Below are 60,948 nucleotides of genomic sequence, written 5' to 3' on the forward strand. Positions count from 1 at the left end.
ATGCAAAATGCATTCAAATGAGTACGAACAAGCCTAGTATTGGTTCAGCGGATTTAAGAGAGCTCTTGGAAAATATCTGAAAAGATTTTTTATCCCAGGGGGGTCACTCCCATTGTGGCTTGTACACCATCCGCGATAATGAAAACGCGTACAAAGGGTAGATTTTCGTGGGTAGGCACGATACGCGCGTATCGTGTTTAGGGTGTCAAAAACATGAAAAATTGGAAAAAAGGGTAGCAAAATTGCAATTGCTAATACGCGGAAATGAAATTTAGGGTATGAAATTTGATGCAAGGAATAAAATCCCTGTTTAGGGTTAGCCAAGGGGTAAATCCTTGTTTAGGGTGCTTTTCAAAAGTTGATTATCGCGGATGGTGTACAGGCCACAATGGGAGTGACCCCCCGGGATTTTTATGTTGAACATTCAAAGCAATAAAGTGTTGTGTGTCGCTTTTTAGAAATGGACGAAAAGCATGAAAAGGAAGCGAGTATGTCTTGATGGGTTTTAATTATAAGGAAAGTTATTTTAAGAACCACTGGACCAATACTAGGCGTGTTTGTACTCAGTTGAATGCACTTTTCATATAGATACCAATTTTGACAATCAAAATATGAAAATCTAAAGAAAAGGTATCCTTCTTATAAAAAAAAATATGAAAATGTTACCCTGAGAAAGGGTTAAGCGTATTGAAATGTAAGCTTGAAATAAGTCATTAGTAGTGTCCATCTCTGGGCTCGGATAGTCTAAGTGTAGACATATTACCGTATGGACGATACAACAAAAATGGATGTCCCTAAAAGATGAATGGACGGGATTGAGTGATGAGTTAGCTATGGGAACGGACAGTATTTGTCATGAATGAAGTGGACTTTATTTACTATACTCATCTTTTGTTAGTGTCACGGGAAGGTTTGGTATTGTAAAATTTCTGACATAAATTTCTTTTTGCGAAGTTTATCAGATTTGGCAGTAACTTTGTAAAAGAATAGATAGTGAAATTTGTTGTCAAAATGTGATTTGAAATTTAGCGGTTAATGTTTTTGAAATTTGGTTTATACAAAGTTGATATTAGAATGAATCAAGAATATGTGTTGAAATTATTGTAGGCTTGGATGATCCAACAACAAATATCTACACCAAGACCAATAAGCCAAATCGGCATTGGAAGTTTGCAATGCATTGTGGGACAGTTTTTGCAGTTTTGGGACACTTTGCCCTTTTGGGAAAATTCAGTAAAATTGTTTTTTGTGCGTACAAAATATAATCTAAAATACAAGAATGAAAACAAACCCAAAAAACATTATTGAATAAATTAATTATTTACATATATTTAATGATAACATTATGACAATAATAAATTAATTAATAATTACAGCAATTTCCCCGATATGTCAGAGGTCACACCCACTTGTCCACAGGGCCGCATTTACCACAGGGCACAGGAAGATCTAGAGGATTTTGAGAGAGAAAAAAATAATAATTATAACATAAAAATGTAGAGGAAGTTGCAATAAGTTGTAATGATCGTATTCCTTTTGCCCGATTTTATTCCACACTTGTTTCAATTTTGTCCCAAATGAGTACAAATTTAGGCATTTGTACTCATTTGAATGCATTTTTCATTTATATTCTATTTATGGCAACCACACCCACGAATACACCCCACGCCCCCACCCCCAACACAACACAAGAAGTATGAAAAACTCACCAAACACCACTAAGTAGGAAAAAAGCGACAGGAATATAAATTTCAATTATACAGTCATTTTTCATCTGCTGAAATTTGATAGCAATGATTGCTACGTAAAGTAGACTTCTCTTGCTCCGGTGTCCTCCCGATATCATCACCAAGAATAATTATAGCTTTTGTATAACTTGATTTTGATTAATCTTATGGTCCTGCGTTGGATTATAATTAGTGTGCGTGTTAAAATGGTAATGCTGCTAGTTCCATCTACAAAACAAAATTATCATCCTTAAGGGGGTACTACACCCCTGGCCAATTTTGTGCCTATATTTGTATTTTTCTCAAAATTTATAGCGCATTGGTGACAAGTGAGATACGTTTATTATAGGGGCAAGTACTTCATCTACTGCACTGAAAATTCAGCAACTCAAAGCAAGTAGTTATTGATTTATTGATCAATTGATATTGGTTTTCCCTCATTTTTGACTGTAACTCCACAACTGTTGTCTGTGCTGAAATAAAATTTCCAGTGGAGTAGTTGTAGTCCTTGCCTCTATAATATACCTTACTTGTCACCAATGCGTTATAATTTCTGAGAAAAATGCAAAAATAGGCACAAAAACGTTCCATTCAATACTGTCCTATTCATTATCTCAATGTGTATATTAAAATAATAAAAACAATCCCGAACCACAGACTGACCTTCCATAACTTGCATCTCATCGAATGTTTATTATTCCTTCTAACTATGCATACCATTTCCCTATGCCATACTGAATATTATACCAAGGGTATAACTTCCAATTTATCTCTACTGACCTCCCAGTCAAAGACCCTAAGTGTGCATGTATTGTGATGTGAGTGAACTACCCGGCCAGGTCGGTGTGTACGTTTAGCTTTTGAAGCTAAAGTCCTCTTCTAGCCGCCAGCTGGAGCATTAAGTAATGACAACATGCTATGGACCACAATGGCCTCATCCCAAATGGCATAGTCCAATAACCTCAATTAAACAATCATAGTGAACAATTTGACCTCAAGTTGCGGAGTATGAGTTTTTGTACCCAAATTTTCAAAGGTCATTCATTGAATGTATAAATGTATTGGGGTTAAAGAACTGTGCCCTGATAGATGAACATGTTGTGGATCCTAGTGATGTTAACACTAACGAATAATTTTTTCTTTTATTCTCCTGTTTCTTCTTGTAAGTTAAAATAGCTATGTGAGTGTTAGAGAGATAGTGTGTATACGTGATTTGAAGAAACTCCCCACCATGAATAGCTCTGCTCTACTAATGGCATTTCACTATTGTATGAAGAACAGAACGTTTCCATACTAAAAGCTATGTTGAAAGATACAGAGTGAATACGTTTAAGTTTTCCTTGATGGATTTTGATGTACTAAGGGGTACTTGGAGCATATTTTTTTAATAACAAATTTTGCAAATGCTTTCTGAATACAGCTAGGAAGAAAAACGAGAGCAAAATAAGAACATATCTTTAATAGCATCTTCTTGAGATTTTCCTTTCGCATCTAGCCGCTGAGCGGAACAGATCAGATAGATACACATTATCTATATCCAATTAAAGTCCATGAAATTTGAAGAAATCATACAACATATTTTTGCGGAAAGTGTGTAATCTTTAAATGGGATTTATAAGGTTTTGGAAAAAAATAACTGATTTGAAATCCTATAATGGACACAACTAAATCGATTTGTCGCTAAATGCTGGAACCAAAGTATTAGTGTTGCCAATATGCTAAATAACGGGTTCGTATGCTTGATGTCTGATCAAATTTAGGTAAAATAAAATGGAAACAACCAGATCCGATTTACCAATAAAGGCATAACTCGATTTTTTATATTTCCTATGGAAATGGAGAGACATTAACATGTAACTTTCACTTTGAACACATGGATAGTCTGGAATTTAGGTTCTGGTTTTTCATCTCATTTAGGGTCTGGTTTTTCACTCTCATAGCAATGCAGTCTTTCCAAGATCCGGTTTACCAATAAAGTTAAACTAACGTGAGGTTATATCTTCTACCTGTTATGGGCCACATTAACCAATCTTATAGCAATGCAGTCTTTCCTTGATCCGGGCTACTAATAAAGTTAAACTAACGTGAGGTTATATCTTCTACCTGTTATGGGCCACATTAACAAATCTCATAGCAATGCAGTCTTTCCTAGATCCGGTTTACCAATAAAGTTAAACTAACGTGTGGTTATATCTTCTACCTGTTATGGGCCACATTAACTAATCTCAAAGCAATGCAGTATTTCCTTGATCCGGTTTAACTGACATTATGTCCGGGTAATAAAAAGGCATTGACTTGGCACGCTGGTTTACGCCACTCATACCAGCTGTTCCTAGACTGAACGTAAGATGAGTGCCCAATCTCTGATGATGGTTTAATTAAATCTATCTCTGAGGGAAGCGGGACAGTTGGGGTCCCTTAAAACCGGTTTCCGAAGTCCAGATGCCTACCCAAGACAAGGAGATCAGCTTAAGAAATACTTCCCGAGACACCTTCAAAGAGGCATTATAATGGAGTGCTCATCTGTATAAGGGTGAAATAAGGCTTCGAAGATGACTGCGCCGATGCTCTACCAATAAATTACTTCTCATGTGTGACTTATGTTAAGTATACAAGCAAAAGCATATATTGCTCACTTAAAATTGAACCAATAGACTACCAATCTTTTCTTGTAGCAAAACTTTGATTAAGCTATCGGATACAAATGAACAGTATAAGCAAACGATTTTCTATTTATATGCAATGGGAATAAGACATGTGCCCGTGGCAGCATCAACTACACGTTAATATCGATATATTCGTATAAATAAATTCTTATCGGTTAATCAAATCCTTCCCTGAAGACAATGATATAGAAAACCAGACTGCTGAATTCGAGGAAATTGCCCGCATTGGTTTCTTCGATTTGTTAGGTTTCTTGGTGCTTTTTGTTTTCGCTACCCTTTAACATTTACGTTTACCAAAGGTCATGACGTGACATGTTTTAGGAAAGAAAATCTTTAAATTGATGATATGGAATTTAGAGGGAAATAATAGCAGGCCTATTCAATTTGTATGCTACAAACATCAAACATTCATATCATAGTAAAATGGAGGACTGTAATTTTCTGGATTTGGGAGTAGAATGTGTGTACTCTATTCTTGTAGATTAATGTACGCCCTAAATGCAGAAAAACAGACATGATGCAGTGATGTGGCCAGCTGGATAAACATTGTCGGACGTTAATCGTTATAGAATAGATCTGCATAGTGAAGGGTCGAACCTTATTTTCTGACTAGCGAACCTTTTATCGGACTATCGAACCTTATTTTCTGACCAGCGAACCTTTTATTGGACTAGCGAACCTTATTTTCGGACTAGCGAACCATATTACATATAAGACCGTCTCGACAACTATTCAGTGGCCCTCCCCCACCACCACTATGGCCCGCCAACTACATTCGTACATTATACAGGAATTTATATGGAAAAGGTCCTTGATTTTGATAGGCCTGCTATTATTTCCCTCTAAATTCCATATCATCAATTTAAAGATTTTCTTTTTAGCGAACCATATTACATATAAGACCGTCTCGACAACTATTCAGTGGCCCTCCCCCACCACCACTATGGCCCTCCAACTACATTCGTACATTATACAGGAATTTATATGGAAAATGTCCTTGAGTTTGGTCTCCTCGGACGCTGTACAGTGCACCCTACCCCCAGACACCACTATGCCTGTTTATTCACATCACTGTTTCCCAGGCTGTTTTATCACTTGAAAAATAAGCTATACGGATTTTAAATTTTCTGAGCAGTGTTATGTCAATGAATCTTTCCTGTCGAACAAGGTATACTCAACCCACCAACCCACCTAGACCTGTTAAACGAATACGTCTTTTGGAAAATAAACCCTCGCCAATTGGCCAAAAGCAACGTTAGGTTGGCCAAAAACGGAATAGAATCAGGCCGGTGGTTTGTTCACAATCCTCTACTCATTGGTCGCAAAAGTGGGCCAATAAAATTGTAAGGAGGATCTCCGTGGACACGACGTAAGACGTGAGAGGGCGAACTTGTCTCTGATTCATGGTACGTGTTTATCAATAAAAGGTTAGTAATTTTTTTCTGAAGGAGAAGAAAAAATTGTCACAGTTATCGATGTTGTCTTCTAGTTCTAAGTCACGATCACACGCACAATATATCACATTCCAGATGATTTTGTCACAAAGTCAAAAGAACATAATGAGACATGTTCTACAACACTGATCCAATTGTCACATAGGCATGTTTATATAGTTGTACAAATGCAAATGCTAGTTGCCACGATAACATTTGCGGGTAGCCTACTATGCGATCCAACAATTGAATGTTACACTCCTGAAAATCTGCCAGTTTGGTGTTCAAGCCATGCTTTCATCGTCCATCTCTTACATATCCTGAGCGGAGAACACCCCGCCGTAGGCTAACCCTGCCACTTGATCTATCCCAACCCCTTAATTTATACATGCATACAAACTATGAGTGTGTTACGCCCTGAAGCCCATTCACCATTACCATCATCTCGACTTCTGATTTATTTCTTCCTTAACGTATGCAAAGGAGAAAACAATTGGCATCCAGTAAAACAATCAATGCTTTCTAACAATGCATTGCGCAAAAACGGTGTTGATGAAGTAGCTATCTTACTGCTGCTGATATTGGTATTGATGAAGTAGCTATCTACTGCTGATAACGGTGTTGATGAAGTAGCTATCTACTGCTGATAACGGTATTGATTAAGTAGCTATCTACTGCTGATAACGGTATTGACGAAGTAGCTATCTACTGCTGATAACGGTATTGATGAAGTAGCTATCTACTGCTGATACGGTATTGGTATTGATGAAGTAGCTATCTACTGCTGATAACGGTGTTGACTAAGTAACTATCTACAATAATTATAGTTATTTTTTCAATAGTTTGACACCATAGGCCCAATGGTGATGGTACCGGTACCACGTTTTCTTAGTCAATCAAATGAATTTTGTTTGCAATATCTTTTTCAGATGTAGTCCTGTCCTAAATCATTACACCTATAATTGAAGACCAAATTAAAAAGACTAGTTTGCATATGACGTCCTGTCAACCAGACCAAAAATGCCGTAGGCTTCTGCGCAGGTCAGTAACCAATCACGCCGCGCCTTTATCAGATGCAAACAAGTCTTTTTAGTTCGGTCTTAATTATATGGAATTCAATTCAGAGACAAGACCTGATATGATAGAGTCCCAGTCCTCTTTAGCTCCTTGTTTGATTATTATGTCGGATGGTTTTCCCGAACCACAACATCTCTCTGTCCTTCTGCCCTGCATTGCAATTCCCAGGTCAGATGCTTCCAGTCCAGTGTCCTTCTTGGGCACATCTACATAATAAGAGGCGGTCTACCGGGGTTTCTTGCTTGGATGTCCATTTGATCTGTGCAAGCCATACATGTTCCGAGAAATTTGAAGTATTTCACTTCATTTGTGCTGATGTTAATTCTCTTCACGCGGGTTTCGACTGCAGACGACATGTTTCAAACAAAATTTTAAATTCAAAAATTTCAGAAATATAAATTTTCATGACCATATTTGGAATCAGCATGAAAAATGCATTAAAATGAGTACAAACAAGCCTAGTATTGATTCAGTAGTTCTGAAGATAGCTCTTGATATTTTGAGAAAATAATTCAAAACTTCAACTGTTTCCGTTGAAGCGCATGGCTAGCACGCAGAGTATTAACCGGCTGATATCGACTTTACATTTGCTAAATTATTAATTTTGGCAAACACAGAGTCTTCTATATACATGTACTAACATTATTACAGAAATGGGGGTATTTTAGTGACGATATTAAAACAGTTGAAATGTTAAGAAAACATTGGTGACTGAATCTGAAACTGAATCTTTTGGTGACAGCGGCTCAATATAGGGAATCGTAATTGGTACCCTTATTAAAGACAATATTTTCTAATTTTCTGAATCACCATGATCACTTATGCTAGTACCTCTGAGAACTTATTCCTATCAATTTGTTAACATACCTTTTCTACGCCAGGCATTGTGGGAAAGTAATTTTGCGCCGCCGATTGGTGCCCATGGCAAATTTTACTCCTTCCTCAGTCCTACGGCCAATAAAATACACTGGCATTTTGGATCAAATGGATGAGTTCCAGAGAAATCTAAAACGGTACAGAATTTGGCAACAAGGTCTTGGGCGATTTGTGAAGCATTTGTCAATGAATTTTCAATGGGATTTGAATGAGTAACAAAATGAGGTTTTTCTGTGTCATACAATTAGGCGATTTCATTTCAAATCTATGCACCCCCTATTGAAAACGTGATACTCCCTGTGTGTGAGATTAAAGTCATGTGTGTCACAGAGGGTGTATGGATTTCAACTGGAATAGCCCGTCTGATGACAACTGGTTAATAGGGTGCGTTTAAGTATACGGCCGTGGGAACTTTATGCATTTTTGATGACTTATAAGTCATTATTAGTCAACTAATTAAGGTAATTAGTTAATTATAATGATAACCAACGGCACAAATTACTCCATTTGAACACGTGTTACCTCATACCTATGACTATATGACGGGTTGCACATAACGGGGTTATTTATATTTTTATTCTATTAAACAAAAAATTGTTTTTTAAAAATATGCTGTATTTCAAGGCAACCAATTCTCAATTATTCTTATCCTCATTGCTAAACATTAATTGCTAATTAATTCATTTCAATTAAAATCAAATAAACATTCCACCTCTAGGCTGATTTAAATACAAGTAATATCCTGAGTGGGTTCATCATCGCTGGTTTAATTCATCACTGTCTCGTGATTATGTATTCCGATAGTCGCACCGGATTCGTTCCGGGTAGTTTACGAGACAGAGGATGATTTAAGCACTTCCCAGCAAGTCTTGCGGTTAGCACAGCTGTGTGAGTGAACATGACACCACTGCCCGCCCACTGCATACACACGTGCATGGTTAAATTTGAATTTGGACAGATATATTTACAATAAAACACCTTCCAAAAGTTGGTCGATTTCACATTTTATGTTATCTACAGAAGGTGTGAATTATCCTTCATGCATACATCACTTTAGATCTGAAATCGACCAATATAATGACGACACACGGGCAATTCTAAAACAACATCTTTTGCACAGAGTTCAATGGGATTTGAAAAGTAAAGTGGCAGTTGAAACTCTAGTGATAACACTTTTACAGTGCATGATGGGGCTTCCTTAAATCATCCTCTGTTTACGAGAGGACTGCTCTTGTCAATGAAGGAGACCTGGTTGTTCCATGCCTTCACTTTTTATTCGACGTAGAATGTTTGATGCAACATCTCTTCTTTATTTTATATTATTCTCGTACTATTTCTAGTCATGTTTAACTTTAAACGAATGTTTATGATATAAAAATCGGTAATATATTTCCACCAGACATTCGACATATTAATATAAGATTTTAAAAAACGTTGACTTGCCCTTTTGTCAGATTTTGATATTTTGGTTTAATTTGTAATTTCAAAATATTTGTTTAATTTATGCTTAACTGCGTATAAACTAATTCCAACTCGATTTCTAGTAGTACAAGTATATAGTTTGTATTTTGTTCAATTACATGAACAGCTTTAAATAAGAAATTTCGGAAACATATCAGATACACGACAAATGATGATTTTAATGAAATTTGTAGGTTTAACTACAGTGGTTCTTTACCAAGAAAGAATGCCATAAAACAACTTATTTCAGGGAAATCTGACGGCTATTAGAAAGGCGTCTTCTTAATTTGCTAAACCTTTTCAACTCAACATAAGAACTGCAAGACTGACGGGCCGAGCTAAATATTTCAAAATTGTTTATTATAAAATTGCCAACCAGTTTATTTAAAAGGCAAACATGATGAGCGGAATTTGACCCGCAGTAGCTCTACAACGATATGGGCAATGCTTGGCCAATGGTTTGCTATCTACCGTAGATAGCACATTGGTGGCGCTATAAACTGTTGACGAGCGTCAGGAAAAAGCGTCATCTTCAAGCATTCTCTGTACTATATCACACTGGCTATAAGCTCATCATTTTAAACGAATTTCAGGGATTTATCCTGAATTACTAACAAAAAACAACAACAACCAACGGAGAAATAAAGTTTAATCTATGTGGAAAATTAAATATAAGAAAGGTTTTTAACACAAGTCAACACATACAACACATTGTCAATGAACTCAAAAACAACAAACATGGGAGACAACACTTTTTGTGGTGGTCATGTTCTATACCAACCGAGAGATCATTTGGTTTATTTATAAAGAATATCCTCTATGGGATTTCTTAAGTATCTCACACCAAAGAAAAATGCCCTGACACCAGACACAACCATAATCTGCGCGTATTTAAAGGCACATTATTTCTTATGACGTTATTAGCACTATAGTAATCTAACAACTTCTAGATTCCATGGGAAAGTGACCCATGACCCGGACAAGACCATAATCCGCAGCCATTTCCGGGCACATGTTATTCCCTATGATAAATGCCCCAAAGCCAAACATGTACCATTGTTCATCATCCCCGGGGTTCATCATATTTCTAATATTCGCTAATTAGCACTATATATATCTTATACCATAGGCCTATAATTGAGCCCAAAAAGGTCCCAAAACGCAGACAAAACTATCACGCGCTAATTGAAAGGCCATCGCCATATGGAATCATTATCGTGTGTATTTTATAACACTCAATTCAATACTTTACGCAGATTTCAAATAATGACCATGTCATTTGCCATGATTTGTCATAAATGCATATAATTAATGCAGAATATCATTGAAAGCCGAAAAATAACTGCATGTATGCGTCTTCGTTTATGGACATGAAAAGTTTTGCTTCAATCATTTCATGTATTTATTTCCGATAGGTACAGTTAATTGGTATGTATTTACCACACTGCCTAGGAAACTGTTGACATACATGTACCAGGCTTATGTCTTTAACTTCAACAACCATTTTTGATTTGTTTTGTTTTTGTTTTTGATTATGCAGTAAACCTGGTAGACAGTGGTAAAGTGCTTTTTCTTTAACTTTGGCTACTTTTTGATTTCATGATAAAGTGCCTACTTGACGCCAACAGAAACATTCTTTTTTGTGGAATTATTTAGCTTACATATTTTCAGACTTTAGAATTTGCTATGAATTCAAAGTCATATCAAACTTATTTTGAACTTGTTGACTTATTACCTTATTTCTATACGTCTGGTTCTCCTTTCCATTGTGAACCATTTTTCTCCAGTGTTTTGTGCTGGGAGACATCTTTAGTTTAACACGCCCGCTCTATGCATTGTTTAAGGCTCAAGTCTATACAATTGAAAACTTTTAGACTTAAACTTGAATGCAAAATTATAATCACTTGCTGACTTGCGAGTTATCTTTAGTGTCCCCACTTGTTATGATAAACATGTTTTATTAAACATGTTAAGCCATTCCATTAATTTCAATTAAGCCTGCAAGGCTTGATAATCTTTACTTCAATTCTTATGTTATGCATGAATTCGAAGTTACCTCATTTCGTGAACATTTTGACATTTATTGTGATATTTCTGTATACACAATTGTAAGCTTTTAGACTTAAACTTGGAATTCACAATTATAATCACTTGCTGACTTGCGAGTTATTATCTTATCCATGTCCCCATTTGTTATGATAAACATGTTTTATTAAACATGTTAAGCCATTAAATTAAGTTCAATTAAGCCTGCAAGGCTTGATTATATTTACTTCAATTCTTATGTTATGCATGAATTGAAGTTACCTCATTTTGTGAACATTTGACATTTATTGTGATATTTCTGTATATACGATTGAAAGTTTTTATAGACTTAAACTTGAGTTCACATTTATAATCACTTGCTGACTTGCGAGTTATTATCTTATCCGTGTACCCACTTGTTATGATAAACATGTTTTATTAAACATGTTAAGCCATTAAATTCAATTCAATTAAGCCTGCAAGGCTTGATTATATTACTTCAATTCTTATATTGTTATGCATGAATTCGAAGTGAACATTTGACATTTATTATGATATTTCTGTTTCAAATGATTAACTTGAAAACGTTTAACGCGCTGATAAAACATTTAATGTTTGTGTTAATTTAAACCGCATAATTTAGCATTAAACATGTTTTCAAAGTTACGTAAAACTTATAACCAATTGATTATTCTTACTTTCCACTAAAACCTGTAAACTTATACATGACTCACTGTTACTTTACTTTCACTTAACATGTACATTTATTGGGCGTGGAGGGTGGGTTTTTCAATAGAAGTTGATCTCTCGATGATAAAACATGATATGAATGAGTCAAAAACCCACTTGCATTTGACCAGCTACAATTATGCCAAGTGATTGGTTGTATCATAGCAACAACAAAACCCTTTAACAAAACCATTATGATTGCATCAAAACCCTGCACCTGTTTTACATGGATGAACGCATATCTGAAATCACTGATGTGCGTAACTCCCAAGTGGATCAACGGCTTAACCCATATTATACACAAGGGATAAAAAACCCATTTATACGCCTGGCCAAAAATTTTCTCCCCATTGACAATCTGGTTTTAATTCGACTTCGCTTAATTAAACGCCATTCTTAAAGCTTCTTGGATGAGAAGATGATAGAGGGCGGGTATTGAACTGAAGGCCTATAGATAATAACATCACTGCTCTTCTCCATCTGACTTATTAGCTCAGTTGGTAGAGCATCGGTCCGGTGATCCGAAGGTCCCAGGTTCAAATCCTGGATAGTCAGTGAATTTTTTCACTGGCTGTCATTTATGTATGTGTTGACTTGTGTTAAAAACCTTTCTTATAAACAACAACCAACATAAAAAAAAACAAAAACAAAAACCAAAAAACACACCCAAAAACCAAAAAAAAAAAAACCCAAAAACAACAACAAAAACAAAAACACATAAGTCCGTTGTAACAAAGGTGCACATTCAAATCCTACATACGAGTAAACATGAAGGTAGAATGGGATAAGTTCAGCCTTTTAAGATGGTTTTTATGCTTAACCTTAATAGGCTAAAATGATCTATTCATTTTTGAATAGAAACTTGTCAAATTTGACAAGGGAAACAAATCAGATGGGGACATGACAGATTTCCCTTCAAAACGACTCGCATATTCTCATCAAAATGACAAGAAACTATTCAAATAGATATCATTTGATAAGATTTCCTTGTTGTTTAAAACGGCGATCTTGTCAATTATTATTGAATGAATAGATTCTTGTCAAAAAATGACACAATTATCAAATTTGAGTAGTTGTCTTGTCAGAGGGGACTTAACAGAATCTTGTCCAAATGAAATGGAAACTAATCATTTTGATAAGATTGTTAGATCGAAATCATGATAAACCTAATCAAACAGTATATATATTTACGGGTTCAAAAATAAATAAGTATAAGAACCTATTAAAAATGATAGTACGAATTTATGCATTTTACATGCTAACGTGATATTCCATTTGATTTTGTTATTAATTAAACATGTTTCAAGAAGTTTAGGGATGATTAGGCCTACTATTATGTCATTCGAGCTTCAAGAATCTATAACTTCCAGGTGAACTCTTTATTTGACCAAACTCGCCATCATGCAACTTTCCTAATATCCCTTCTCTATATAATTTAAAGGTCGCTTGGTACTATTTTATATGAGCAAAACTCTTTAAAATTCCACCGTCTATTGGGAATTTGACGACACAAAGCATACCGGATAAAATGCTCAAGTTAAATTGTAATACTCCAACACCAGACAAACAAACACAATAGAAAACAAAAAATGATAACATCGCGAATTGCTGTTCAAGTTACATTTTTCTTAAAGAAGATAAAACACGTAGTTAAGCTAAATTTATACTACATCGCTGAGCGACGAGCGATTGGTTATTAACCAATGAGATAGCTCGTTTTTCCAACGCAGAAAATATCTCTGTACCTCATTGGTTAAAAACTAATCGCTCGATGCTCAGCGATGGATTGTAAATTCAGCTTCAATGAGCGGAAGACATTTGACCCAGTTTCGAGAATGAATCGTGAAATGTCAAATTCATTGAGTCTTCTCCATCCTCTACAATAGAAAATGGGCTCTTACATTGAAATCCATACACCCCCTGTAGAAGACGTGGCCTTAATCTTCCACACAGGGAGTGTGAATTTCAAATGGGGCTACATGGGTGATTCCATTTGAAATCTACATCCTCTGTGTAAGATTAAGGTCATGTCTTCCGGGGGGTGTATATATTTCAACAGGAATACTACTGTGCGTCTGGCGCTCTAGTTCTTGCTATTACTAATAGGCCTATACTCACCGATTCTTTTATACCTGCAATTACGAACAAAAAAATCCAAATAAAACAACGTTTTTCATGCACTTCAAGGCTTCCTTTAAAGATTTCATCTAAAATTTACCAGCGCAAAAATTGTTGTGATTGTGAACTCGAACACAAAATATCTAGGGCCGTGAGTTCTGCAAGTACGTGAGCTAGGGCGAATTAGTCTTATCAACAGGTTTTGTGTCTTGGGGTCATGTAGTATGATGGTTTTGATGTACGTACTAGAAATGAGCAAATGCAGCAACCAGAGTTTTAGTAAAAAGAAATGCATGGAAAAGAAGAAACTGCTTATTTGAAATTTTGAAATAACTAGATGAATAATGAAAGATGTTTAGTTGCTATTATTTGATATATCAATATGTTGATCACGGTATTCTCGTTTAATTGAAAAAATTAAATTCTATTACGATATAAATGTCAGTTAAAGACTAATTGAAAATTTCGACAAACAAGACAACAACAAAATGTCGAAGATCATGAATAATAAGATCCAATTAGGCACAATTTAAAACTGCGTCATTTTATATACACTTTTACTGCGCTGTGTATTACTATTAGTAAAGAGAAATGTAAACATTTTTGTTAACATTTTAACTTTATTGGTAAACCGGATCAAGGAAAGACTGCATTGCTATGAGATTTGTTAATTAACAGGCAGAAGATATACCACACGTAAGTTTAATTTCATTGTTAAACCGGATCAAGTAAAGACTGCATTGCTATGAAATTTGTGGTCCATAACAGGTAGAAGATATAACTTCGCGTTAGTTTAACTTTATTTTGTAAACCGGATCAAGGAAAGACTGCATTGCTAAGAGATTTGTTAATGTGGCCAATAACAGGCAGAAGATATACCACACGTAAGTTTAATTTCATTGTTAAACCGGATCAACGAAAGACTGCATTGCTATATATGAAATTTGTTAATGTGGTCCATAACAGGTAGAAGGTACTAGTATAACCACACGTTAGTTTAACTTTATTGGTAAACCGGATCAAGGAAAGACTGCGTTGCTATGAGATTTGTTAATGTTGCCCATAACAGGTATAGTAGAAGATATAACCTCACGCTAGTTTAACTTTATTGGTAAACCGGATCAAGGAAAGACTGCATTGCTATGAGATTTATTAATGTGGCCCATAACAGGTATAGTAGAAGGTATAACCTCACGCTAGTTTAACTTTATTGGTAAACCGGATCAAGGAAATACTGCATTGCTAAGAGATTTGTTAATGTGGCCAATAACAGGCAGAAGATATACCACACGTAAGTTTAATTTCATTGTTAAACCGGATCAAGGAAAGACTGCATTGCTATATATGAAATTTGTTAATGTTGCACATAACAGGTAGAAGGTATAACCACACGTTAGTTTAACTTTATTGGTAAACCGGATCAAGGAAAGACTGCGTTGCTATGAGATTTGTTAATGTGGCCCATAATAGGTACAGTAGAAGGTATAACCTCACGCTAGTTTAACTTTATTGGTAAACCAGATCAAGGAAAGACTGCATTGCTATGAGATTTTGGCACGTAAATAATAAGCTTTATCTTGTTCTAGTTTAAAATGGTTGTTAAGCCAATAAGTTTAAGATTTGTTAATTTCCATTTCAACCATTTGGATATGGCATGTGTATCGTTTAAAGTTTCGTGTGCTTTTCGAGTTACTTTAATTCGATTGTTAAACCATGTCCCTCATATGTGACTGGACGCGGCGAATCAGCCGTAAAGTCGGCCCCGGTCAATTTTGTTTTATTTCGTGTTTAGAAAATATATACCATAAGCTTTAATATGGTATATCATTTGACTTCAAACGATATCCAAAAGCGGGGTTATGATTTGTTGAACTCTGTTCCTTCGACAAAATTGTATTTTTTATCGGTTCTACATGTGTCTCTTTTTCTACATTTCTAGTAATAAATATCCAACAGTCATACTTGGCGGTCATTTCAAAACATCCCCAAGTTAACGAGGTTCAGAAATATCCTCTCATTGTTCATTGTTGATTATACATACCTAGACAAAATACAATGCTTTGTTATCTACCACTTGAACAGGATTTAGCCAAAGCAAACAAAGACAAGAACTATTCTATAGAAATAGGTAGAAGCTTATTATCCTCTTCAGCAGTAGTATTATTGATTGATTTAAACAGCGTTTGATAAGATACTTGTCGCAACGAATTGATACACCTATGAATACGACCTTCACATACATTTTACACTTTAACTCAGAATACAATTTGCCGAGTTTACGGCTGATTCGCCGCGTCGGCACTCACATATAAGATTGAAGATGTTGTGCTGCAAACCTTATGGGCATATATCTCAGTACATGAAGGCAGTGGTTTCTACATGTTAAATATCAGTGGTATGTAATATAACATATTAATATAATAAAGATGAATCGTGATCTGGTGACTTTGGCTTACGTAACGTGACTGCGCAACACACTGTAGAGTCAACACGTGTCATTACCATTGTTGGGATAATGGGGCAAATTTGAACCGCGCTTTATAAACTATTAGACCGATTAACTTTCTAATTTAGGTGTAATTGACTTCTACCGGGAGGGAAGAGGGGTGGGGGGGGTGGGGGGGGGGGGCACTCGAATATGAAAGTGACATACCTATGCCTACATAGGCCCTACATGATACAATATTATGCATTATAATTTAAAAGAGCTTTATATAAAGCACTATTACTGCGATTTTTACCGATGTTTGTGTTCAGAAGACTGGTATCCATACAGGATCTTGTGACGGGTCCACCCACCCCTACCAGATATGTATATACGTCATCGACAATATTAAATCTGAAATATTCAAAAATTTTCGAAAAAATTCAAATGCAAAATAGATTTCAGTGTAACAGTGTGATACAAAATGTTGAAAAATATTGTCGTTTGAATGCAACAAAAGAAACACGCCTTAAGTTCAAGGCATCTGGTCACCCCAACTGAAACGCTAATTGCTCATTTTCACTGCGGACAAAAAATAAAATCATTCAAAACTGTCTGAAATTATAAGATGTGAAAGAATTTAACACTATTGTGACCATTTTAGGATAAAATACCTTGCCCCTTGGTGCAATGACGCATACAGTATAGCACAAAGGTAAAAACATTGCTCACGCGAATATCAATAAAATTTGTGTAAAATGATCCTAGAAACATTGTATAGGATGCACAATAGATACGGGGTGCCGGTGATGGTGTGACAAGACCAGGTTGAACACAAATAATGACTAATTATTGCTATGAAATTTGAGACAAATTACGGAGAGCGTAGATAATAATATAAATAATGATATGGAATAGGTGTGCGGGCATTTGGGAAGGGGGAATAGCGCAGGGATTAATGGGCACTAATGGACAGGTGGTTGGGGGAAGGAGAAAGGGTCAAGGGGTGCGACACCATGAACAAAATGGGCGTTTCCTTCATGTGAGACATGCAGAATTAGACATGGGTAAAGACTTAAATTCCCCCTAGACCAGTTTTGGTGATTTCTTACATGAAGGGGTAACTGAAAAAAAAAAATGGGTAAAAGTTTTAAACACTTGGCTAACAATTTGAATAAGTCATGGTCCCAACTTTATTCCACACCGTGCCACTGTCCAACTATCAGAGCTCATAATTCATGCACATTGAATCCATTGGCAAAAAATAAATATAAATAAATAAGCTCTACTAGAACTTTCAAATTATAATTAGCCTTTTAGAGGTATAGTGGACACAATAATAAGGCGCTGCACGAAGTGGGTAAAGTCTTTTGAATTTGGCGGGTTTTACCCACATTGAATACTGCCCTCCTATTGTGTACGCCATGCTTCGAAAAGGCTAATTATTCGCTAAATTAAATATTTTCATACGCGCTGCCGCTGTTTCCCTAAACACTAAAAAAACCCAATATTCATAATAGGAGATGATCAGACGACGCCTTGCCGCAGCAGCTCAGGGCTTGGTGTTGTGCTGTTTAGTGTTTAGGCTACAGTATAAAGGCCTATCCTTAGGCCTACTAACACTAGGATAAAGAGAAAAGTTGAATTAACTTACCCAACTGAAACCAAATTGGAGAAAACATTTTTGAACAACAAAAACCAACCTCGCTTCTTATGCTGTTGAGATCGGGGAATTTACCGGTTCGCCCTGGCTGAAGGCAAACGTCCTTTGTGGTGAAAGTGACTACCATTGCTCCATGGTGATTACGCTGTGCATCCTAATGATAGGCCTACGCCTGAATAACCGATCAATCGATGCGATCATGGATGCGATATTGTTATACAATCTAACAACTTCTCTGTTCACCAGCTAATTCGCTGTAGAAGTGACGTAATAATCGGATTAACTACCATATAGTAATAGATGAATACAATTTTTAAATATATCACCATGCACTACAAGCAGGTTGCACTCATCACCTGTGTCTGTCTGCAATCACAGATTGAATACAATACCACTTTTTTCAAAGATATTACAGGTGCGAGTGATCAGCATGATATGAATATTCTATAGAATTACAATCCATGTCTTTTCAAACTTCTTTAAAAAAAACCCCAATAATCTAAGATAATAGACAGTAGGCATATCAATAACGTTGTATAAAGACTCAAACTAGTGTAGGGGCCCCGGGGTAGGCTCAAACTAAGGTCGCTTTTCCATGCGCTGGTTTACCACAAATACTTCCATCAACATTATTAAGGGCGTGCGAATGAACTATCTTTTAAACTACATTCATAACCTCATTAATAAACGCGATGCATGCGATCCAATCATATTTTATCATTTGTGAAAACGCGAACGCAAATCGAGGTCATTAATATCTCACAATTGACCGCAAAATGCGTATTTGTTCCATTGTCGCACACAATTCACCGGCGTTTGCGTGTTGTTGTGCGTCGAACAAACTGCGCGCGCGCTGGCTGCCGTATTTGGATTGCGCGCTACCATATTTGCACGAATTGTGATACGCACTTTTGTTATTGGTCGTCCTGTTTTAGCCTGATCGATTTTTGGAAAGGGAAGATGTAAAAATCATCTATTTTTATAAACTTTTGAGCAAATTTTTGCGTTATTTTGTAAGGTGAAGAGATTAAAGTGACGGTTATGAATGAGGTTAATAACTTTGCATCGGTAATGTGTCGGGCATTGTGAAAAATCTAAACACTTTGCTTTGGACCTCGGAATATCCCTCGGGGCTACGCCCCTCGGGATATTCCTCGGTTCCAAAGGCAAAATGTTTAGATTTTTCACAATTCCCTCCAAATGACCGATGCGCAGTTATTAACCTCTAAATAAGCTAAAACTATTAAAAACGTTGTTTTTCCACAAAATGTTCCTTTACTTCCATCAACATGGAGGGCGCAAGAATGAAGTCAAGGACGGAGACTTCAACATTATTTTGTGTCTGAAGTAATAGCATTCACTTATATGTGACCCAACATGTGTAAATGAGGCGCCCATTTGTCTTTAAAGTGCGCTATATATTTTACAATAATATTTTGACAACATTTTTAAAATTTTGCTATACTGTAGTGTTTTTTGTGTTTTGTGGGTTTTTTTTTGCCTGTTACTTTCTAATATAACGTCAAAATAAAATATTTCATGACCTTTAAGGATGCACACAGGATCACTGAAGTGTTACATGGCCAAAATTGAGTTTTCATCACTAATGTCATCTTCAAACCGTATTTTACCTTGTCATGAATAGATTTTAAAGAAATCTTAAAATTTGAACCATAAGAAAAGCTATTTTAAAGACCCTTTTTCATTAAAAATTTGCCAAAATGCAAAAGCAAATAAATCATTGTTTTCCCGCAATAGATCGCGTTCTCGTAACGCGTACTGCGGCGTACAGCTAGCAAAGACACGCACACATGGTAAACTGGATGGGCGAGGTGATTACTGATTGAGGCGCTGGAGTCGCCAATCGCGATCACTAGCGTATTTTATCGTATTGATCTCTTCCAAGGTAGGTAAAGCTTGCACCATTGCATTGCGAAACTGCGGGCCGACAGACCACCACCGTCCCGTCCCAGAATCAGTAGGCCTACTCGATAAATTTCGCCACAAAAGTGCTGATATAGTGGTATAAATTATAGGTTTTTTTTTATATGAACATAATAGTGAATTTTTTGTTTGTTTTTGTTTTGTTTTTCAAGTTTCATTCTGAACTTGAAAAGATGAAATTTATCTGTAAGAAGTAGTTAGCCGTAAGAAGCCCTGTAATAATGACGCAATCTGGTAGATACGATAGAAAACGTAGGCCCTAAATATTTTGCTAGTAGGCTAGACTTAGCCCGCATAGTACATCATTTGGCTTATTATTTTATGTTTAAAAATTTGTTTTATTTCATTCATTCATTCATTCATTTCATTGTTATTATTTGATTTACCAAGTTGGTGTAGTTGGACAAGAATATAGGCCTATTATATTAGCTTGGTTCGGGAGCCTCTGCGGTCGTTCAGTCTCGTCTTAATTTTAAAGACCATAAAAAATAGGCAAGCAGTTACTACCGGTAGGCCTATATTAGATACCTAAGGCCCTGAATAATGTTTCAAAGTGTTATTAAAACACGGATTTAAGATTCGTTTTCAAACGTTCTCTACTCCTGATTGACCATTAACGCAATGTCAAAAACGTTGACATTTCAATACATCATATCGACCATCTAGGCATAGGCCTACAACTCTACGATGTTAAAAATGTCGATATTTGAAATCGGCATAGCGAGCACGCGTTTATGAAAGCATTTTCACGAATGTTTTAATGCTAAATAATAATTTCAGACGAGAAATATAGGCCTAATCGAAAACGCAAATTCGTGCTTTTTTCATAACCCATTTTAACTACATTTCCATTAGTAGGCCTATTAGGTCTACCATATACCATGATTGCGATAAAAGCTTTTGGTTTAACACTTTTTGCAAATGTTTTGGCCGAATTCCTTTTTATTTGCAATGTTTGTCTGGCTTTCAACTTTCACGTTTATAATGTTTTCTGCATACACTTTAAAAGGTAAACTGCTTTAAAGCATGTTCCGTGAATGTTTTCATGCAGTGCTTTAAAACGCTCTTTATAGCATGATGCCTATATACGGTAGGCCTACTGCATAAACCACAATCTAATTTAAAACCATAAGTGTTCTGTTTTCTACTTTTGAAATTCGGTTTTGTTAGGCTATGTAAATTTCCGTGTTTTTCAGTTTTCTTGTGACCTCTCCGTGTTTTGGCTGTTTAACATATATAGGCCTATGGCCTACTTTTTGTCCGTTTTACAAGAAGTTTATTCAAGACATATTACAACTTTTATCCCACTTTTTACACGTTTATTTGATTGAAAACAACAACAGACACACTTTTTTAATATTTTTGTTGTTGTATTTTATTCACTTTTTATGCGGTACAAAATATTTTACAACTTTATTGTGGCTTTAGGCCTATAATAGGCCTATGACTTTTGTACGTGTTTGATATTCCGTAAAAGTTAAAAATAAAATATGATAACAACAAACAATGAAAATAACAAAACGGCATATTGAGTAATGCGACACATCAGAATCTTTAAAAATTTTACTTGGGATTCCTGTGGTGTAGGCCTAGCTATAACGGGCGTTAAAATGCCTATCTTTGCCGCGGACGGGCCGCTGTGGTGCCTCTCAAGCACCAACTAAAAAGAAAAAGCAACGAGTAGTAACAACATCATGTTTGCGGTTCAGAAAAGGACAATGAACATAAAAATGCAATATTTGTCAACACCAAAAAAAAAAGAAAGAAAGAAAGAAAGAAAATCACCAAAAACGATAAATTAAAAACATTGCATTTTTAAAGCAAAATTATGAAAATTAGTACAAAACAGAAATCGCAATTATCATGATTATGTCTCAATTGATTCTTCATTTCATAAAACTTCCTGCTAAAATAATTGCTTGCCAGTTATTCTAGGCCTATGCTACTTTTAGGCCTAATGTTCTGATGTCCGCAAATTTTAATACAGAGCATGATCTTTTTTGAACAGGACAAAATTGTGCTTAAATAATCATAGTTTCGTTCGCGGCAACACGACCATGCACTGTGCAACTTATTCGCGTAACCTGTCTGTCTGTCCGCGCGCCCTGTCGCTCCTCAAACGCCAACGCGACCTCCGCGGCCTTGCCGGAAGCTCTGCTGCACCATGGCAACAAGACTGCAGTAAATAAAATGGCTACACCATGTGGATAAACTTCTGCCGAATGTGCACGGATAATTTTGTCATATTGTATATTTTACCTTCTAAATCACCAAAAAAATGCCAATCTGCTGCAGTTGGACGCCCCTTCTCATTTTCTAACTTGACCAAACGTCACAAGTCACCGGATTATATATTTATGGAATAATCTTCAAAAATGGACCTAAAATCCGCTGTATTTTTCTAAATCGCGATTTTCGGCAAGTTCTCTTTTGACCACTTTTAACCATTTTTGGTCCGCCATAGCGTCTAAATGAAGCATCACTGAGGTAAGTTTTTAAGTCAAACGTTTAGATATGGCCAAAATCTAGATAGTGTTTTTTCATTTTTTTAAATTAGGGCCTAGAACTTTTTTATCACCCATGATTCAAAAATTTGAACACGGGTCACACGTTTTTACTGATTTTTTGCCTATATTTTAAAAACTAAGCAAAATTTCGAAAAAATAACAAAACACTTTCTAGATTTATTTGTCTAAATTAATAAAATTCACGTTTTACAGTTTTGATTTTCAAATAATTTTTTATGGCGGACCAAAATTATTGGTCAAAAAGCCGTTTTTGGGATTTTCTCGAAAATTGTACTTTTTTCCCAAAACTGACATTTTAAATGGATTTATGAGCTCATTTCCGTTCAAAAAATGTATACTTTTATATACTTTACATGAATAGTTTTCGAGTTATGAGGTGAATAATAATGGGTAATTAGTGATCCTGTGTGCCTCCTTAAGTAAGCCGACACTTAAATGTTATTTAACGTTTTTACCAAAAACACCCCAAAATAAGTTTATAACGATAAACATATGCTTGTGCTTGCTGGGTTATCAATTGCAATCAACGACTCAGAGATTGTAATATTCTACTTAAAGATTGAAACAATAATCTTTTGTGAATATTATTGACTGACCTTATAATAAAGTTGTCTGCCCATAACCGATTCTTGGCGCGGCATGTTACCTTAAAATATTCTCTTATTTATATAATGAGTCTGTAAAAGCAAGCGACTTTCCCGAAACTGGTTAGGCGTTCTCTAGTGGCTTTTGTCGTCTCATTTTATCGATATTTCCCCGCGGTTTTTGTGTCGTTTCTAATGCACAAGTCATAGCCTATCATCGCGGGAATTGGCGGGAATTGTCTACACATGGAGTAATTTGACCACGTGCCAGACGATTTCGATTTTCTGTGATTTAAAAATGAAGACGACAAGCTGAAATGTCAAGTCCTAGTTTATAGGAAGGAAAATAATACGACACGACACATTATTTTATAATATTCTTGCAAAATTTGACCCTTATTATTGCCCTGTATTATTTAATGAATAGTTCATGGTTAACCTGAGCCTGGAAAGACTACGCTACTTTCAGATTTGTTTATGGTAGGGGGGTGGGTGTGGTGATGTTAAAAGGGTGTGTGTGTGTGGGGGGGGGGGTGGATCCTTATTATTGTCCTGTTACTTTATTATTTAATGAATAGTTTCACATTTGTTTATGGCAGGGGTGTGGGGGTGTGTGTGTGGGTGATGTTAGGGATGTCACGCCGGGGTGTGAAGGGTGAATTCATGTGTTTATGCAAGTGTTTAATACATGGGTAGACTATGCCATAATCTCGCGAAAGCCCGATTAAAAAACTCGGAAAGCTGAAAGTGCGGTGACTGAAAAGATCCGATGTGAAAATCTATCGATTGTAGGCCTACACAAATTAATACAAATCAGTTTCATGCTTAAATGTATTAATATAGCAAGAGTATGCACAAAAATGATGGGCAAGTGGACTACGGAGAAGTCTGGTGTGTGGGGTGCAGCGCGTTTAGGACTGATTTCATGTTTTCTTATTTCATGCAACATAGGCCTATCATCAAAATAATTATTAGACAGAACTGAAAAGCAACGTTTTTTCAAGTGTCAAATACGAGTCTTACCCGAATGGTTTGAAATGTATTATACTCCCAACAAACACGTTCCGCAAAGTGTATCTTCATTAATTAAAACCACTGAAAACTACTGCAATTTTTAAATGTCATACTTCACTTGATAAAGTTCATAACAAATAATTGGTTCCAACTGTTGTCTTATGACAGAAAAATATCAATATATTATGGCAAGCTAATAATATCACTATTTATGACGTAAATGTCAGCCAAGTCCATTAAATTCTGCCCAGATGCTGCCAATTTGGGTTTGGTATGGCAAATACAACCGAGCTGATTTTGAAGCGCAATCACTCGCACGACCCTTGTTGTAAACATCAGAGATCTTTATCGACCTAACAACATTTTAATAACCGATGCAAGAAAATTAGAAGAAAAGAGAGCTGTGTTTGATGCCGAGGGGTATCTCGCCTGGGAGATGAGGTACACAACAGATATCTTGTCCATGAAGATGGCAAGCCTAGAGAGGGCACGAAGCCTTCTAATCGCTCGTGTTTTTATCGATGTATTTAGACGGGAAAAAAGTGGTACGGGTGCCCTCATTACACCCGCAATACGGAAATCAATGGGTTATAAGCTCAGCTGCAGGCATACGAGTCGTTTAGGCGCTACATCACTCACAAACACAAGTTTATTGTTGTCTATTGAATCGACAAATCAAGCTAGAAAAGCCTTCCTTTTCCCTTGAAATTAGTCAATCTACTGCCTTGTCATTTCTTTTGTATTATCTGAATAAACAGCGAGTAAACATTTTAAAGAGTTATTAGAATCACTTGTGAACAGTAACTCTTAATTCCCGTACAGGGATGAGAGGGGTAGGGTGTACCAATTCTGAATAAGTCAAACTTTTAGTTGTAGATCTGGTACAAACACAGGGGCAAAACGGTCCACTTCTCAGGGGAAAATGTCAAAATGTCCCCTACCTAAGAAGGTCCAAATTATAAAGACAACTTTTTCATGTTAATCCGTTCAAATTGACCAGAAAAAATAATTTTAGGGTGTCAAATCCACAATTTGCATGGAAGCAAATTTATAAAGGAAATAGTCCACGTTTGGGAAATTGCTGTTACTGAATGCTTGAACTCAAAAAGAGCGGGTCATTTCATTATATCGCTGCTCATACTCATCTTTGAGTTACCTCTCACCAATAACTGACTTACATTTAAAACTTACAGACAATTTTAGTCAGACGAAATCAGACACCGTCACACATCATTCAGATATTATTCTCTTAAAACATTTGTCATTTTATTTACATACAAATATAAAGTCAATTTGCTTGCATAATTGAAGAACTGCCATCTCAAATCATGTGAACGATAATGGCCACAATATTGGGTGACAATGCTGTCCACTGTATTATCCCACCCCATTATCCTTCCCTACCATTTTTGCCTCTCTTCTTCAGTGGAGAGACCTTCATACAGGTGTCTATTATAGGAAAAGTCCAGATCCAACCAGCCCGAAACCGTTTCCCTCCCTCTTTCCCCCCAATTACAAAAGATATGCCAGTTGAGCAGCAGTTGGGTTTTGAAGCCATCCCTTACTGCTCTCCCTTCAATTGGACACTTAGGGCGTGTTCACATTACACAATGTGGGTTCGTACCTAGGTAGTGAAGTGGTGTCGATCCACATCGAATCCACATTGAGTTCGCGTTCACACTGGCAAGCTAATCTACATCGAAAGTGGGTTATGACGTAAGTGGAGCGAATCCACATACCCGGATTTTAGGCCTACATGTAGAACGACTCACATGTAGTACCACGCAGCATAGATACCAAATTTCGTAAAGCAATCACCTCAGAAGCGATTTATAGACCTTTTTGTGATGATGTCACCTATCGATATTGGGGTCTGAGATGTAAACAAACAACACGTTTCTCACGCGTCCACGGTGTAAAAATACCAAATACAGCGTATTTTCTCCTCTGTTTTGTCATATTTCACTTTAGCTTCCATAAAATAATTGTTTAAACGGGAACTGTATTATCTAGTTACCTTTGTTCCAGTTTGTTTTGATGCCATAAAATACAAAAGATACAGAAAAACAGCGATGCTATTTAAAATTCAATCTTTATTTTGTTTCACAATTTTGTTTACTTTTTACACCGTGAAGAACTACACGCTGCACTGCGAGCTGGCAATTCCGCGCAGGACGCCTAGCGTGGCTTAAAGTTGATCGCGCGCCGGGCGCTGTAATTGCGTTTGGGTGCGGATGACTCGAATGCTGGACCCCAATATCGATTGATTGGTGACGTCTTCAGTTCGTTTTGTTCCATTGACGTTCACCATTTCGCCCGCACGACCACAGCCACTTCCGGTATATGTGGATCGACTCCACATTATCGTGGTCACATTACGAAAGTTAACCCACCTCCTAGGGTCGAAACTACCTCAACCAGGTAGTTTCGATCCACATTGTTGATGTAGGGTCGAATCCACTTACTTTGTGTTCACACTACACTGGGAAGTGGTTTCGATGTAGGGTCGACTCCACGTCCCTACATCAAAAGTGCCTGATGTGATCACGCCCTTAGTTATAATAAGGTGGACCAAAATTAATGAAAATTTAAAAAAAAAGTGAATGCAGTTTTTGCATGTCCCTAGATTTTTTTAATGCACAAAATGTGTTTTGTAGTCATCAGAAATGGGAAAAAAAGAACTTGGCAGTGAAGTAGTGAAAAAAAGTAGTGAAATGCAATAACTATTTAATTGCATTTTGCATAGATTCTAAAAAAACCAAAAAACCCCAACATATTACTTTGCCTCTTCCCATGTTTCCCCGAGACAAACCACTTTTTGGCCTAATCGAAATATTTTTATGTATAGTATAGTTACTAGTATAAACTTACTGGACTTTCCTTATGATACATTTAAACATAGATTGCATAAACATGGTATGAAAAAACATCAAGTGCATATTGTAAAACAATCTTGCATACACTTTTTCTATATTACTGTATATTATTACATAAAATATGAAGATTTAGGTAATAACTGCATAGTTACATATAATATTCATTGCATATAATAGCTATGGAACTATTTGATACGAAAACTAGGTTCTTTGGAAGTATTGAGCAAACTTGCATAGAAGATATGTACATTTTACTTAGAAACTATACTTGGTCGCAAAGATATCTTGGTCATGTGTAGGATGTCACATGACCTTAAACGGTGGGGGCACTCTCGATATAAAAGGAATGTATATTTTTTGAAAAAGTTGGTTATCAAGTATAGGTCTGCAAAAAGAGGGTGACATTTGGTGACATGGGACAACATCTGGGGTATATAATACTTTGCTGTGAGTTTGATCAAAATGTGACAATTTTGCTGCATAGTATGGGAAGAAAGGGCAAATTTGCATTAAAATTGGTTATTGGGTGGTAGTTAAGTGGAAACCAAGATTATTGGGAAAAGGGAAGGAAGAAAAAAGAGAATTTGGGTGACAACATCCTAAAAAAGGCAATTGGGTGTGAGATATGTCTTAAAAAGGGGGTCTTTTGACAGGCAAAAGATATTTTCAATATGTGAGTACATTTACACCTCTCCTTATTTTAAAAAGCAGTATCACTGATTGTGGAATTACCAATGTTTTAATATAATAATAATGAGCTTTTAAAACAGAACTTCATTTTCTCACATCGGCTCTGAATTTCCAACCAATCCCATTAGCCTTTTCGAAGTATTGCGCACACAATAGGAGGGCAGTATTCCCTCTGGGTAAAACCCGGCAAATTCAAAAGTCTTTACCCTCTTCGTGCAGCGCCATCCTATGTGTCCGCCATATCTCGAAAAGGCTAATTAGTTTAGTACGAAAGAACACATTATTCTGTGTCAGTTATCTCCGCATGTAATTAATACTCTGCGTGTTGGGCATCAACATGAAAAGTCCAAGTCTGAGATATTTTCTCAAGATCTATCTCAAGAATGAAATTGTACAATTCTGACATTTTTGAATTCTGAAAGAAAATGTTGCATACATTTGACACCTGCAAGGAGTGGTTAAAGCAGTAATGTTGCTTACATTACATTTCCAAAATTCTTCAAGAAGAAACCAAATCTATGTCACCACACCCCACAAGTGACTAGAGTCCGTACTCCGTATACCTTTGTCGAGTCAGTAAAGTAAAATCAAATTTTGAGATTTTATCAGAAATTGTTCGTTTTTGCAGGAATCTGTTATGCTGATTGGATTTCTTGCATCATTTCCTTTCTAAAAATGTATATTTTATGTACTTCTCATCATTACATTTAGAGATCCAATAAAAAACATTATCTAAATTACTGACTCGAAAAAGGTATACAGACTTAAGTCGAGCATGACTATTACAGTGACACAGTTTTGGTTTCATTACAAAGAATTGTTGGAATTACCGAAAAACTGTCAACTAACAATTACCATTGTTATCTATTGTCTTTTCATTATACATAATCATTTCATGATTATAATAATATATATATTCACATATCTATATATTAACAAATCGAGAGCTTAAAGCCACAACCACCCATGTCCACCCACTATTGTGTATGTTTATGAATACTCTTCTTTGGTATGAGTGACTAAGTCCAATAGTGAAGAAAAGAGGGCGCCAATGCGCCATAGCAATGTCAAAAGTGTTTATGCCCATAAGCAGGTTTTATATTTTGTGCAAAAAGTGGCTATGTCCAGTTTTTTCTACCAAAAGTGACTATGTCCAATTTCGACCATTTTGTGACCCACCCAGGGGATCAATAAGTATGAGACTCTAGCATCAACTTTGAAACAGTAATGTTAATAAATATCTTGAAGACTATTGTTTTTGCTAGCTTTTCTGATTTTTTGGCTGTGATCAAATTTTCAAACTCGTTTTTCTCAGAATGCCATTTTTGGACATACGTGGTTCTGGCTCTAAGCCCTCGAAATACAGATTAAAACAAAACATAATAATAACAATGACAACAACTTGAGTTTAGCTTGTTGCTATACTCCCAAGATGAAGGCATGCTTGGCTTGTGAGGTATTCGACCTGCTGGCCATGTCCATGACTGGAGCTACAGGGTTGTTCAAAGTTGCGTTGAAGGTTCCTTTCAGAACTGTATCTTGGAGCAGTGGACTCAACTGTAACAAATATAAAACAGAAAGAATCTATAACAAATTACCGAGTTGCAAAACTTTTCGTGATAAAAACTCGAACGGTGGTGCTGCAACTGCAAATTTCACTTTTGCAAACCGAAACATTCCCCGAGTTACGCTGCATATTCACCTGATTTTTAAAAATCTTAGTGATTAAAGTCTAAAAATGAGCAAAATTAGTTTTAAAAATATCCAGGGACCTTAAAATAGTGAGCATCAGTTACCATGTCCGCCTAATAACTACATCGCGTCAAACAAACAAATACTGCGTCAAGATATCAACACGCCGTCAAACAACAAAACGCGTATCATTTAGTTCGCGTCATCTTCTTGCGACATCGCGTCAACACGCTGCCTCTAAAGCAAGTGGGAATATTAACACGCGAAAATCAAAATCAAAATGAGTGAGGAGAGTGCATGGTTGCCATGGGTTGGCCATGATATGGACAGATAAGAGGCAGAGCGGAGAAGAGGAATGTGAGCTAAGGGGGAACAGTGGAAAGAACGGGAGGATATGGGACAACACAGGGGGGGGGCAACAAAGAAGAAGTTGATTAAAATGAATGAAATAAAACGACTGATCAATCGGTAATAGGAAGTTGATAAAATTGTTCGCAATAAAATTAAAACTTGGAGGGTGGTGATGCATTTTGTAAAATTCATAAATTGTATTTATTTACGAACCGCGAAAGACGGGTGACCGCTAGTATTGTTAAGTTTTCTGTTGTAATCGCTGCAAGGTTCAGGCTTCACCATATAACACTTCTAGTTCTTCTCATCTCGAGCTTGATAGTGACATCACTGCGTTTAAGGTTTGCATAACCTGGAAATGTGCGCCGTTCTCAGAATAACAGCATAATACGCTCGCAAGCGTTATGCTCTCTATATACAGAGATGAACTTTGACATCACTACCAATATGCAAGTGAGATGACCTATCAGGGCTCGAATTTCAGGGAGGCCACCTAGGCCATTGCCTGCCCTTGTTCAGGTTTGGCCTTGGTGCCTGCCATATCTTTGTCAACTTCAAGGCATTCTTCATTACTTGTTGGCCTTGGTGCCTTTCTATGTCTTTGCCCAGTGGCCTTGAAAATGTGTGCCCCCCCCACAAAAAGTTAAAATTTGAGGCCTGTAAACTATAATAAATGTAGGAAATAATATGTACTAAAGTGTGCATTATACACCAACACCTGCATCATGATTCTTTCAATACGTTTGAGATCTAAAGATCATTTTGTTATACCCTTAAGGCATGACATGCTTGTAGTAAAAGTGTCATAACTTAAAATTATTCACTCAAAATATGAATATAAATTTGCCTCCCTTCAGATTGATACAGTGGTTGAATTATAAAAAACTTAAAATGGATTCCTGAAATTTTATAGCTGCAATATAATCATAACATCTGCTCAATTTACAGCGATTGAAGTCAACAAATAACAAGCCTTAAAATTCCTTGATTTATAGATGTACAAAATCATAACATGTACTTAATTACACCGAATGGAGAATATTAAATATCAGAGTTTACACCGATTAAAGTAAACAAATAACAAAATACTTAAAAATCCTTGATATATAATCATAACATGTACTCAACATGTACTGAATGGAGAATATTGAATATCAGAAGGTTCAAACTCCTTGATTTATAGCGTTAGTGGCTACCTTCAGAGAAACTGATTTAAAGGTACACATGTGTTTTTACTGTAAAATAGGAAAACTTTGACTCTGAAAAATGTAATTGCTCATTTCTTTGCAACCAGTCAACCGATTCAAATAAAAGTAGCATATAAGATAAAGATTAAGATGGGCTTCATGTTGCTTTTTTAATTTTTTGATCCTGAGTGGAAAGAAAAAAAAAATTTTGATCCTGATGCCTATTTCTCAACGGTTCAAATCAATTCATCTGGTATTTTTTCTGGGACACTTTGTATATCAAAAAAGCTCAATTCCTCAAAACTGTATTCACAGCCACACTAAATCATAAACTACCCCTATGAATCCTTGCCATAGCAAATACCCCCTGCCTCCCCTGCACCAAAAAAAAATCGAATAAAATTTGAAAAGAATGCCAAAGTAGTTAAATGGCATTTTGATATAATGAGAGATTTAAACTTGCAACTTCTGGACAACAAGTCTAATTCTCTACAAAACTAAAACTACAGTGTATTGTGTGTTACAAGTGATATCCCTAAACAACTTGCAACAGAAACTACTAAGTGTAAACATCAGGTAAAAGGTAAACTTTTCAGTGTATCCCAGAGTGCCCATTTTTCTTTCAGTAGTAGCTTTTTGGACCAGATATCTCTATGTAATGTTGTTGTAGGTGGGCTTGACGCAAGCACCCTGTTAATGAGCGACAAACACAGAGCTCTGTATTCCCTTCAAGTGCGCCGATCTGCGCAGACCAATATAATCGGCCAATCAGATTATTGGTCTGTTGTTATGATAGTCAAACGATTGAATCAGCCAATCAGAACCCCACTTCTGTGTTTACGCTGTGCACGCTCTCAAAATGTAAACAACTGTCGTTCTTCTCAGAAAAGCAATTGAGGTCAAGTCTCAGTCAAGGACACAACATGCAAGGCTGCACCAGGGCTCGAACCAACAATCTTATATGAGTCCTATGCCTTACAGCTATAATACAACATGTGCCCCAATGCCTTTCTATACAAGTCCTATCACTACACCACATTAAAACAGCAACTTACCTCATACGCTCCAGGTCCAGGATTGTCATTTGCGACCTTCCCTTTAAATCTGGTGTCTCTTGTTACCATTAGGCCAGTTTTTGCTGGGTCTACTATATCAGTTTCATATGTACCAGGTCCTGAAAGAAGAGTCACAAGAAACATACCATTAAATAGATAAACTTATATAGGTTCCAACTTGAAACATATTACATAACACTGCTGTAATGCAGCTATGCATTGTGCAACTCCGTAAATAAACCTCTACAAAAAGCATGCTCCCAGGGGAGTGTCCTACTATGAGAAATATGCGGGTTTGTAACAGACCTGGGCACCATACAGGGATGTTGCCAGCTTTCTTGGTAAGGGGGAGGGGGAATAAAATTTTGGGGGCACAGACAAAAAATTGCAGTTGCATCATACAATACATAAACCGGTTTTGTTTTTAAGAGAGATGATGTGCATGTGTAGCCTGCAAATTTTTTTATTTTACACTGATTTTGCCCCTGATCGGGATGAAAAGGGCTTTACTGTGATAAAATTTTTAATTTTACACTATTTTGGCCCATGATCATGGTGAATTTTGGTGGAAAAGGGGCTCTTTGCCCCTTTTCTTTTCCTTTGCCCTCCAGATTTTCTCTTTCATTTTTTGTCAGAGGGGACTTTTTTCTTTCATTTTTGTTCTGCCCCCGCTGGCTACGCTACTGGCACCTGGGTCCGTCATAACTGGCATAGTTTATAACCCGATAAAAAAGACTGTCATGGACCCACACATTTATTGTAGCTGGCATGAAATCTGCCATACCACATGGAAAACATTGCATAGCATTGAATATGCATCACACCTTCATTGATATTCATGCAGCGTTCGAAATAGGGCCGGTCAGCCGGCCATTGGCCTGTAATTTTTTGGCCTGGCAGGTATCTTTTCTGACTGGCACCTAGTTGCCGGCCCGGCTGGCCGATAACTTTTTAAGGTCAAGCCCGGCTGGCCTGTAACTTTTTGAGGCAAATTTCGAACACTGTATTCATGTTAATAAAAGTTGTAAAACATCAGCATGTCTGCAGATGAAGAATATACATTTAATGGCTGTGATGGACCGGGTTTGTAATGGCCGTGATGGACCGGGTCTGTAATAGCCATGACCGACCGGGTCTGTAATGGCCATGACCGACCGGGTCTGTAATGGCTGTGACGGACTGGGTTGGTAATGGCTGTGACGGACTAGTCCCAAACAAAAATGTTTGGTAGACTCATAACCGGTGCGATCTTACCTTTCCGATGTTGATTAAGATACTTCTTGCATCGATCCCGAGATGCGGAAAAACCAATAGTCATTTTGTCCCACATAAATGAATAAATAACAAAACCCCCGATCCCCGGTGGACTTACCCAAAAGGTGACGTCACACCATATGATCGTCCCTTATCCGACTTGGGATCCCCTACTCAGACCAAACTTGTAGGGGGTGGCGGGGTCGGGATAATCAACATCGGAAAGGTAAGATCGCACGGTTATGAGTCTACCAAACATTTTGTTTGGGACTAGACTCAGTACACCGGTCGATCTTACCGTTCCGATGTTGATTAAGATACTTCTTGCATCAACATCTGAAAGATCGATCTAGCAAGTAACCGACGGATGGAGGTACAAGATTGGTCAGCATCTGATCAGGGAACGGGAGCGGGTACCGATGGATTTCGCGAGGTCAGAAATATTTTCCCCCAACGGTCGGGAAAACAAAAAAGACCACGCGATCACAGACATAAACCTCCTTACTTAATAAGTTTGGTGGTTAAGAATAGCGACACTGGTTCTTACCATGCTGAGTATTCTGTATAGTCTGAAAACCTGGTACCCGTACACCACCGTATTATGATCGCCCGAACAATGTCCCGGTAAACCTCCCGCCCGTCTCTGATTACTAACGTAAACGGAAGTATCGTAGAGAAGGGCGAAGGTGGCTTCCGGGACACCGCCTGCTAGATCTCCTCAAGGGACAACCGAGCGGTATACCCAAGATGATGAGATAGCTCGTGTCGAGTGGGTCGTGGGACGCGAAACCTTCGCGATCGCCCGGACCCCACCAACACCTGGACCAGCCATTGCGACAGCGGCTGGACCGGAAGGCTCTGTAAGGGTGATGAATGCGGTCGTGAGTCCCTCGCAAGGCTTGTGTTCGGAAGAAATAGTGCTGCAGCGCCTTATCGGACACCCCAGCCTATCTTTGGCTTCAGCCGAACCTTGCCCAACCCTGGGGATTGGAGAGGGACGAATGTCGGTATGCACCGCGCCCGTTCAGTAGTCACGAGAACAGAGCGCCCGAAACAGTGTCGCTCCAGTGTTTGTGAACACGGAAGCTAACCTCGAGACCGTGTGCAACTCAGCACCGCCGTCCCGAAGCCAACGCCAAACCGGAAAGCCATCTTGAGAGTTACGTATTTAAGCGCCGCTTTTGACGGAAGGTCAAAAGGGTGACCATTGAAGTAATCTAAGACTGTGTTGGGATCCCTTAGGAGGATCACTTTCCTTTTTGGTAGACACTCGTTGAACATACCGTCGGCGTGAGACTAATAAGGTAACCATCGGTTATGATAGTCGACCCGTCTCGAAACCTCGGTGAATGGAGAGGACAGCTGACTTATAGCTGGCCCCAGTGGCCCGCTGAAGTCTTGCTTGGAACTTTTCTGTCAGAAACTCCGGAACTAGCAGCCCAGAGGCTCTAGCGGGAGAGCTATTTGTCTCATTGCACCAAGCGTAGTATGGAGCCAGACTCTGGCTATACGTACGGAGGGTAGACCTCCGTCTAGCCCCGGCGATGAGAAAAACAGCTTCTGATGAAAAGTATCCCTCCGCTGCGCGTTCCCTGGTAAGGGCCATGCAGCTAACTGCAGGTGCTCTAGTGATAGACTGGGTACCTCCGCTCCGGGCATCCGGTGTAGATCTGGGACCTCGCCGTGTCCCAGCGGCCTTGCCGCTAGCAGAATGACAATGCAGTCTTCCCACCCGATCTTGGTCACCACCCTCATGAGTAGTGAGATCGGAGGGACTGCATAAGCTGTCATCCTCCCCAGTCTATGGACAGAGCGTCCACGGTGAATGCTTGGGGGTCCGCGACCCTTGAGCAGTACACGGCAGTGGATGATTGCGATGAGATGCGAACAGATCTTTCGAGGGGTGGTACATCCCCTTGAAGATCGTCTGAGCGACCTGCGGAGCAAGGGACCATTCTGCTGGTCCCGACACCCTACCTCGTGACAGATTGTGCGCGAGGATGCTGGTGACGCCCGCGATGTGTATCGCTCTCATCGTAATCTGCCTGAACTTGCACCACCCTATCAGGTGTCGTGCCTGCAGGCTCAATCGTGGTGGCCCGGAGCCCCCTTGTCTGTTGGGGTAGGCTACCACGGTTGTGTTATCCGTCAGGACAACGGTATGTGATTCCACGATCACCTCCTCGTGAGCGAGGGAGGTTGATGTGAAACTCTGTCTCTATGGCCCCCATAGGCCCGAGGCGGAGTCTCCGTGGATGTGGACCCCCAGCCCGTTTTGGCGCTATGGTCGCGTCACTACGTGACATACCGGGGTGCAGGAAACCTGACACCCTGGGTCAAATTGGGCTGATGGGTCCACCACCAGAGTTCCTCTCGCGCGATCTCCGACAACGGAACCGCGAGGGATATTGGTGACGACTGGGCCTGCAAGCAGGCTAGAAGGTGTAGTTGGGTAAGCCTAACGTAGAAAGCGGCAGTACAGTACGAGGTCTACCATACTGGCCATTAGGCCTACCACCTTCATCCATGCCACAGCGGGTTTTGCCCGAGACTCGGCCAAGAGTCAGGCACACCGCACCATGTTCGTCACCCGCTCGGGTGAGAGCACCGTGAACCCCTCCGTGAGGGTGATCTGGGCCCCTACAAATAGTGGTGTCTGCGTCGGGACCACGCTGGACTTTTTTGAGCTGATCAAAAAATCCAGGGTCCCGCACCCTACGGACTATCAACCCCATGAGACCCGTCGTCTTCAGTGGAGTGCGTCCGTATATGAGCCAAACGTCCAGGTAGCAACTGATGTTGACACCCCTGTGCTTCAGGTACGCTGCCACCGCTCTGACCAAGAGTGTTAAACACCCTGGGAGAGATGGACAGGCCGGATGGCCGGTATCAAAACTGGTAATTTTGATCCTGTACCTAGAAGCGCAGATGCCTCCGATCTTGAGAGGCGATTGGCATACGCAGATAGGCGTCCGAGAGATCTAGCGATGCTGTTCCCATGCCCCTGATGGGGCAGGCTAGCACCGAGGCGAGAGTCCCCATTCTGAACCTCTTGGGCCTGAAGAACGTGTTCAACAGCCTGCGGTTCCGGATGGGGCTCCCGTCGCCGGTCTTCCTTGGAGCCAATGGCTCCAAGATCACCCGTAGAACGGGGGGTAGACCGGGACAATCGCCCGCTTCGTGAGAAGCTGTGTGATCCCTGTCAGTAGTGCCCGACGCTGGGGGCCGTCTGGCGGCACTACTGTGGACCTCTGAAATGTGCAGGCGAATGTGGGGAGACTGGGTTGCCAGTCTGTAACCCCCCACTCACCACTGACCATACCCAGGCACTCAAAGAGATGGTTTCCCACCTCTGGGTGAAAGCCATAAGCGGTCGTCCACTGGGAGATCCCCTGTGGAAAAACCGCTGAGCCCCCAGGAATGCTCTGCCTAGCTTCCCTTGGAAGAGCGCTTGCTCTTCTTCGGGCTTGCCAGCTGTTCCTGTGCTACCCTTGCGCCTCCCAGAAATGGGTGCTACAGAGGTAGTGGGCTCGGGTACTGTTGGTGGTGCACGGCCTGCTGAAGTCGGAGCTCCTACCCATGGTAAGGGCAGTTTCCGACTTCTTCAGAGTGCTCCGTTGGTAGCTTCTTTGCACGGTCCTCCACCGTGAGCGCAGAAGCATCCAAAGAGAAAAAGGACCCTGCCTTTCCATCGCGTTGAGCGATTGGAGTGGCAGGCCCCACCCCGCGCTGAGTGGACACCCTATGGGCTAGGCCCATGGAGCTCTCGTTGAGGCTAGCTGTTAGCACCGCTAATAGGCTCACCTCGCGGAAGAGCTCAGATGTTGTCTGAGCGTGATACGCTTGCGACATCTGGGTCCCTCTCGGATCCCCTCAGGTAGGTCCGTGGTCCTCCGCGTTACGCGCAGAGGAAGCGTGCAAGCACGCGGCGCCATAGCTCTACTGAGCTCGACAGCCCCACGATATCTACCCGTGAGGTTTGCGGGAATGAGAGTGCAGGCGTCCCCTGTGAGGAAGCAGCAGCTGAGCATCCTACTGAAAGGATCCCTGGTCCTCCTCCATGGACTCCCCCTTAGGGGTGTCCGGAGGAAGATCAGTGCTGTTGCTCCCCTCGCGGGGCAGCGGGGAAGGAGATTGTAGTGATGTCACTACCGGACTCAGCTTCCGACTCCTTTCCCTCGCCCACAGTATCCGTATCATGCTCCGATGATGACGGTAACTGAGGACGGGCATCTGAAAGCGGGTAAGAAGGCATAACCACTGTGTGGCTCGCCGACTACCTGCCAGCAGAAGAGGGAGTACTCCCGCAAGACCCTGAGGTATCCGCCATGGCACCACTGGGTCCGCATGCTCTCGCAGCCGTCGTCCTAGCGCTAGCAGCACGGGGCCTACCCTGATCAAGATCTGGGTTAGCCCCATGCCGGCTGGCCTGGTCAACAGCTGATGTTGGTACTGCGTGGCCATCGCTGGCGACACTTGCCACGGTGCTGGGCCGTGGAAGAAACACCCTGCGGCGGGTACCACGGGGCATACCCAGCCGGCAGCTGACCCTGAAAGGATCCGCCACCAGGGTAACCCCATGGTACTGCAGTACCAGCACCGCCTCCCCCTTGTTGCCACAGAGACTGTGGCGACTAAAGCGGTGCTGCGGTACCGGTGCGGTATCAGCGTGGGTACCCGTGAGGGTTCCCAACTGTGGACCGCTGTACCCTCGCCACACTGCGTTCCCTGTTTGGGGGATCAAGCTGTGTGCTGGCGTGGTACCGGCGCGGTACTAGCATGGGTACCCGTGAGGGTTCCGGCTGTGTACCGCTGTATGCGTGGTTCCAGCGTAGGTGCCCGTGAGGGCTCCCGGCTGTGTACCACTGTACCCATGCCTCACTGCGTTCCCCGCAGAGGATCAAGCCGTGTGTATGGGTACCCGCTATACCGGCTGTCCCTTGGCTAGAGGGAGCTTGCCTAGTCCCACGGGTAGCTGAGCGTGCATACCCACAATCAATCACCTCGCCACCTGAATAGGCAGCGTCAATCAATGGAGCTATGCCCTGTTGATTTGACAGTGATCGATCAAGAGAGGTAATTGACCCATTGGCGATAATGGATCACCCACGCTCCGCTGGCTCTCGAGGACATAAGTGGGTTGTTGATCAGCTAGGCTGTTCAAGCTACTTACTGTACCCTCTAGAGCCGCCCAAGGTCGCTGTGTGTGGCGGACCACTCACGGCAGCTATGGGCGGGTGCATAGCGGCTACCACTGAAGTCAAGCCGTAGCTCGTCTTTGTAGCTGCCACCGAATGCACCTGGGTCGCTGTCCCGTGAGAGACTGCGAGCCCAACCCCTGAATAATCGCCAGCCAGTCCCTGTGGACAGCCAGCAGCCATTCTAGGGCCCAGGGTATCACTCGGCGGTCCCGCCATGGAGCGCTGCCGTGTGACAACCCCAGTTGGTTCTGCTAAGACTACACCCACAGCGTTAGCCGCGGTATCGTCTCTGCTGAACCCATGCATGCTAGGGTTCAACCCAGGCAAGCCCGGGGTACTCTTGCATGCTGCCTGTCGCTGGCTACTACTGTGGCTGTTTGAGCCCGTAGATATGCCTGCAACAGACGGGTGTCCTCCTGCTAAAAACCCGTGAGGATTTTTGGCTAGAGGACTGGTATCCTCCTGCTACAAAACCCGCTAGGGTTTTCGCTGGTGGTTACCGCTCTGCTGCCTGCTACTTTGCTCCGACGTATAGTCAGTGCTTTCGCTGGCTGCTGAGCCTTTGGACGCGTTAGCAGTCCCCGAAGGAACCGCCTGCTTGTCCGGGGACCGGAGCCCCCTTAAGCAGACCTGCCATGACCCATAGGGGCTGTCACAGCAGAATCTACCGTATCGACTGGTATCCTCCTGCTGCAAAACCCGCTAGGGTTTTCGCTGGTGGTTACCGCTCTGCTGCCTGCTACTTTGCTCCGACGTATAGTCAGTGCTTTTCGCTGGCTGCTGAGCCTTTGGACGCGCTTAGCAGTCCCGAAGGAACCGCCTGCTTGTCCGGGGACCGGAGCCCCTTAAGCAGACCTGCCATGACCCATAGGGGCTGTCACAGCAGAATCCACCGTGTCGACCTTACCAGTGCCCTTGGTAGATTTCTTCTTCGTCTTATGGCGATGATGGAGCCTATCCCAATCGTCAAGCTGGAACTCGGAGAGTCCTAAGCAAAAAAAGAAAGACATCTAGAAGATCGTGAGCACTCCTGTGGGTGAAACAGAGCGGTGTGGGTCCTGCTCCGTCACCAGGGAAGGGCAAGCCCGACAGGGCCGAAGCGGCGAGGAGAAAGGGAGGGCACTACCCCCCCAACACGCGACTCAAGCCCAGTAAGCAAACCTGAGCACGGAGGCTGGTCGCTAACGTTAGTGGTAAAGTAAGGACTGGCTAACTTTATTACTAAAATGTCAGACAGGTCCCTACCAATCCCCACCGTATGAATATCTGATTAACTCGTCTTATCGGACGGTAATGAAGACATAACGATAGAGTAATCACCCTAACATAGCAACAATAACCTACCGTACATGAAATACAATGTGTATGTACAAACATCTATTGTAACTTACAGGCTGCAATGGTTGTTTTACGTGGGAAACAAAATGAATGGCGTCAACGAGCGGCCATTTTGAATTGCTCGTGTGTCCCGTATACAAGCGGAGGCACGATATGTAGCTAAGTTTTGGATCGTTTTTTGTTACTTTTTCGCCATAAAATACCTTCAAAACTATCCTCAGCTTAACAATACCGGTTTGGTTTTACCTAAGGTGTGAAACTACAACCGTATATCATATAATCGAGAAATTGATACACAGTGCTATGAACAATCGATAGGCACGTCTGTGTCAGTCGGAGACCAAGGAGGATAAGGGCGATCATATGGTGTGGCGTCACCTTTTGGGTGAGTCCACCGGGGATCGGGGTTTTTGTTATTTATTCATTTATGTGGGACAAAATGACTATTGGTTTTTCCGCATCTCGGGATCGATGCAAGAAGTATCTTAATCAACATCGGAAGCGGTAAGATCGACCGGTGTACTGAGTCTGGGTTTTTAATGGCTGTGATGGATCCCCGGACGGACCCGGAATGTATTATTACTCACCTGGATTTGCAACTTCTGGTTTCTCTATGAAAATATCCCGAGGTGGAGCAAACCTTCTGGTGGATGACAGGAACGATCCTTTCTTTCTTTTCCCACTCTCCGTTCTTGGTGCAGCGGGTTCTTTTCTACTTTGACTGACATCGTATGAAGCGCTAACTTCGTATGAACCTGGCGGAGGCAGATCCTGTGGAATAGATTCAATAGAGATTTATATATCAAGTAGTGGCACAAAAAATATTTCAGGGTGGGGGGCATTGAGGAGGCAACAAGTTTTCTAGGGAAGGATAAAATGTTCTAAAATGTTCTCTACCTGACTAATACATATAGATATTTATAAAGCGCCTTTAAAATTTATCAAAGCGCTGAACAAGGAGAGAAAGAATGAAAAAAAGAAACACAAAAGGAATAAGAACTAGATGCCACAGTAATGTGTTTTACCAAACACGAATATCTATGCCCGTGACCACACCTAACCCCTTCCCTATTCACAAGCGAAAACTTGGTGAGCACCATGTGAAAGCACTTGTTTTAAGCTTTCATTTGATATACATGTAATGCTCATAACACTGGACTGGCCCATACTCTCTCTAATACCCTACCAAGCCTTCACTCTCTTTTATACCCACATCAGACCATCACTCTCTCTAAAGCACCACCAGACTGGACCACACTCTCTCTTATACCCCATCTGACCATCACTCTCTCTTATACTCCACTAGAACATCACTCTCTCTGAAACACCACAAGACTGGACTACACTCTCTCTAATACCCCACCAGACCCTCACTCTCTCTTATACTTCATCAGACACTCACTCGCTCTAAAACACCACCACACTGGCACACACTCTCTCTAATACCCTACCAAACCTTCACTCTCTCTTATACCCCATCAGACCCTCACTCTCTCTAAAACACCACCAGACTGGACCACACTCTCTCTAATATCCCACCCCTTAACCAACCACACCCCTTGTCCCATCATGAGAACCTTTTGAGGTGGTCCAAAATCAAAAATCAAAATGCCTACACATTCCCTTTTAAGGGAGTTTTTGTCAAGTGATTAGTTTCCTTGACGTCTGATTCAGACCTTTATCATTGCAAACACAGGAGCTAACAAAATACTACCTATTAAGCTACACTGTATTAATAGGTCGTACCTATTTTGCTTTTTAAAGCATTTAGACTTTGACTTCTGGGGATGCTGCTAATATAAAATACATCAAGGGTCATGGGTCATTATTGTACCAATTATGAACCCTGAGGGCGCTGTAGTTCTTGAGCTAGAGCTGTTTGAAATTTTACACATATTGCTCACTGTAGCCCAAGACCTTTGACCTCTGGGGTCGATATTACTGCAGGAAATATCTAAGGGTCACGGGCCATCATTGTACCAAGCATGAACCCTGAGGGCGCTATAGTTGTTGAGCTAAAGTGGTTTTAAAAAATACACATATTGCTTCCTGTAGCCTGTGACCTTTGACCTCTGGGGTCGTGGCTACCTTAAGTTACTTTTAGGGGTCATGGGCCATCATTATACTAAGTATGAATCCTGAGGGCGCTATAGTTCTTGAGCTAGAGATGTTTCAATTTTGACACATTTTGCCCCCTGTACCCCATGACCTTTGACCTCTGGGGTCGGGGGTACCATAGGAAATTTCTAGGGGTTATGGGCCATCATTGTACCAAGTATGGGCCCGAGGCTACTTTAGTTCATGAGCTAGAGGGGTGCAAAGGAAGCGTGAGAAGAAGGAGAAGGAGGAGGAGAAGTCGAAGACTAAACACAACAAATGCAATATCTATGCCACCGTTCCACGGGCATAGATAAAGAAGCTAACTGAAAAGGTGAGTTTTCAGGTTTTTTTTCTGAAAACTGGAATTGAGGGAGACTCCCTAATGGCTTTCGGGAGTTTATTCCATTCCCTTAGGCCAGAAACAGAAAGGTATTTAAACCAGCTGCTCTACGTGCCCTATGCTGTCTAAGCAGGGTCTTATCCGGGAGCATAGACTGAAAGAATAACCAAATAACCAGCTTGACATTTAGAATTACTCACATCTGGACCTAAATTGTAATCTGCCGAAATATTACCCCTCCAACAGTAAAGCTACCCGCTACTTTCAATGGGCTGTGTGTAACCCCTGCATACATGAGCAGCATGTGTATTCGTATACTCCAATAATTATTGAAACCCACACTCAAGTCCTCCACAGTATGAGTACGTTTTTCAAATGGAATTGACTAGCGTTAATTATTTTGAAACCAACAGCCCTTAATGGCTTAACATGTATTGTCCACTACTGGAGTGAGTATTTGAAATTGCCAAATTTTCTATTCTATTTGAAAACCATACTCCCTCAGTGGAAGACTTAAGCTGAATCTTCCACAGGGGGAGTGTGAATTTCAAATATAATAGCCCATTTTCAAACAATACCTACCTTAACAACAGGTGGCGGTGTGTGTACCCTATTGGACTGTGATGCAAAGTTAGCTGTAACATTGCCTGAATATCTGCTATAATGAGGCCTATCTTTGACTTGGTAGTGTGCTGGTCCTGGCTGTGAATCCTCTTGTTTTTTGATGATAGGTTTGATTCGTACGCTGGTAGACCCGAATGCACCACGTCTTGTGCTTTCGATGTAGGCTTTACGCATACTATCTTGTGCTATGCCGCTGAATGTGTATTGTCCAGGTCCTGCAAGGGAATAGTGTTATATTCTATTGTTATGTGTGTAATACAGAAATCTATATTTATCCACAGGCAAAAAAAAAGGGTTTTGTCTCACAAACCTACCGTAAAAGTATACGATAGGCTGTTTTAAGTTACCAGAAAAAAGAAGAAAAAAATAGTCAAGAAGCGGCAAAAAACAAGCAAAAAATGTGCTAAAAACACAATAAAAAATATCCTGTGTCTGGTTAGCTTGTCATATTTTTACTGAATTTTTTTTTTTTAAAAGCACAATGTTGGTATGTTGCTAGCAACTTTTCTTTGCGAATTTGAAAAACGACAACACAATTGGCAATTAAAACATTGTCCTGTAAAGAGTTACCAATACCTAACGACAAGTTGCGCAAAAATGTTTGTTAAATACTCCTCTATGACATGCAATAAAAAAAGGTTAAAGGTACATTAAAGGACTGCTTCAAAACCCAATCGCCGGTTGACTACCGATGCCTTGACAGCAACCAGGTCCAATGGTCAGTCTGCCAGGGTGCCAGAGGTTAGGTTTTGAAGATATCCTATAATATACAACAAATCGCTTTGACAAAATCAATTTCTTATCCATTTACTGTAACTGTCTACTTTATATGCTAAAAACCTAACAAAATTATACTTGTGCCTCATTGTATACCTGTATGATAAATTGTATAACAATATATAAAAGAAATTTGAGCCATGTATCAAAATGAACTTGTGTAGGCTGAAGTACATTTCACTATACTGTGCTTTGCCTTAAGTTTGGTATTGACGTTGGGTGCGTTATTTTGTTGGTCGCAGTTTTGAATCACGCACATATAAATTTAATTACATGTGTGCGTACAAGGACTGTTTTCCGGCACGTTTGTGGTAAAAATGTATTGACATTACAACCAAACTTGAAGTGAACCACAGTATAATATTAACGACATATCGTATATCCTAAACACATCATAAATCCCCAAACTCATTATAATCCTTCCAGAGTTTAAAAGGGTTTGGACTTACTATATCATAAAGTGGCGTAAACGTTACGATTCGAATTTATGTCAACATACCTGGTGTTTTCTGGATATGAGGTTGGGGCTGAAATCTGGTGGCCGTTTGACTAAAAGGACTTCTTTTTAAGCCCCTAACTTTCTTTAAAGATTCTAATGCATGTCTTGGATCATTATAACTACCAGGTGCTGGAACACAATTACTATTATCACCAAATCTCTGCAAAACAACATACAAGAAAAAATAAATGTTAATGTTACATGAAATAGTATATCAAGCATTTTTGCCAGGCACTTTTGAAATCTCCCTTGGGGAGGGGGAGGGGAAGATAATTATTGCACAGACCCTAAAATGATATAAGCCATCTCATCCTTAGGCCAAAAAAAAAAAATTGTTTGGTTGCCCTTCCACAACAAAAATTTGGAGGGTCAGTAGGTCGATACTTTTTTTTTCATGGGTATTCCTCTATTTTCCCTACATTTTGAAAAGGCTAGTATTGACAAATACTTGATCATTTAAATGGAAATACTTCTTGTTTTTAATCAAATATGCATTTAATAAATAAAATGAGTGAATAACAAATATAAAATGTCCTTGATACTGTCCAAATTTAAGGTTTCTTCTAGAAAAAACAAACCAAAAAATCCGACCCAAGATTTCCAATTTTTTGGGTCGGTCTCTGAGGGCAACCAAACATTTTTTTTTTGGCCCTATCTCCCAGATATTGAATTATAATCAGTTTGGTCACTTATTGCAAGTTTCTGTTGCTTTGAAAATTGAAGCTGAAATAAATAAAGCATGATCATTATCACTAAAATCACATTTTCTATCTTTCTACTGTCAGTGTGGCAAAACACAGCTTTCACTGTTTACAGTACTGTACCATCAGCAACGCACCTTTTACCATAACCTAGACTGTGCCACCTGATCTCAATGGTACTGTGTATACGTATTGTTTAACATTCTTAGTCAGTGGGAGTGGTCTAGTTCGTAGACACATTTCTGATTGGACAATCGCATGATTTCGGGTGCCGTCTATCAGGCCGTAGAGCGACCCCGTCATCATGCTTCTTGATGATGCGTAACATGCGTGTAGAGGTGCGCGTATGTATCGCGCTGGATGCGTAGACTAGTGCGGAATACAAGAACGCGCTAGCAATACGTGCAACAGAATATGTGAAGTTGTAAACAAGTTTCGTTCATTTTATAATGAGGGGAGTTTTTATGACGGTAACTTAGTTTTTGCTTTAAAAAATTTGTTTACACTTATTAAAATAATATTTAACTGACTAAGAATGAGAATAAACGATAGGAATTTTTATTTTGCCTAACCTCTACCTATGATGGCGACAGGCAGGTCCAATATTTTTATCGTAGTGGATACCGGCTGCGCCGGCATCCACTACTCAAAATATTGGACCTGCCTGTCGTCTATCACATGATAGAGGATAGGCAAATAAAAATTGTATCGTTATTCTCTAAGTATTCAACATGGTATGGGATGGCCACAAACCCCAAACACCTATAACCTGACGGCGCCGTCCCGGCAGTTTGTCCACGCTCTATTATCACTGAACAATAGAAACCAGATTCAACTACCGGTTCTGCCAGGGTGCCACGGTTGACTGGCGGTTGAAGTTTGAAGCCACCCCTAAAAACATATTCTGCCATGGTTTACTTTTGGAGTGATGTGATCAGATATAACAGTATGGATAGTTACTTTCTACTCAAGCGGATAATAGGTGAATCCATAGGGTCTATTTCACTAAACTTTACGAAACTTCGTAAGTCTTGAAATCATTGTAATTTACAACGAGTTGCAAGTTCCATTTCACTAAACTTACTTACGAACGATACCTTTCGTAAGCAATAGGGATTTACTACAGGGACCCTTTGTAAAGTTACGTCTAGAATTGGGTATTCGTAACTTTACGTCTAGTATTTGGTATTCATAACTGTAACTTTACGAATGGTAATACCCAAACTCGTAATACCCAAACTAGTCCATCTAATAATTCTAAAAGAATTTCTTACAAAAGGAATCACACTGACGATAATATTGCAAAATTTAAAAAGAGGTTATCAGAAGTTAAGTGGCAGGAAGTTCTTGATAACAACAATGTAGATGATGATTACAATAAGTTCCTAGAAACTTTTGATAAGTTATATAACGAATGCGTACCACTTAAGAAATGCACTAATAATAGAAAGAAGGAACCAATGTCTCCCTGGATCACAAAAGGCCTACTAAAAAGTATCAATAAGAAAATAAATTATACAAACAATATCTTCACTCCCCAAGTCAAAATGGACTTCAAAAATTTAAAACTTATAAAAATGTATTAAACATGCTTATACGTAAAGCTAAAAGAAAATATTATTTCTTGAAATTCGAACATAGCAAGAATAATATGAAGCAAACATGGAATACAATAAATAATATTCTTGGACGAGGAAAGCAGAAATCTTCCCAGAATAAATTTAAGGATGGTCATGGCAACATATATACAAACTCTGACGATATATCAAATCAATTTAATGATTTTTTTGTAAATGTAGGCCCGGAACTTGCATCCAGTATTCAAGATTCCGACAAAAAATATTATGATTACCTTCATGATCCAAGATTTAGTAGCATGTACATGAGCCCAATTGTGAAATGGATATTATAAAATTATTGATAAATTTAACCAAAATAAAAGTGCTGGTAATGATAACATAGGAAATTTCATTATAAAAAGAGTAGCTAAGGAAATCGTAAAACCTCTTACAAGCATATTTAATATGTCAATCTCAACAGGTATTGTTCCTGAAAAACTAAAAATAGCTAAGGTTATACCAATATACAAAAAACAAGAAGCTGAAGTCTTCTCCAATTATAGACCAGTGTCACTTTTACCATGTTTTTCAAAGATTTTAGAAAGACTTGTATTTGATAAATGTGTTAACTACATAGATACTCACGAAATCCTTAATGACAAACAATTTGGATTTCGATCCAACCACTCTACCTATATGGCTATATTACAGCTGGTGGATAAAATTAATACAGCAGTGGACAAAAAAAATAAAGCAACTATTGGAATTTTCTTAGACTTATCAATAGAGTTTGATACAATTGACCACAAAATACTTCTTCATAAATTAGAGCATTATTTATTTCGTGGTGTGGTATTGGAATGGTTTACAAATTATCTAAGTAATAGAAAGCAATATGTATCCTACAACACGTGTGACTCACAACTTAAAGATATTGTATGTGGTGTTCATAAGGATCAATATTAGGTCCACTATTTTTTTATATTATATGTTAATGATATCACTAGTACCTCTAATATTCTGGATTTTATACTATTTGCTGATGATACCACTATCCTTTACTCGCATGAAAATATTGAGAATCAAACAAATGTCGTGAATGCTGAATTGAAAGAAGTAAGCAATTGGTTTAGAGCAAACAAGTTATCAGTAAATGCAAGCAAAACAAATTATATGTTATTAGGGCATACGCCTCATATGACATCAGTCAAAGTGCAGCAAGATTTAAACATCGTCCTAAACAACACACTATTGGACCGAGTGAAACATACCAAATTTTTAGGTGTCTTAATAGATGAAAACCTCACCTGGAAATGTCATATTGACTGCGTTTCCAAAACTTTGTCGAGAAATATTGGTATCATGAACAAATTAAAACACTTTATTCCTGATCGAATATTATATACCTTATATTGTACTTTTATTTTGCCGTACCTCAATTATGGAATTCTAATCTGGAGAAATACATTTAAACTTTATTTAGATAAACTGACCAAACTCCAAAAATGGGCAATAAGAACAATTTCTAATAGTCATTATAGAAGTCATACCAGACCTTTATTTGCCAAATACAACATTTTAAATATAGAAGATATGTATTCTCTTGAACTTGGTGTATTTATGTACAAGAATTCCATACATGAGTTACCCAATTCATTTAATGAGTATTTTACAAAAGCGTTCTGACATCCATGACTACCAGACAAGGCGAAATAATGATCTCCAGTTAACAAAAAATAAAAGAGTTTTTCCGACCATTCCATTCGAACAGCGGGCCCATACTTTGGAACTCTCTAGATAAAAAATTAAAGACTCAAAGTCCATAAAACATTTCAAACACCTTAAACAAAAACTTATCTCTAAGTACAATTAGGCCATTCTCGAGCACTGTAATTTGTCATGTCTGTTAGTCATTTTTATTTATTTTTTTTTTTTTTTTAATCTTTGTTTTGTTTTTTTTTAATTGTAAGGCAATTCTCAGGCCTTATTGGCCTTCCTGCCTTTTCCGCCATATTGTGTTTCTTTATTTTTGATGTAGTTGTATATTTTTATATATGGAAATAAATGAATGAAAATGGTTACTTGATTAGCTTTGAGTTACGAAGGGTTAAATGTTAAGTGAAATGGACCCGAAATGGACCCCCATGTCCGGTAAACATTCCCAGCATAAAGACCTAAACCCCATGAGAACTACCTCCTGATTGGCCAAAAAGAAGTCTTCATTATCAATTGGCCCAATCAGCAACATTGTTAGAATAATTTCACCACATAAAAAAAATTGAGGTGAATTATTTGCAAAGCTTCATTCTGATTGGTGATTAAAGTGAAGATATCATGTAATTGACCAATCAGAGGCAATGTAAGATCGGCAGGTAGTGCTCAGGGGGTTAATTTCTGTTCTCTTTCAACTCACCTTAGCTTGTGACATGAATGGTGGGTGTTCCACGTCTAATCCCTCTGGGTTCACTGCCTGTGGTCTCCTGTCAAACTGACTGCGTAATTCGTATTTACCAGGACCGGGAACGGCCTGTAAATTGGAAGGTAATTCATGGATAATAATAAAAAAAAAAATTTGATATAAAACAATGTAAATGGTCTAAATGAACCAATAATATGATAACTTGGGTTATTGCATTTCTAGAAGAATAAATAGGTTTTTCATGAAGTAATGCTTTCGGTTTTTTTTGCTAGCTGCTGAAAATTATGCTGTAAGTATTTATTACAAGGAATTCTTGTATACATCATCATCATCAGTCGGCTGCGGAGCAGGTGACTACAAGCTTTCTCCAACTATTTCGATTTTGCGAACATCAAACTAACCAATATACATCAAACCAACCAATGTTTTCAAATCATTATCTGTATGTTAGATAATCATACTCAGTTTGGATGCCACTGTTGACAACAAAGGGCCAGTGGAGTGCAGCAAAAGGTGTATGCACCCACTGTGTCCACAAGTGGAGGAATTAAGATTTATCATGTCAGTTGGCATGGACTTGGGATATATTCCCGGTGGATATTCCACCTAAAATCCATACACCCCCTAAGACAAACATGACCTTGCAATTGATCTCCTACACACGGTTTGTAGATTTCAAATGGAGTCACCCATTCAGGTAATCTCATTTGAAATTCACACTCTGTGTGTGGAAGATTAAGGTCATGTTTTCCATAGGGGGTGTATGGATTTCAACTGTGTCTGTAACAGCCCATTGAGACCATGAAATCTGACCAATGTATCCAGTGTTCGAAATATGCCTCAAAAAGTTACAGGCCAGCCGGGCTTGACCTCAAAAAGTTACCGGCGAGCCGGACCGGCAACTAGATGCCAGTCAGAAAAGTTACCGGCCAGGCCAAAAAGTTACAGGCCAATGGCCGGCTGACTGGCCCAATTTCGAACGCTGAATGTATCTGTTCGACTTCATCATTTATGATAACAAACACACAAACTACAGTCACAAATCTGCCGCAGAGATAACTCACCTTCTTTTCCTCGTCTTTGACCACAACTTCATGATATCTCGGCAGCTTAGAGTTGAATGACCTGGTGCCATCTTTGGTGGGACTTGATGCATTCAGATTTTCTACCCGCAGTTCATCTTTGTTGAACGGATTGTATTCTCCGGGTCCTGGACCGTTTTGTCCGGCAAAATCCATCCGGTGTGATGTTAAATTACCGAAATGTACACCTTTATACTTGGTTGTTGTTTTTGTATTAGCCTGTTAAGGATGAGAAATGAAAGACAGATGAACTCTATGTATGCGGGTGTCGACTGCAGATGACAAGTTTCATTTTTTTTACTTAAAAAGGCGAGGGACTGGTCTATCAATATGCTTGAACGAACCACTACACTGTTCAATGGCTTTCTTGTACTATATGAAATGTTGTGTGCGATTTAAAATGTCTGTGTCCAGAGCAAACTACGATGCGTACGCACACGGCAGGGCAAAGAGCAATGGAAATTGGCATAGTTCGCGCATACTGCTGGTCAATGTATTCACATGTCAAGTGGTCTATACTATCACCATGCCATGATATGATAGTCAAAAGGGGTGACTACATTGTACAGTTATCACTATGAGATATTGAGACTGAAAATCACACTGAAAACTGCAGAGTAACGCTGAAAAATTATACAATAGATAATACCACTGAAATAGCACTGAAAAGAGTTCTTTTGTTATCCGGTTAATGTCTATAATCACACTGAAAATTGACCGCAACATTCTCAAAATGAGAGGCCATTCATTAATCCCACTGAAATGGTCCAAATCACACGGAAATATATTGGCTCATGCTATTGTTATGAATAACTAGCGGGATACCCGCGCTTCGCGCGGGTCCCCGCTAGATGAGTAAATGGGAGCGTTCACTATAACAGGAAGAATTACTGAACAGGTAGAATCATTGAAAAGTACATTTTATTTATCTAAATCTGTCTCTTCTTACATTTTCTTTTTTAGTTTCTTCTGCTTAGCTTGTGATTTTTCGTTTCCATGTTATTTATTTAACCCGTTCCCATTATTTTCTAAATCAGTTCTTTCTTACATTTCCCTTTTAGCATCTTTTTTTTATTTGCTGCTTGTGATTTCCGTTTCCATCATATTTTTACTTAATTCTGTTCTCATTATTTTAGCTTCTTTTTTTCTTACATTTCTTGATGATTAGTTTCTTTCCTACTTTGTTTCGTTCCGTTTCATTTAGTTACTTTAACCCGTTGGCCTGATTACTCGTACCTTTTTGTCCTCATTTTAATTTTCTTTTTCTTTATAGTACCGCTTCATGTTGTTTATACATTACAACACACATCTTTTTCCCGTATTTATTATATCCTCTCATATCGTGTCTCGCGGACGTGTTCACCCGGTATCCCGTGACCCGTCCATGTACTTTTTGTCCTTTAATTTTCCTTCTTTCCGTATTATCATGTCCACTGGTCTCTGGCTCGCATGTCGAGTGGCACTGCGCCGTTCTGGCAGCGCATTGGCGTATCTCGCGCATTACGACGCTGGCGCCGGCAGCTGGCGGCCAGCTGCAGTGACGCGTGTAGGCTGGTAACCGATTTTCATAACAAAAACCCAGTTTTTACCCACATTTTTACTGTTTTTGCAGCCAATCCTTGCCCGTTTCCAACCAAATTTTCGCATAACCGTCTAGGGAAGTTCCTCGATCTCCCGTATGAATTTGGCGACATTTGGATCGAAACTGACGGAGCCTTTATACACGATACATAGATACATAGATAGATACATAGATACATACATACAACATTCCCCTATTTATAGTAAGATAATCCCTAGACAATAGCCACACTGAAAATACTCAGAGTAACAATGGAAATGGCTAGAGTAACGCTGAAAATGGTTTTCAGTGAGATTTTCAGCAGCAAACTTTATTAGTGTATAACGACTCAATTGACTTGATCACATCACAAATATTTAAAAAGACAAAAACCACAAACTAAACCTGCACCTTACCTGGTTAACATTATAAAAAGCCGGTCCAATGCTGCTATCTCTATTTGGGGCGTCTTGTTTCTTCAGGGTTCCGTCCTCATGCTCTTCATAACCATAGGCTTGTCCTGGTGTTGGGATGGATGGTGCCTGTGGTTTCCTTGAATAGCGTACTCTACTTGTTACAAGCTGCAGAAAAAACCAATTTATTAGATTTAATATTCACACTAAAAGCATTAAGAAATTAAAATCTTATGCATTAAAGTTTAAGAAGTTTAGACTAGGATATGTCCTTTGAATTTAATGAAGTCCAGATGGAGGAAGAAATGGGCCCTCTAAAAACACTAACAAAATAATCTGAACCCTTGTGGTACAGGGCAGATCTACATAGGGGTATGCTTGACACATCCCCCTTATGTAGGGGCGTGGTCAGCACACATGTTGGGGGTAAATAAATGAAAGAATACAAAAGGAAAGAAAACAAAAGAATGCAAATGACATGGTACCATAGAGGAGAGGCTATGTATACGGCAGTGTTCAGTTTCTCAACATGTAATTCATTCACTCTCAAACAACACTCGCAAATCGCAATGCCCTGCCCTCCTCCCTCGACCCCCACCGTGACAGCAGCCAATAGTCTATACATATATTGACCGAATCTACCATAGCAAATTAATATTTCTCACCACTAGACATGAAACTTGTGCGTCTCACCCACCCCACGCCGCTAATGCAGCACAATGGCACTTGTCTTTGGCTCCATTACAACTTTAGGCCGTATAAAATTAATGTTTTGGTTCTCGCCCCTCCTCCTCAATTTCTGGGATTTGTCAGATTTTTTTTTTTTTTTTAGATTTTTCAATTATTTTTAGACTTTGGAATGATTTATGGATTTATGAATTTATTATACATGTAAATAAGTTTATTAAAGAGAACAAGGACCACTTCCAAGTCTTTTTGTGTTACTCTATAGGAAATATCCCTCAGAATCTCACATTTGAAAAAAAAAAAAAAAAAGTGCCTCATCGTTTCCTCGAGCACTGTTGGAAAAGACCGAAAACTACGGACAATGCTGATTTTACACTGAAAAAAAACAAAAAAACAAAAAACACCTCCCTCCCTCATCAATTCATGAAAATCCTCTGGGACGAGAACCAAAATATTAATTTTATACGGCCTTACTTGTCTTTGACTCCTTTACAAAATTACAGCAAATTCCACACCCTCTCTTAATCCGCCACCGAGACTAGTGACTCTCAAATAAGTGCCTCCCCTCCAAAAATACAGTGCCATATCTGCTATGTTCAAGTACCGGTACTAAATAAGTTTGTTCGGCAGAAAAAATAAGACTCATAACATATTAACACTGTGACTGTGACTGGCACACGCGCATGTGAATTTACGTGAGCGTGAGTTGGGACTTTATTGACGAGCGTACTAACAAAAGCCTCATTTTTGCCTCATGTAAGCGGAACAAACTTTAGTACTTTACATACCGCATTTTTTTAAAAAGCAAACCAATTTCAACTCCCAAGTAAAAAGACAGCATCTGTTTAGTAACATAATTTGCAGACACTATATTTTTACTTGAAAGGGCAATGATATAATGGGCTGTTCCATTTAAAATCCATACACCCCTAAGGAAGACACAACAAAGGGAGGGCGAGTTAGCGCAGCGGTAATTCCCTCACTTTGCACCACTGAGGTCCCGGGTTCAAGCCCGCGCGGCCCAAGGACTCATGTGCACTTGGTTTATCCCGATTCCATGCTCGCTCTACTGAGGTTTTCTCCGGGATCTCCGGTTTCCTCCTGTATCGCAAAAATCGGTGATTAGTTGTTTGGTTATCAAAAACTTCCTTCACCCAATGGAATTTGGGGAGCTGCACAGATAATTGGTGGATGTTACAATCTAAATGCGGATAGGTGTGCGCCGTTCGGCAGCAACCTAGTTGATCTTGATCTGATTGTGATGATTCACCATTGCAGCGAAATTACAGCGCTTTGAGTCCTCTAAGATCTGGAGAAAGGCGCTTTATAAATCCAAAATTTATTTTAATTTTATTTTAACCTTAATCTTCCACACAGGGAGTGTGAATTTCGAATTGGATTACCTGAATGGGCGACAATCTACACTCCCTGTGTGGGAGATTAAAAGGTCATGTCTTCCATATAGGGGGTGTACTGTATAGATATCAACTGGAATAGCCCAATTACTTACTGTGCCAGCTTGTTGAAGTTCTACTTGTCCTGTCTTCTTTATCCAGTCACTTTGTTTGGACAATGAATATGTTCCTGGTCCTGGTGTTTTTGAAGGAGGATCAGTAAACCTATTGGATCTGTTGGCGAGTGAAGCGCCCCCACTGATCCTTGATTGAGGATGGGGAGAGGGATCGTAGTGTCCAGGACCAGGTGCTGCAATGACGTTATCGGGAACATGTAGAAATGTCTCGCGAACTGTCATCGATGAGAAGGGTGCATAGCCATCTGCAAGAAAGAAGTAGGTTGGTTAACATGATTTGATTTCTAAGTCTAACAACCCATAATCGCTTTTTTTCACATGTTTTTTCCATTTTTTTGAAAAAAAAGATGAATGTCTCTTCTTCATGAAAAGCGAACTGATTTTTTAAAAACTCGAGCGGTTTTTTTTGTCACAAAAAATTGGGGTAAAAAGTTAATTTTGTGATTTTTCAAAACTCAAGATTTTTGAACAAATCTGCGTCACCATGGGATTCCTTGACTCATTTCCAAAAATGTATAGTTTTATATATACTTTGGACATACAATTCAGAAATAATAATGCTCGAAAAGGTTCTCTCCCATTACTCTGGCCTTAAATAAAATGCGCTAAGAAGGCTTTAAAGGAAAACAGTACGGAAATACTTTAATATGCAAATTTTCCTGCTCGCTGCACTCGCAACAAATATTGAGACCATTTGAGGTTTGCAAATTGGGATCCAAAAAATTTGACATGTGTAAGAGGGGGGCAAAGATATTTTGGCGGGCCATTCAAAAATTTATCTCATTTATTGCACAGCCCCTTACACACCCAGGTTTTTGAATTTACACACCCAAACCTGCAGAGTCTTAGCCAGAAATCAGTAACCACCCTTCCTTCCTTCCTTCCTTCCTTATACGTGCTTACCTCAAATGGTTGAGTATCAACGCACGGGCTTTACGTGCACAGTTTTACCTATGCACGATCCTGGAACCTAGGATTGATTGCAGATATCAGAACCGGGGATGGTCCCCCTTCTCTTTTCGAATAGCTCTGACACTTAACGTGCACAGGGTTTGACTCTTCCTGTACACGGGACCAACGGCTTTACGTGACTTCCGAATCACGGACCGAAGCACATACACTACCTATATCTGCACGTGATAGGCAGTGTATGGGGGCGAGAAGAAATTCTTCAATTAAATTCTGAAATTAAATTACTGAACCTAATTGAAGGATTCCCGACCATATAGGAACTTTTTGGGAGGGAAGAGAATTTTCACCTAAGGCAAGCCCAAGGCTCGAACCCTCGTCGATCGTATCTCCCGGCCGGCAGCGCAACGCCTTAACCACTCGGCCATCTCGCCCTCCCGTCCAAGCAGATACCAAAATTTGACCCTCAAATATAAAACAACTTGTCTATACCCATGGAAGGGTCACTGGGTCAAATATGTCCTGATTTGGTCTTTACATGTCACTCTGAATTAGTCTGAAGTTCATATAACCTTAAAATCATCTGTTTTAGAGCTATCACATCTGTAAAATCCATTTAAATCTACCCGTCTAAAATTAGATTAGCCCGTCTTAAAGACGGGTGGACGCATGGCTGGCTAAGACCTTGCAAACCTGCAAACCCTACCTATGACCTTGCTTCATGACCAGGAGCCCAATTTTGGGGGTCCAATTAGTGAAAATTAGGGGTCCTAAAGTTAATTTTGATTACTTCCGTGGTCCTAGCTGTGCGAGCATGTACGAGGGTACATACAGAAGAAATTTACAATCACGCTGATTGGCTGATCAATGCACTTGACAACAAGCATGACAAGCCGGTTGACGCATTGAGCATGGCGCGTAGTAGTAGCCGACCTTGTCACTTCTACGCGATTGCAATTCACCAGCACGTACCCGGACTACAGAAGTAATAAAAAAGACCCAAGTACCACTCCTGTTCATGATGCTTGAAGGATAAAACATGATTTAGTAGTACGCGATGTTCACTAACAAAGAAAGTGTGTACTACACCAATCGAATGTGCGTCATCAGCCCTCAGACTGTAGTGTAGGAACCCATGGATTTGAATTCATGTATTGTATGAATGTATAACATCTGTATAATGTACATGGATGGTGTGTGGGACGATCATACACATCAAAGGAGAGTAGTACCGTTGGTAGCACGACCAACTGAGTGATACGCATTGGCGCCAGCAGAAAAGTCCGATTTCCTTTTGCTTTACCTCACTCAGTTATTCAGTTCAAAATTAATTAAAAGCAGGCATCATAATGCAGCATATCTGAAAAGTGAAAAGCCAACATTTTGGAAAAGAAATACTATTCTATTTTCACGAAAATGTTACAAAATGGCTTTAACATTGTGTGAGTATGCTCTTGTCAAAAGTAACAATCATGCAATACATGTACAGCGAAATTAAATTGTATAGACTCCCCAGTATAGTAGTGAATGATATTGATAGAAGAATGATATATTTCATTTTCAGTAAATGAAGACCCAAACCAAAGAGCAAGTCAAAGTCCCGGGTCAAAGTAAGTAAAAAGTTTATTTACCTGCTCTGAGTTTTGCTGGATTAGCAGTAACAGCTTCATAAGTTCCTGGACCAACAGCTGCATCTGTACTTTGTGCTCCCGCAGTTAGGTGTCTTGGTGCTCTGTCGTACATATTGGACTTGATATCTCAAAACTGAGTCAAAATTTTTATAGCTGTAGTGCAGGGAGTGTACGTTGTGTCGCTCCAGTCCGGCCAACTTGCGCTCGACCGAGTGTTTCACAATCACGCCGAAATCGGAGGTCTGTTTTTGTTAATTTCTATGATTTTTCCATTTTTAAAACTGCGCTATAATCTTTTACCATACCACATCAGTGTTATCTTGTGGTATATTATGTCGGATATTTTATTGATTTTTGTCTAGAGCTCTGTAAACTTCGCCGTCAACATTTTCATGGCCAGCATGCAATGTTTATGTTGCTAAGCACGCAAGCACACAGTACCAGTGATGGGCAATAGCCAATGTTATCCTATTTTTCTGGCCGAAAACTTTCAGTGATTGCCAGACGAATTTCCATCAATAATTTGAGTAAAAGAGATTAATTAAACCGCTCAAAAGTATGATTTCATTATTTTACTGATATTTTCCCATAGAGTTCAAAGCAAAATAATTACACAGAAGAAAGGAAAAGAAAACTGCCCAGCCCTAATATTTGTCTTCAATTTTGAGGGCGCTATAACAATAAATTTTCACAAGCAGTTGGTGCCTGACAAGCATCAATCATTACTTCTCAATTTTGATCTAACTTTGTTCTCTTCTTTCTTCTTTTTTGTGTCTTTCTTAAGGGGGTACTATACCCCTCGATAAATTTGTGTCTATTTTGGCATTTTTCTCAAAAACTAATAACACACTGGTAACAAAAGTCATGTATATTATAGGGGCAAGGAATCCAATTACTACACTGGAATTTCAGTGACCCAAGACAAGCAGTTTGTTTTTTATGATAAGAAATAAGGTACCGCTAAGATGTAGGGCCTACCTCATTTCCTATCATATATACTGAACCGCTTGTCTTGAGTCACTGAAATTTCAGTGTGGTAATTGAATTCCTTGCCCCAATAATATACATAACTTTTGTTACCAGTGTGTTATTAGTTTTTGAAAAAATGCAAAAATAGTCACAAATTACCACAGAGTGTAGTACCCCTTAAGGTGGTATTTCTAATTTCTAGAAAATGCTTTGAGCATGTTTTAAACAGATTAATTGAGTAGGGTAAAGTACACTGATCAATATGCCTTTTGTTTGGAGCAAATCGGACATACTTTTTCCATAATATATACATCAATTTATAGGCCTATGTTCTTTGTATTGTTTTTGTCAATAATCAATATAGTTAAGGGCTGGGGTATGAACGTTTGGACAATATTTATTTTGGGACATTAGAGCACATCAGACATATAGAATTGCATTCTGAATACGAAGAATGTCATTCTGATATCAAATAATTTTGAATTTTTGAAATTCGCAATTTAATATTCTGTATTTTCAAATTCATGAATGTTTGTATTTCCAATGTGACTGATTATATGAATATATTATGTTTATTCCATAAGTTGGTCATCTATCACATTGAGTATATATATGTAGCTATTTTAATATGCAAACTGTGTTTGATAAATATGTTCATTATAATGGCATATGCAAGCCAAGTAATATCTAAGTATAACCCTAATATTTTGCTGTGTTTACAGCATATCTAGGTTATTGCTTTATATTTTGTTGTTTTCATTTATATTTTTATGTCTTGTTTATGTGCTATATGTTCCCATCTTGTAAAAAGAAATCATAGAAAGTTAATATGCAAATTATGTAAGAAATATGTTCACAAATGTTGCAGTGACCTATCTGCAAAGGAGTTCAGAAGTAATGACTATACCAAATATTGGCATTGTTCTAAATGTAATGAAAATCTGGCACTGCCTTTTAATCACTTTACTGATGAGCGTGAATTCCAACTTGAACTGTACAGGTGCTTTGAGGATATGTCGGCTGATACTGAATATCTGAAATCTCATTTTGAAAACATGAAGTATAATCCTCTAGACAAGAGTGATGCATTTGAAGTAAATGATTGTAATAACAACACACAATACTTTTCCACCGATAACCTAAAAGAAACAGCTGGTATCAAAAGCAGCAATTTATCCTTACTTTGTAGTAACGTAAGAAGTCTGACTAAAAATTTCGATGCACTAAAGGAGTTACTCTCAGAAATTGATGTCAACTTTCAAATCATTGGACTGGTTGAAACTTGGTTGAACGAAAAGCCTCACGATTATTATCATCTAAGAGGATACAACCTCGAATTGTGTAATAGAAATGACAAGAGAGGCGGTGGTGTATCTATGTATGTTGACGAAAATATTGCTTATAATGTTAGACATGATATTAATGATCTAAATCAGCTGAAATATACTGAATCGTTGTTTATAGAAATTGAAAAAAGTAATTCGCAAAACATTGTAGTTGGTGTAGTATATAGACCACCTGACCAAAACATTGATGAGTTTAATAAGTATATTGATGCAGTATTATGTAAAATAACGGGTCAGGAAAATAAGCTTCTATATATAATGGGTGATTTTAACATTAACCTATTTAATGACGATGTTCATAAACCAACTGGTGTATTTGTAGATGTTATAACATCATACTCTTTATACCCTAGTATAACTAAACCGACTCGGATAACTAGAAAATCAGCAACTCTTATTGATAACTTTTTACCAACAATTATGCAAATCAAACATCTGGCATTATTCTTACTGATATAAGTGACCATCTTCCTATATTTGTGTCTACAAACCTAAGTGTTTATGGTAAAGATACCAATGATGTTGTCATAGAAATTAGGGATATGAGTGTTCAAAACATTGATACACTTAAAGATAACCTTCGTAAGGTTGACTGGGCCAATGTGTGAAAATCATGATACTAATGTATCATACAACAAGTTTATTGATAAATTTAAAGAGGTATTTGATGAATGTATTCCTAAAAAGGTAGTTAAGAAATCTCGTACTAAAAATAGGATGCCTAGGGCACCTTGGATAACCTATTCTCTGCTGAAATGTATTCGTAGAAAGAACAAGCTGTTTAAAAAACAAATCCAAAAACCTACTGATGCAAATGTACAACGTTATAAGATGTATCGTAACAGGTTAAACTCCTTATTAAGGAGGGCAAAACAAAATTATTTCAGTTCCCAACTGAACAAAGAAAGGTTTAATATGCGAAATACATGGAAAATTTTGAATTCGGTGCTCAGATGTCCGAAAAAGACATCTTGTCAGAAGTTTGTAAGCAACAACAAAACTTATACTGACCCCCCTAAAGTAGCAAACAAATTCAATGAGTTTTTTGCAAGCATTGGTCCCTCATTAGCTGCTTCTATAAAACATCAAGGTAAAAATTTTGATGAATACCTAATTAATAGCAGCAACTCTACTTGTTTTTTCCAACCAACTGACGAAAATGAAATCCTGAAGATTATTAATAATTTGGGTAATAGAAAAAGTCCAGGTTATGATCAAATAAAGTCTGATGTGGTAAAATTAGTTGCCAATGAAATTGTATATCCATTGAAAATCATATTTAACAAGTCGCTCACAGAAGGAATAGTTCCTGATGCCATGAAAATAGCAAAGGTAGTGCCTATATACAAGAAAGACTCTCCACAATCATTTGGTAATTATAGACCAGTATCTGTGTTGCCTTGTTTCTCCAAAATTCTTGAAAGAATTGTTCATGAAAGATGTAGTAACTTTTAAATGCCAAAGAATTACTGTACAATAGACAATACGGGTTCCGTCATAAACATTCTACGTATATGGCTGTATTAGACTTTATTAAAGATACAAATAAGGCTATTGATGAAAATATGTGTACTGCAAGTATCTTCATGGACCTTTCAAAGGCCTTTGATACTATTGATCATGACATTCTATTACAAAAGTTGTACCATTATGGCTTTCGTGGTGTATCATATGACTGGTTCGAAAACTATTTGTCAAATCGTAAACAATATATATCCTTTAATTCTGCAAATTCATCTCATACCAGTGTTAAATGTGGGGTACCACAGGGTTCCATCCTGGGGCCACTACTATTTATTGTATATATGAATGACATCAGTGAAACATCGAAACTTCTATCTTTCATATTATTTGCAGATGATACAACTGTTTTTCTTTCTGATAAC

General features: G+C 39.0%; 1 protein-coding gene, 1 long non-coding RNA gene and 1 other non-coding gene across 3 annotated transcripts; 1 reads left to right on the top strand and 2 right to left on the bottom strand.

Moving 5' to 3' along the window:
- Positions 1-10,191: 10,191 nt before the first annotated feature.
- On the bottom strand, positions 10,192-12,384 carry LOC140159299 (uncharacterized). Its single transcript, XR_011859871.1, has 2 exons — positions 11,548-12,384; positions 10,192-11,296 (listed from the first exon to the last, which is right to left on the bottom strand). It is a non-coding gene; the product is annotated as an uncharacterized lncRNA (long non-coding RNA).
- A 91-nt stretch (positions 12,385-12,475) lies between these two features.
- On the top strand, positions 12,476-12,549 carry Trnat-ggu (transfer RNA threonine (anticodon GGU)). The gene has a single exon. It is a non-coding gene; the product is annotated as a tRNA-Thr (tRNA).
- A 16,346-nt stretch (positions 12,550-28,895) lies between these two features.
- On the bottom strand, positions 28,896-57,445 carry LOC140159300 (sperm-tail PG-rich repeat-containing protein 2-like). The gene is made up of 10 exons (XM_072182724.1): positions 56,748-57,445; positions 54,187-54,452; positions 51,993-52,157; positions 49,998-50,234; positions 48,928-49,041; positions 44,255-44,414; positions 42,937-43,193; positions 40,502-40,685; positions 32,122-32,240; positions 28,896-29,393 (listed from the first exon to the last, which is right to left on the bottom strand). Exons 1-10 carry the CDS (start codon positions 56,857-56,859, stop codon positions 29,256-29,258), a joined length of 1,752 nt encoding a protein of 583 aa, XP_072038825.1. The 5' UTR covers positions 56,860-57,445; the 3' UTR covers positions 28,896-29,255.
- Positions 57,446-60,948: the final 3,503 nt, after the last annotated feature.

The sequence above is a fragment of the Amphiura filiformis genome, chromosome 8 (genome assembly GCF_039555335.1).
Source record: "Amphiura filiformis chromosome 8, Afil_fr2py, whole genome shotgun sequence".
Taxonomy (NCBI): domain Eukaryota; kingdom Metazoa; phylum Echinodermata; class Ophiuroidea; order Amphilepidida; family Amphiuridae; genus Amphiura; species Amphiura filiformis.

Coding starts and splice junctions, on each gene's coding strand:
- LOC140159300 (XM_072182724.1), bottom strand. CDS start 56,859: ATGTACGACAGAGCACCAAGACACCTAACTGCGGGAGCACAAAGTACA. Junction 43,194..44,254: donor TCATATCCAGAAAACACCAG/GTATGTTGACAT, acceptor ATTCCCTTGCAG/GACCTGGACAATACACATTC. Junction 32,241..40,501: donor ACCAGAAGTTGCAAATCCAG/GTGAGTAATAAT, acceptor CTCTTCTTTCAG/GACCTGGTACATATGAAACT.